Source organism: Adiantum capillus-veneris, chromosome 6, assembly GCF_014529385.1.
Source record: "Adiantum capillus-veneris isolate H3 chromosome 6, ASM1452938v2, whole genome shotgun sequence".
NCBI classification, from domain to species: domain Eukaryota; kingdom Viridiplantae; phylum Streptophyta; class Polypodiopsida; order Polypodiales; family Pteridaceae; genus Adiantum; species Adiantum capillus-veneris.
The window spans coordinates 78,591,339-78,663,427 of record NC_140936.1 but is presented as its reverse complement, the minus strand read 5'-3'; the positions used below and the strand labels follow the sequence as shown (position 1 = coordinate 78,663,427).

The 72,089-nt window shown below is 42.6% G+C and overlaps 2 protein-coding genes across 4 annotated transcripts in view; both read right to left on the bottom strand.

Moving 5' to 3' along the window:
* LOC147455749 (uncharacterized) overlaps positions 1 to 743 on the bottom strand; it is a 4,065-nt gene extending 3,322 nt beyond the window's left edge. Inside the window, exon 1 of the mRNA XM_086515328.1 lies at positions 397 to 743. Within this exon, the coding sequence (XP_086371454.1) occupies positions 397 to 484 (88 nt within the window). The 5' untranslated portion in view covers positions 485 to 743. The remainder of the gene's footprint in view (positions 1 to 396) is intronic.
* A 23,434-nt stretch (positions 744 to 24,177) lies between these two features.
* On the bottom strand, positions 24,178 to 71,175 carry LOC147455748 (uncharacterized). 3 transcript variants are annotated; one of them, XM_086514430.1, is made up of 6 exons: positions 70,642 to 71,175; positions 25,913 to 26,099; positions 25,442 to 25,561; positions 25,224 to 25,334; positions 24,875 to 25,003; positions 24,178 to 24,800 (listed from the first exon to the last, which is right to left on the bottom strand). In XM_086514430.1, the coding sequence occupies exons 1-6, from the start codon at positions 70,977 to 70,979 to the stop codon at positions 24,618 to 24,620; spliced, it is 1,068 nt and encodes a 355-aa protein (XP_086370556.1). In that variant the 5' UTR covers positions 70,980 to 71,175; the 3' UTR covers positions 24,178 to 24,617. The 3 variants fall into 3 exon arrangements, with proteins under 3 accessions (XP_086370556.1, XP_086370558.1, XP_086370557.1); XM_086514432.1 differs by lacking the exon at positions 25,913 to 26,099 and having other exon boundaries at positions 70,830 to 71,175; XM_086514431.1 differs by lacking the exon at positions 70,642 to 71,175 and having other exon boundaries at positions 25,913 to 26,107.
* Positions 71,176 to 72,089: the final 914 nt, after the last annotated feature.

The window sequence follows — 72,089 nt, the reverse complement described above, 5'->3', positions numbered from 1 at the left end:
CCAAATTTTTCAATGTGTATGCAGACATGAATATGGAAAGGAAACAAAATCGAGGAAGCACAAATCAGAACAATGTGTTGGAGGCATGTGCAAGCGTGAGGGAAGATAGGATCGATATAGAATACTAGTTCTGAGAGAGGGAATATAACTATGCAGATAGCTTATAATCGAGTGTTTTGGTGTATGTTAGATTAAGATAAGCTATAATGTAATTAAGGAGAAAATTGATCTCTCTTAACAAGTCATTTATCATAAATGGCCAGTAGCCTACAAAAATATATATATCAATGAGAAACACAACTCTAGATTTCCTATTGTAGTGATAAATTTAGCATAGACTAAGGGAATGGAGTGGTGCATAGTAACTATAGACTAAGGGAAAAATCTAAACCATACCATTTGTAGAGAAACTTTCTCGGGATGCTTGTGTGCCGAGGAATATAGCTAGGCTACAGTAGAGAGCAAATGAAGCCTTAAGAAACATTGTTGTGTCTATGAATGAATGTTGTTGTTTCTTCCTCTGTGCTCCCTTTCACTCGCTCCTAAATAGGGACCGGTAGCTTCATATACTTGACATAGCCCCACCCACTCATCTCATTTCTTCGACCTATAAAAATACTTCTTTTGCAGTCAATTCCCTTACAAAAGGAGTCTTTGCCTCCTTCAAAATATTCAAATTGTTATCATGTAGCAAGACTTGATATTGAACTGCCTAAAGTGTAACTAGCTATAAGTGGGTTCATTCTTCCTTAACAAAAGTGCCATTCTATGAATCGGTTTCTTCGAGTTATAATGTAACAAACTATGTCTTCCTCAATTGCACGTCGATTTGCACGCAAGTTTCACGCCGACATCATTGTTGAAAGCCATTTCTTAAACTCAAGAACTCATGATGATAGGCACATGTATGTAAAAATTTTCAATGGTGCACTTCCCTTTTGCAGATGCTTGTAGATATCCTTCTTGGCTTCATGATGAAAGAAGCATTAGCTTTGTACTTGTGTCACCTAAAAAACAAATGTTTCTTTTGGTAGAGAATCAAAAAGCCAAGTATACTTTTTTGATTCATAGATAAAGCTCTGTTTAACTTATCAATTATTAATCAATTATTACAAATCCCTGAGGATATTTAAAGACACATGGCATCCAAAGACTATCCACATTTGGATACTGCAAAAAAGCACACGACAAAAAGTCGTCGAACGGAATATTCTTCCTACGCGCATTTTGACAATGTCTTAGATAGCCAATGACATCAAAGCCAATGAGAAATTTACCCTTCTAACTCAATGATTTTTAATTTATATTTTCCATCATAACTAAAATGGCTAATTTTCACGCAAGAAATATAATATTATAAAAGATAATGAGGAATTTGCTATAATTAACTCTTTCTATTTAGCTTTCTAACTAACCAGCACTAAATTAAATAAATTTTCATTCTATTTCACAAGTCTAGAAGAAGAATTTTTCTTTTTTATTTGAGCACAAAAAGGTTTGGACACAATAAAACTTTTGCAAAAAAAAAAAATTGTCATGAAGGTAGGAAAAGAGCAAAGGAAAGTTTGAAGGATAACGCCCATTGTTTGGAGAAGTGGAGCCTAATTTTTATTGTTGGGATGTTCCAATTTGACACATGTCCATAGGCGATAGCTCTAATGAAAACTTGAAACGTGGATCCATCCTCCTCCAATACATCCTCAAAAGAAATGAAGGTGGAAGAAAAAGGATCCAATTCCCCCCCCCCCCCAAAAAAAAAAAAAAAAGGGAGCTTTCACTTGAACTTTTTACCAAAAAGCATCCCACGTTTGTTCTACTTACAAATCCGAGTGAAAGTTTGACCTTTTGAAATGTTTCCATGGGCCACAAAGTAGATTCTCTCCCCCTCCCCCCTTCTCTATTCTCTCTCTCTCTCTCTCTCTCTCTCTCTCTCTCTCTACTTTATGAACTAAGCTATGAAGCCTTGCATTTATCGACATCTTTCTCCCTCAAATGCTAAAGGTTGGGAAACTTAATCTATTGTCACCACATTTTTTGAGGGCTATGTGGCTACAATTGCAATGTTTGGTACATCTTGAAATTCTCTCTCTCTCTCTCTCTCTCTCTCACACACACACACACACACACACACACACACACATTCATGCACACACATACATGCGTGCACAAATCCTACCTCTAGTGTGACATTGTTGATCACGCTAGAAGGCATACACAACCTACCAAAATTCAAGATGACTCTTGCATGTGCACAACTTGTTCTATATAAACCAAAGTTAGTACAAGTTTCACCATTGTATTTTTCATAACTAAGTCCACTTTTTCAAGAATGATCTAATTCTTGGAGAAAAGGTTACAAATAACCAGGCCAGTTTAGTTTGCACTTAGATTGTCTACTTATGCTATCTCAAGCAAACTTGGAGATCAAGAAACCTTCATTTATTTGAAGGAAACCCTCTGGCAACTAAGTTTGAAGCAATCATGCATGCAAGTAGGTGATGGATTCTCACTATTGGAAAGCACAAAGACTTTAAAGTGTCGAAACAAGCACTTGTCAACATTAGGTAGTAAGAAAGTCGTCAATTGTGGTCCTTCTGCGACCAACCAAAACATAGCTTGAATTGTTGTACTGGCTAGGAATTGGCTTAGGTATGCACCCTTCTATAGCTTTTGACCCCTCATGCACAGACTATGCATGAGGCTTGATGTACAATCTTTTGTAAAATAATACAACTCTTCCACTCACAATTGTGTGGAAAAAAAAAGAGCCCTCAGACACGAACACAAAGCTTAAAACAATATGTCATAAAATCTAATATCTAACTAACCCAAATGATTTTCTCATATTGAACTAATCATTTAATGTGGGAAAATAAACGAGAACAAGAGTTAGAATATAGACATGTGCTTCTAGATCTATCTCAGCACGAGACCAAAGGGAGAGAAGACAACAGGTCCAAAAAGGGACATGATCTATCAAAAAGCAATGACCAGATAATGGAGCCTAAGGTTAGCTTCAGTAAAGACCTCCAAAGGTTAGTGTTGAAAGTCCTTAGACCTAGGACCTTAAGCAAGTTGGGGCTGACCTTGAGGTGGGAACCTTGTCCAAGCTTGAGGTGCTTGTCGTGCTTGTTGACTAAGGTGCTTGTGGTGCTTGTCGTGCTTGAAGCATAAGGTTCTTGGGATGCTAAAAGTCAAAGAAATCCCTACACAAGGGGGGGCGAGCGCTAGAGGTAGGAGCAAGAGAGAGAACACTCACACACACTCTCAAGGAAATCCAAGACTTAAGAGGCAGCAAGGACACATGTCAAGCTCCTTGCCATGTTGCCCTCACGGTGTGCCTGAATCCCATTGGGTATCCCTTAAAGAGGTCCAATGAGAATTTAGTTCAATTAAGTAATTATCCAAGCAATATTCAAGTCCAGGGGTAAGGAGGACACTTGTCCAAATGCTACCCTTGTTGCTTGATATGAATAAAGCATGTGATTGGCTAGGCTTGTGGAGGTCCAATCAAGTCCAAGCTTGAGCTAGGAGGGGGGGTCGACCCAAGCAAGGAGGGGGTGTTCCTGTTGATATACTCTCTCTCCCACACACACACACACACACTCACACATTCTCTCCTTGTGTGAGGAGCAAGAGCTTCATCGAGCCTACACCAATAACTCTTGGTTATGGAATGCAAATCCAACCAAGAGCCATGCTTCAAAGCAAAATTTTGTCATCTTCTTCATCTCCATTACTATGCTACTATGCTATGCTAAGCTACATGAGTAATGATAAGTGAGGAAATTACTTCTTTCTCGTATGTTACTTCTTCTTCCTCTTCCCGATGCTACTATGCTATGCTAAGCTACGTGAGTAATGACAAGTGAGGAAATTACTTCTTTCTCGTATGTTACTTCTTCTTCCTCTTCCCTACCCTCACTCTCTCCTAGCTCTCTCCACACTTTGAAGGTGTTTGAGGCCTTGGGATTGAGGCCAGGGACAAGTTAATGCTTTTGTTACGTTAATTATGGGAATAATTGTGGTGCATGAAGCTTACCATCTTCATTGCACCAACGAGGTCTCAAGGAACACAGCTTGTCTTGTACCAAGTCTCTCTCTTTATGAGAGAATCTATAATGCAAAAGCCTTTTGGAGGGGGGACCGGCTCCACATAAATCGGGTCCTCAACTGCTGTCAATTTCTCTAATTCTCTCTCTTGCAAAGTATTGTTCATTCCAAGATAATTAAGTATAATAGTTATGTTGCTATCTCTAATCAGGTCTTCTCTTTATGCTCTTGAAGAATTTCCATAAAAATGCTTACTACAATTATCTTTATTCCACTACTCTCAATGTTCATAGGGCAAAAGTAAAGAAGAGTAGCAACTAAGGTTTTTAAGGGTACCAAAGCACAAAGTAGCACATACATAAGTTTAATTAGCATGGCTGACAATGGTAAAGAGAGTGAATGAATGTTGACGACTTTGATTTTAGAAATGAAGGTGCTAATAATGATGTCCCCATGTTTGTGAATCATCTTGTCACTAGGTATCATCAAGCTATGGGCGACCCTACTTTGCAAGCCAAAGTTACTCAACAACTTTGTGCTTTTGGGGTTTCCCTACCTCTTTGAGAAGAGAGAGAGAGCTTAGGATGCCTCTTGTTGAGACTTCCAAAAGAAGACTCTCTCCGATAAGAGAAGAGGAGGAATCCAATGAACGAGAAAGAAGAGAATCTATGAATTCTTTTGAAGTTGTGGCTCCATGAAGACGGCGGTCTCGACGATCCCCAACTCCTCCCAACAGGAAAAGATCGTCCTATAGTCCTTCTTAGTGTCATCTCAAAAAGGAAGAGAGGAATCAAAGGAAGGAAAATGCAAGAAAGAGGTCACCCTCTTCTCCATCTTTATCATCTTCCTCCTCTTTCGGCAAAAACAATGGCTATTCTCCTAGAGAATACAAGAGGAGAGGACATCGCAAATTCTATGCTACTCGGAAAAGGTCCTACAAGCTTAATAAGTTCAAAGAGGGAGGAAAGAGTATCTCTTTTCTCACCTATGATGGCACCTTTGGTGTCACCGAAAAAGTTTTGGTCTTCATCCAGTAATTTGATGCGGCCTTTGGAGACAAAGGCTTCACAGAGTCCTCCAAGCTACGTCATGTAGCTATGCACTCTCAAAAATCTGCTCGACAATGGTGGGCTAGCCTTTGTGGAAATGGCGAAGCTCCAAAGACATGGAGAACTCTACAAGTTTCCATCATGAAACAATTCCTTGAAAGCGACACCAAATATAAAGTGCTCATTGAATGACGGAGTTTGAAGCTACTCTCCAACGAGTCTATCCGCAAATATGTGGACAATTTTTGGGATCTACATCTCAAAGCTACAATTTTTCAAAAGGTAGACTTTGCCGAGCAAAAGCAACAATTTTGTGCGAGATTACCTAAAGAAATGGCTGAATATATCAACTCACAACGGCCTAGTACTATCACCGAAGTCATCCACCACACATGGTTGCTTCTCGCCTTAATTTCCAACAAGGGGCTAAAAGGAATGCCAAGCCTGTGGAAAACAAAGACCGAAATGATTCAAGAGGGAAGAACAATGCTCAAAGATCTTCCCAAGGCAATTCCAACAAGACCAAGGAGAAAGGAGTTTACAAAGCTAAAAATAAATTGTCTCCTGAGAGCTAGAGGCTTTTCGAAAGGATAATAAATGTTTCAAGTGTAGGGAGCGAGGACATAGTAATCGTTTTCTTGGCTTAAAAGAAATGCACGCATTGAGACTCCTAGAGATTCCACGGTTGAAGCTCCAAAAGAGGATACTCATTGCAAAGGATCATCTCTTTCCTATGCTTGGGAAAAAATCAGGGAACATAATGCCCTTATCCTTTTTGACCCTAGCTCTACTCACAACTTCATATCAAAAGAGTTTGCCACTAAATTGGGCATACGAGCTTTCAAGATGGGAGATGTCGTGACTGCTGATGGAGCTTTCAAGGGACAACAAGCCTCCGTTACTCCCTTGATTGGGAAATTGAGGCTTCATGTCTAAAGCTATGTCAACAAAGAAGACTTTTTCATCTCCCCTCTCCAACATGAGGATGTTATCCTAGGGGCACCATGGTTCAACCGCCGCATGGCTGTCAATATGAAGTTCCATGAAAGGAGAATTTATTTTACCTACATGGAAAAGAACATGTATATAGATTCCAGTGAGTCAGGTCATACTATACCTCTTGTAAATTCACCTGCTTTTGACACGTTAATGAAAATCTCTATGATTTTTGTCAAAGAGTCCATAAATGATGCTAATGCTTTACCAAAACAAAGTGGTACGAATTAAGAAGAATTAGATTTGTCTAATTTTCCAAATAGATTCCAAGACGTTTTTATCAAGATGACATCCCTATGGAGTTACCTCCAAAATGATGACATGATGACCATAGAATAGAGCTTCTACCTGGGAGCTCACCCCCTAATAAGCCTCCTTATACAGTTTCTGAAGCTCAACAAGAGGAGATTATGAGGCAAAGTGCATGAACTGGTAGATAAGGGGATGATGAGGCCTAGTTTCTCTCCCTTTTGTTCATCAGTCCTACTAGTGCAAAACAAAGACAGCACATACCATATATGTGTCGACTATAGAGCACTAAACCAAATCACTATCAAAATAGATTCCCCGTACCGCGGATAAAAGATATGCTTGATAATCTACAAGGCTCTACCTACTTTAGTAGGATTGACCTTAAAAGTGGCTATCATCAAATAAGGATAGTGAATGAAAATATTTTAAAGACCACTTTCTGCACAACGTTTGGTCTTTATGAAAATCTTGTCATGCCTTTTGGTTGGACAAATGCTCCAGCCACATTCAACCGCTTAATGGAGAAAATTTGTAGGCCCTACCACAAGTTCACTGGAGTATTCTTTGATGATATCATCATCTACTCCAATTCTCTCGAGGAGCATAAGCAACGTCTCCAGGTAAGGGACAATAAACTTTTTATTGACCAAAAGAAGAGTGAATTTTTCCTTCAAGAGATTCAGTACTTAGGTCACATTATCTCTCAAGATGGTATCCGTATGGATCCATCAAGATTAGAGGTAATAAAAGGATGGCCTAACCCAAGGAATCTACATGAACTACAAAGCTTTAATGGTATGTGTGCATACAATAGACGCTTCATTGAAAAATTCTCACAAATAGTAGGACCATTACATGACTTAACAAAGAAAAACGTAAAGTATTCTGGACTGCAAAAGGTCAAAATGCTTTTGATAAGCTTAAAGAAAATCTTACCTCCCAACCACTGCTTACACTAGCGGACTTCTCAAAGCCATTTGACGTCCAATGTGATGCTTGTGGAGATTGCCTTTGAGCAGTTTTGCTTCAAGAAGGACATGCCATAGCATACGAGAGTCTAAGACTCAATTTTGATGAGCGAGTGTTGGGCATATAGGAAATAGAGCTACTAGTTGTTCTATATGTCCAAGACACATGGAAGCACTATCTTTTGGGGACTCCATTCATCTTACGAATAGACCACCAAAGTCTCAAGTACTTCATGAGGCAAACCAAGCTTTCCAACAAACAAATGAGGTGGAAAAAATTTCTTTCACAATTCAATTTTCATATTGCTTATATTGCTAGTAAGCATAATCAAGTGGCTAATGCATTATCATGATAACCAAGAGTAAATACAGTGTCTATAGCGACTCACAATGATCTATCTTCTATAGATAGATGAGTAAGCTATTGATCCTAATTTTAAATACATAATGTCATCCCTTGCCTTAGGGAAGAAAGAAGAACCATTCACCTTGCAAGATGGTTATCTTCTCCATGGCAACACGCTATGTGTTATTCACTCCCTTCATGAGAAAGTGATGTATGAATCCCATGCTCCTCCCTATGTAGGGCATAGCGGGATTCAACCCACTCGCCAAGAGTAGAGGCGTATTTTTATTGGCCCACCATGAAAGTGGACATACAAGAGTATGTCAAAATGTGTGGTATGCCAAAAGACAAAGTATGATAGAGGGAAGCAACCTGGATTACTCCATCCATTGCCAACGCCATGGGAGAGTATATCCATGGATTTTATCTTTGTGTTACCCAAGTATATCCATGGGAATAAGGGAATATGGACAATAGTCAACATGTTTATCAAGGAAACACACTTTATTCCTGTCAAAAAGACTATTAAGGCACACCAAATGGAAACCCTCTTCATATCCCAAATTTTCAAACACCGTGGATTGCCAACATCCATTGTGTCAGATATAGATCCTAGAATGATCAATAATTTTTGGAAAGGTCTCTTTGAAAATCTAGGTACAAGGTTGAATTCGTCTTTGGCCTATCACCCACAAACGGATGGCCAAAGTGAGATACCTAACCTTATGATTCTTGATTTACTAAAGACTTGTGTTACAGAAGTAGATCAACGCTCACAATGGAAGAAGTATCTACCACTTGTAGAGTATGCGTATAATAAGATTGTCCATACTACTACAAGAAATGCACCTTTCGAAATCATCAAGGGAAGACCAAAAAGTCCCTTGCTACTTAAGGTACATGGGAAGATCTTTGCTTCCGATGAGTATAGCCGAGACCTATAAGAATCTTTCCAAAAGATTAAGGAGGCTATATTCATCTCCCAGCAAACGAAAAAAAGCTGTTGTTAACAATCACAGAGGGGCCTTAACGTTCAAAGAAAATGAATGGTTCTTACCTAAGTTTCCCAAAGCTCGATTGAGGCAAACTACATACAAAAATCCTATGGACCACCAAAAGGATTATGCTAAATTAGCAAAAAGATATTATGGTCCTTTTCAAATTTTAAGAACAATCAATGAGATAGCCTATCAACTCAAGTTTCCCAACCATTGGCTCATACACAATGCTTTTCATGTTAGCCTACTCAAGCCTTACAAAGGAGAGCCACCAACAGAACCAGTTATTGAAGACACCCCAGAGATCGAAGATCAAGAAGAGGTGCTACAACCCGAAGCTATTCTTTGACATGAGGAAGAGACATTGCAATTCCAACAACAACAAGACCAAAGAGAAAGGAGTTTACAAAGGTAAAAATAAACTCTCTCCTGAGAGGTAGAGGCTTTTCACAAGGATCATAATTGTTTCAAGTCTAGGGAGCGAGGACATGGTTATAATTCTTGGCTTAAAAGAAATGTATGCATTGAGACTCCTAGAGCTTCCACGGTTGAAGCTCCAAAAGAGGATACTCATTGCAAAGGCCCATCTCTTTCCTATGCTTGGGGAAAGTTGAGGAAACATGATGCCCTTATCTTTTTTGACCCTAGCTCTACTCACAACTTCATATCAAAGGAGTTTGCCACTAAATTGGGCATACAAGCTTTCGAGATGAGAGATATCGTGACTGCTGATGGAGCTTTCAAGGAACAACAAGCCTCCGTTATTCCCTTCATTGGGAAATTGAGGCTTCATGTCCAAAGCTATGTCAACAAAGAAGACTTTTTCATCTCCCCTCTCCAACATGAGGATGTTATCCTAGGGGCACCGTGGTTCAACCGTCGCATGGCTCTCAATATGAAGTTCCATTTAAGGAGAATTTATTTTACCTACATGGAAAAGAACATGTATATAGATGCCAATGAGTCGGGTCGGACTATACCTCTTGTAAATTCACCTGCTTTTGACAAGTTAATGAAAAGCTCTGTTTTTGCGTATATGATTTTTGTCAAAGAGTCCATAAATGATGCTAATGTTTTACCAAAACAAAGTGGTAGGAATCAAGTAGAATTAGATTTTTCTAATTTGTTAAATAGATTCCAAGACATTTTTATCAAGATGACATCCCTATGGAGTTACCTCCAAAACGACGGGATGATGACCATAGAATAGAGCTTCTACCTAGGAGCTCACCGCCTAATAAGCCTCCTTATAGAGTTTCTCAAGCTCAACAAGAGGAGATTATGAGGCAAAGTGCATGAACTGGTAGATAAGGGGATGGTGAGGCCTAGTTCCTCTCCCTTTTGTTCATCAGTCCTACTAGTGCAAAAGAAAGACGGCACATATTGTATATGTGTCAACTATAGATCACTGAACCAAATCACTATCAAAAACAGATTTCCCGTACCGTGGTAGAAGATCTGTTTGATAAGCTACAAAGCTCTACCTACTTCAATAAGATTGACCTTAAAAGTGGCTATCATCAAATAAGGATAGTGAATGAAAATATTGTAAAGACCGCTTTTCGCACAACATTTGGTCTTTATGAATATCTTGTCATCCCTTTGGGCTGGACAAATGCTCCGACCACATTCAACCGCTTAATGGAGAAAACTTGCAGGCCCTACCACAAGTTTACTGGAGTATTCTCTGATGATATCATCATCTACTCCAATTCTCTCGAGGAGCATAAGCAACATCTCCAGGGAGGGACAATAAACTTTTCATTAACCAAAAGAAGAGTGAATTTTTCCTTCAAGAGATTCAGTACTTAGGTCACATTATCTCTCAAGATGGTATCCATATGGATCCATCAAAATTAGAGGTAATAAAAGGATGTCCTAACCCAAGGAATCCACATGAACTACAAGGCATTGAAAAATTCTCACAAATAGTAGGACTATTACATGACTGAACAAAGAAAAATGTTAAGTATTCTGGACTACAAAAGATCAAAATGCTTTTGATAAGCTTAAAGAAAAGCTTACCTCCCAACCATTGCTTACACTACCGGACTTCTCAAAACCATTTGACGTCCAATGTGATGCTTGTGGAGATTGCCTCTGAGGAGTTTTGCTTCAAGAAGGGCATGCCATAGCATACGAGAGTCGAAAACTCAATTCCCAAGACACATGAACGAGTATTGGGCATATAGGAAATAGAGCTACTAGCTGTTCTACATGCCCAAGACACATGGAAGCACTATCTTTTGGGGACTCCATTCATCTTACGAATAGACCACCAAAGTCTCAAGTACTTCATGAGGCAAACCAAGCTATCCAACAAACAAATGAGGTGGGAAAATTTTCTTTCACAATTCAATTTTCATATTGCTCATAAGCATAATCAAGTGGTTGATGCATTATCATGATAACCAAGAGTAAATGCAGTGTCTATAGCGACTCACAATGATCTATCTTCTATGATAGTTGAGTATGCTATTGACCATAATTTTAAAGACATAATGTCATCCCTTGCCTTAGGCAAGAAAGAAGAACCGTTCACCTTGCAAGATGGTTATCTTCTCCATGGCAACAGGCTACGTGTTACTCACTCCCTTCAGGAGAAAGTGATGTATGAATCCCATGCTCCTCCCTATGTAGGGCATAGCGGGATTCAACCTACTCTCCGAGGAGTAGAGGCGTATTCTCATTGGCCCACCATGAAAGTGGACATACAAGAGTATGTTTCAAAATGTGTGGTATACCAAAAGACAAGGTATGATAGAGGGAAGCAACCTGGATTACTCCAGCCATTGCCAATCCCTAATTCGCCATGAGAGAGTATATCCATGGATTTTATCTTTGTATTACCCAAGTATATCCATGGGAACAAGGGAATATGTACAATAGTCGACACGTTTATCAAGCAAACACACTTTATTCCTGTCAAAAAGACTATTAAGGCACACCAAATGGAAACCCTCTTCATATCCCAGATTTTCAAACAACATGGATTGCCAACATCCATCATGTCAGATATAGATCCTAGAATGACGAGTAATTTTTGGAAAGGTCTCTTTGAAAATCTAGGTACAAGGTTGAATTTGTCTTTGGCCTATCACCCACAAACCGATGGCCAAAGTGAGATGGTCCTTTTCAAATTTTAAGAACAATCAATGAGATAGCCTATCAACTCAAGTTGCCCAACCATTGGCTCATACACAATGATTTTCAGGTTAGCCTACTCAAGCCTTACAAAGGAGAGCCACCAACAGAACCAATTATTGAAGACACCCCAGAGATCGAAGATCAAGAAGAGGTGCTACAACTCGAAGCTATCTTTTGACATGAGGAAAAGGTACCAAGATATGGTAAGATTATCCTACGGTATCTTATTAAGGTCAAAAATTATCCTTTTGAAGTTTCTAGATGGATGCAAGGAACACATCTTTAGGATAGTATGAACCTTGTCAATGCTTACAATGCTACACTAGAGTGAGCAAATGTAAACATTTCTTTTAAATAAACAATGTTTTTGTCTGATACGATTAGACCTCTCTTTTTATTGTGAAAATTTTGAGTAGTATGCTAGCTTAGAATCATGTTTGTGATGATGATGTTTCCCAAACACCAAGTAGAATTTGTAACTCTACTTTGGAAAGTATGATATGGACTAAAGAGCAGACATGATTGTGGCAGCTAAGTCTTCCAGGCACCAAATGGATTAGTCATCTAGTCTGGAATGATGTCGTAGGGTAAAAAGGGATCCTCTACCCGCTAGACTAATTACTAAGGTTTTATCTTCTCTACCTCATAGTCGAGGACGACTATGATTTCAAGAGAGAGGTAATGTCATAAAATCTAATATCTAACTAACCCAAATGATTTTCTCATATTGAACTGATCATTTAATTAAAAGCTCCATATCCTCCCCTAGAATTTTACCCGAAGCATGGGCCAATCAACTTGCTATGTGGAAGCAATCTTCTCTCCTAATGAGCTAGACGCTTTTGTTCAAAACTCCATCCTTCAAGCACATTTAGCCACTTCTATTGAATCAGCCGCTCACAATGCAAGAAAAAGATCCCAAAAAACTCTCTTTGCCAAAGCAATGGCTTTACCAAAAGAAGACACCGTGAGTGAGCTCGTTCAACACGAGGTCACCACGCAAATGAGCAAGCTCCTCTCCCAAAAGGCGCTTAATTTAAGCATTTGTAAAAATCCCTTCCTCTAAAAAACCATTTGCTTCTGCCCCCTCACAACCTTCATCTTTCCTTGCTAAGCATAAATCTCCCTTTGGGAAATACCCTCGCCAACCTTTCAAAAAACCTTATAATGCTTCCTCCTCTCCCTCCCTCTCCACCACCTTGCTTGAAAAAAACCCCTCCTCTTTCGGCCTTCTTCCCCCACCCATTCCACCTTTACTCAAATCTCTCAAATATTCCCCTCCATTTTCTAGCCACCCCTTTCCCACCTGTTTGCCTCTTCCCTCTAAATCTACCCTTCTCTTATCCAACATTCTTAAAAAACCTAGATATTCAAAAAACCTGCAATGGAGGAGGAAGTAGCCATTGAGCACCCTACTTTGTGGGTCCATTTGCTCTTCGACAAACCTCCCCTTTTTCCCTTTTTTGGACCCCTCCTCCCTTTTCCTCCAACTTACATCCCCACTACACCCCGTTCCTCTCCTTCCCCTTATGGTGTTGCTAAAAGAAGATGCAAGTATTGGCTTCCTCTTACTAACCCTTCTCTTTTCACAATGAGAACTCTAGGAAAGAAATCGATTTTTGAATTAGAAAACAACGTCACTAACTTAGCTTTCCATAATCTCTCAAAATGTACGCTTTCCCACTGTGAAAAGAAGCTTCTTGGTTTAGGCCTTAAATATATTCCTCCCCCTTTCCCTCATACTCTCTCCTCTCTAAACCAATCTTTTTCTAACTTGGAAAGAAGCTATCAACTCAAGCTCTTTTTTAAAGAAGTCTCCCCACCCTCTACTCCTTTCTCCCTCCCCGATGCCTCTCGGTACCCACCAACTCCCTCTCTTAATCTCAATAAATATTCTCTCTTTCTTCAAAACTTAACACCTTTTGAAAAACTTCCTTCTCTCTTCTCACTTGTCACACCCTTCCTTTTTAAAGAAAGCTCTTCTTTCCTTAAAAAATGATCCTTCCATTATCATCAAACCAGTAGACAAAAATTTAGGACCGGTCATTTTATCAAAATCTGGTATATAGAGGAAGCCTCTAAACATCTCCTAGATTCCTCTACCTACACCCCCATGGCTTCAGCTCCCCTCTCCTTTGTTTCTTCTTTTCTCTCCTCCACTCTTACCAATTGTGCTCTTCTTTCTTCTAAAGAGCAGGCTTTCATCCTTAAGCCTCTTTCTTATGAACTTAAACCTTGTCCCTTTTTTCTACTTCCTAAAATCCACAAACCCTCCTTAGTAGGACACCCCATTTGCTCTTATAGAGGATATGTTCTTGATCATGCCTCTATATGGCTCCACTTCCAGCTTCTCACTATCCTTCTCACTAAGAAGCAACACCTCAAAGATTCTTTTTCACTCATCAAGGGTATCTCCTCTCTTGTCCTTCCTTTTAATGTCCTTCTCTTCACGTTTGTATCCTAGCATTCCCATTCAACAAAGTTTGCTTGCACTCTCTAACTCTATCCGACACCATTTTTCCTCACCCAAAGCGAGTCTCATCCTCTCTTTGGCCTCTCTTTTCCTTAACCACCACTACATCTCCTTCCAAGGAAAATGTTGGCGACAAATCAAAGGTACTCCCAAGAGTTCCAATTTTGTTGTCGTCTATGACTGCCTCTTTCTTTGTCACCTGGAAGATAGCATCAACCTACCCTCCCATCTATCTCTTCTCTTTTTCAAAAGATACATTGATGATGCCTTTGGCATTTGGCAGGGCTCCCTTTTTTATCTTGAGAAAATCCTCAAGCTTTACGGGTCACCACTCCAAAACCATATCAAAATTTCTCATGTCATTTCTTCCATAGAAGCTTCCATCCTTGACATTCATTTCTCAAAGGTTGGTGTCAATAATTTGTTTTGTATCCTGTCCCTTTTCCTTTTTGTGTGTCTTTCAAAAAGCTTGATTCTCCTCCCTATTTCTTGCACTTTATGCTTTCTTGCTCCTTCTAGCCTCTGTTATCTTGATAGTACCTCCCCAATGGTGCACATCGTACCAAATTTTTCCAATATTTACTTCTCTGTACCAAAAGATACTTGTATTTATTTCTTTGTACCTAAAAACTTCTATCCTCCTCTTAATCCTCACCTTTGTACCTACCTTGGGTTAGCAACCCCCAACCCTTACCCTTATTTAAGAAGCCCCCAATCCTTGTAAAGGAATTAACACTATTGATGAGTTTACATAGCGATATGTGTTTAGTGTTAATTCGTTGTTGCTTCCCCCCCCCCCCCGCCCCTTTTGGTAACTCGCTTTAAGCTCATAAAATTTGTGAATTTTTTCTTCAAGAGATTCAGTACTTAGGTCACATTATCTCTCAAGATAGTATCAATATGGATCCATCAAAATTAGAGTTAATAAAAGGATGGCCTAACCCAAGGAATCTACATGAACCACAAAGCTTTAATGGTATGTGTGCATACTATAGACGCTTCATTGAAAAAATCTCGCAAATAGTAGGACTATTACATGACTTAACAAAGAAAAACGTTAAGTATTCTGGACTGCAAAAGAGCAAAATGCTTTTGATAAGCTTAAAGAAAAGCTTACCTCCCAATCACTGCTTACACTATCGGACTCCTCAAAGCCATTTGACGTCCAATGTGATGCTTGTGGAGATTGTATCTCAGCAGTTTTGCTTGAAGAAGGGCATGCTACAGCATACGAGAATCGAAGACTCAATTATGATGAGCGAGTGTTGGGCATATAGGAAATAGAGCTACTAGCTATTCTACATGCCCAAGACACATGGAAGCACTATCTTTTGGGGACTCCATTCATCTTACGAATAGACCACCAAAGTCTCAAGTGCTTCATGAGGCAAACCAAGCTTTCCAACAAACAAATGAGGTGGAAAATTTTTCTTTCACAATTCAATTTTCATATTGCTCATATTGCTGGTAAGCATAATCAAGTGGTTGATGCATTATCATGATAACCAAGAGTAAATGCAGTGTCTATAGCGACTCACAACGATCTATCTTCTATGATAGATGAGTATGCTACTGACCCTAATTTTAAAGACATAATGTCATCCCTTGCATTAGGGAAGAAAGAAGAACCATTCACCTTGCAAGATGGTTATCTTCTCCGTGGCAACACGCTACGTGTTACTCACTCGCTTCATGAGAAAGTGATGTATGAATCCCATGCTCCTACCTATGTAGGGCATAGCGGGATTCAACCTACTCTTCGAGGAGTAGAGTTTTTATTGGACCACCATGTAAGTGGACATACAAGAGTATGTTTCAAAATGTGTGGTATGCCAAAAAACAAAGTATGATAGAGGGAAGCAACCTGGATTACTCCAGCCATTGCCAATCCTTAATTCTCCATGGGAGAGTATATCCATGGATTTTATCTTTGTATTACCCAAGTATATCTATGGGAATAAGGGAATATGGACAATAGTTGACATGTTTATCAAGCAAACACACTTTATCCTGTCAAAAAGACTATTAAGGCACACCAAATGGAAACCCTCTTCATATCCCAGATTTTCAAACACCATGGATTGCCAACATCCATCATGTCAGATATAGATCCTAGAATGACTAGTAATTTTTGGAAAGGTGTCTTTGGAAAGGTCTCTTTGAAAATCTAGGTACAAGGTATAATTTGTCTTTGGCCTATCACCCACAAACGGATGGCCAAAGTGAGATACTTAACCTTACGATTCTTGATCTAATAAAGACTTATGTTACAGAAGTAGATCAACGCTCACAATGGAAGAAGTATCTACCACTTGTAGAGTATGCATACAATAAGATTGTCCATACTACTACAGGAAATGCACCTTTTGAAATCATTGAGGGAAGACCAAAAAGTCCCTTGCTACTTAAGTTACATGGGAAGATCTTTGTTGCCGATGAGTATAGCCGAGACCTACAAGAATCTTTCCAAAAGATTAAGGAGGCTATATCCATCTCCCAACAAAGGCAAAAATTTGTTGTTAACAATCACAGAGGGGCCTTAATGTTCAAAGAAAATGATGGGTTCTTACTTAAGTTTCCCAAAGCTCGATTGAGGCAAACTCCATACAAAAATCCTACGGGCCACCAAAAGGATTATGCTAAATTAGCAAAAAGATACTATGGTCCTTTTCAAACTTTAAGAACAATCAATGAGATAGCCTATCAACTCAAGTTGCCCAACCATTGGCTCATACACAATGATTTTCAGGTTATCCTATTCAAGCCTTACAAAGGAGAGGCACCAACAGAACCAGTCATTGAAGACACCCCAGAGATCGAAGATCAAGAAGAGGTGCTACAACCCGAAGCTATCCTTTGACATGAGGAAAAGGTACTAAGACATGGTAAGATTATCCTACGGTATCTTATTAAGTTCAAAAATTATCCTTTTGAAGATGCTAGATGGATGCAAGGAACACATCTGAAGGATAGTATGAATCTTGTCAATGCTTACAATGCTACACTAGAGTAAGCAAATGTAAACGTTTCTTTTAAATTAACAATGTTTTTGTCTTATAAGATTAGATCTCTCTTTTTATTGTGCACAAATTTGAGTAGTATGCATGCTTAGAATCATGTTTATGATGACGACGTTCCCCAAACACCAAGTAGAATTTGTCACTCTACTTTGAAAAGTATGATATGGACTAAAGAGCGGAGGCTAAGTCTTCCAAGCAGCAAATGGATTAGTCATCAATGTTGGAATGATGTCATAGGGTAAAAAGGGATCCTCTACCCGCTAGACTAATGACTAAGGCTTTATCTTCTCTACCTCATAGTCGAGGACAACTATGATTTCAAGAGAGAGGTAATGTCATAAAATATAATATCTAACTAACCCAAATGATTTTCTCATATTGAACTAATCATTTAATGTGCGAAAATAAAGAGGAACAAGAGTTAGAATATAGACATGTGCTTTTAGATCTATCTCATCATGGGACCAAAGGGAGAGAAGACAACGGGTCCAAAAACGTAGATAATCTATCAAAAGTCAATTACCAAATAATGGAGCTTAAAAGACCTTAGGGTTAGCTTCATTGAAGACCTCCAAAGATTAGTGTTAAAATTCCTTAGATGTAGGACCTTAAGCATGCAGGGGCTGACCTTGAGGTGGGAACCTTGCCCAAGCTTGAGATGCTTGTCATGCTGACTAAGATGCTTGAGGTGCTTGTCATGCTTGTTCACTAAGGTGCTTGAGGTGCTTGTCGTGCTTGATGATTAAGGTGCTTGAGGTGCTTGTCATGCTTGAAGCCTAAGGTGCTTGAGATGCTAAAAGTCAAAGCAATCCCTACACAAGGGGGGGCGAGCCCTAGAAGTAGGAGCAAGAGAGAGAACACTCACACACACTCTCAAGGCAAGCCAAGACTTAAGAGGCAACAAGGACGCATGGCAAGCTCCTCCCCATGTTTCCCTCATGGTGTGTCTAAATCCTATTGGGTAGCCCTTAAAGAGTTCCAATGAGATTTTAGTTCAACTAAATAATTATCCAAGCAATATTCAATTCCTCTCTCCTAAAGGGGTAAGGAGGACACTTGTCCAAATGCTACCCTTGGTGCTTGATATGACGAAAGCATGTGATTGGCTAGGCTTGTGGAGGTCCAATCAAGTCCAAGCTTGAGCTAGAAGGGGGGGTCGACCAAAGCAAGGAGGGGGTGTTCTTGTTGATTTACTCTCTCTCCCACACACACACACACACACACACACACACACACACACACAAATTCTCTCCTTGTGTGAGGAGCAAGAGCTTCATCTCCTTCTCGAAGCTTGAGAAGTTGAGAGCCTACACCAATTCTTGGCTCTGGAATGCAAATCCAACCAAGAGCCATGCTTCAAAGCAAAAGCTTGCCATCTTCTTCATCTCCATTACTATGCTACTATGCTATGCTAAGCTACAAAAGTAGTGACAAGTGAGGAAATTACTTCTTTCTCGTATGTTACTTCTGATTCCTCTTCCCTACCCTCACTCCCTGCTAGCTCTCTCCACCTTCAAAGGTATTTGATGTCTTTGGATTGAGGCCGGGAACATGTTAATGTTTTTGTTAAGTTGATTACGGGCATAATTGTGGTGCATGAAGCTTATTATATTCTTTGCACCAACGCGGTCTCAAGGAATACAAGCTTGTATTGTACCAAGTCTCTCTCTTTATGAGAGAATCTATAATACAAAAGCCTTTTGGAGGGGGGACTGGCTCCATATAAATTCGGTCCTCAACTGTTGTCAATTTCTCTAATTCTCTCTCTTGCAAATTATTGTTCATGCCAAGCTAATCAGTATAATAGTTATGTTGCTATCTCTAATCAAGTCTTCTCTTTATGCTCTTGAAGAGTTTCCAAAAAAATGCTTACTACAGCTATCCTTTATTCCGCAACACTCAATGTTCATAGTCCAATTCTGTTACAAAACATGATTTTCTCATGGGCCTATAGAGAGGAAATCTTATAATAGATAGTAGGAGCACACACGCTTACATCGTCAGAAAAGAAGACTTAGCTTTAACATGATTTTCTCTCTTTAGGCTAGAGAGAAAAAATGTTAGAATAGTAAGGAGGAGCACAAACATTTACATAACCAAAAATCTCTCTGGATTAGGAGCACCTTTCCTACATTAGGTCCATTCTACACACAATCAATTATCCATTCATGTATACAAAAAAAATTGAATGAGTCATTTGATATAGTGAAATCAAGCTTCATTATCTTTGGCATTGTCTTGAGTCTCCTTCACTATGCACATTAACGATTTATTATCTCTTTTGTAATCTCATTAGAGATAGCTATTTAGTTTTTATTTATGGGATTAGAGCTTGCAGTAGCTTAAAATCTAAGTTTCCCTTGCATATAATTAGGTCATTTATCCATCTTATCAATATCTACCTTGCTACCCAACTCTCTCTCTCTCTCTCTCTCTCTCTCTCTCTCTCTCTCTCTCTCTCTCTCTCTCTCTCTCTCTCTCTCTCTCTCTCTCTCTCTCTCTCAAGGAGATTTAACTATGGGATATCATACTAAAAGTTGAAGATGGAGCTCTGCTTTCAAGGAGATTTAACTATGGGATATTATACTCAAAAGTTGAAGATGGAGCTCTACCTCAATGAGGCTCAACTATGGGATCTCATACTCAAACTCTGAGTCTTGCATCAAAGAGTGCACCACAAAAGATTACAATGCATATGTGGAGACTATCCTTCACTAGGATTATCAACAAGTGCAAATGGTGCATTCCCTAAAATCCACTCAAGCCATATGGTCTTCCTTTTACACACTAACCTAGTTTACCACGTCTCCCTAATCAAGAGACTAGTGAACGTCAACATGCACCAAGGACAAAGCACTACCAAGTTTGCGGATACTTATCTAGGTGGACCTTCTTGATGATGTCATCATCTAGTGATTGGCCATCCTTGAGATGTTACAATCCATAATCTTGCTAGTAGCCCTTCCACCATCTTAATGAGCATTTATTACCACACAAGCTTCATCTGTGGACTTGTAGTCACAACCCTTGGTGGCTAAAATCCATCAAGAAGAGCCTCTTTGTGGTCAAGTTGTGGGAGTCCCACCAATGGCACACGCCATAGCCTTAAAGCCAACAAAGCCTCATGACAATACCTCCAATTATCAAGGCTCTTCCGAAAACATAAGGGTGCACCCTCTGCACAACCATTGGAATTTGAATCATAGTGGTTGTTAGTCACAACATTGTGACAATAAGAGCAATCATCATGCTCGCTTCCAAGTAAGTTCTCTCAAAAATATGGGCACCTAGAGAAAGATTGTCATTAGAAGAAGAAAAACAAACAGAGCAATTCTTCCAAGATTTGTTCATCAAGGGTTCAATTTAAAAAACATCAACCCTTATTCAAAGCCCAAGCTCACTATGCTAAGCTATCGCACTATGATAATGCCAATTAAATATTATAATACACTCAATGTCTGCCTCTCAACCATGAGCATTGTGCAATCAATGTCGCTGCCCATGTTGCATATATAACCTACCACCCTTGACTAACAATATATATAGATCCCATTACCATGAGCCAAAGCATCCAATGTTGTGATATCCAACCCCTACTACACACGCGTGCATACATGCACGCACACGCACACACACAAGATAAGGTTGCAAAATAGCACCGTATTGTTCAAGGGATGAATGGTTGCATTTTGCAATCTCTTTAGAAAGAAGTGGATGGCCTAGATCCTCCTAACCATTGATGTAGATAGCCCTACTATAGATATGTCCTTGTGCATGCAATCTTGTAGCCACAAGGACCCTACCCCTAGGCCTTGACCTTACAATCCTTATCCTCAAAGCAATCTTTCCTCGATGCAAAGATTTTGTCGTCAAAAACAAAAGTGGGATATTTCTTTTTAAGAGAACTATTTTTTTCTCAAGTTGCTCCTTCATATCCATCTTTTCAATTTGCTAATTTTTTTGATGATAAGTATGATGCCATGTATGTAATGTATGAAAGCCTATAATTTATTCAATTTCCTCGATGCAAAGATTTTGTCGTCAAAAACAGAAGTGGGGTATTTCTTTTTAAGAGAACTAATTTTTTCTCAAGTTGCTCCTTCTTCATATCCATATTTTCAATTTGCTAATTTTTTTGATGATAAGTATGATGTCATGTATGTAATGTATGAAAGCCTATAATCTATTCAATCTCAAAGGAAATCAACTAAAATTTGTATGATCGACCACATTGTTGGCTTGGTGTAAGTGTTTCCTTGAATGGTTGATGTGGAATACCAAATGTTCTAATTTGTAATCCATTTGTCTTACTCGCTTGAGTAGTTTGAATGACCATAATACCTTGGAAACAACTTAGGGGTTGGTCTAGTCTTCTGACTTTCTAGATGTTCTAGAGCCTTTTGAAAACTTCACCACCTTCCTTGCAATTGATATTTGTCATCGGCATACTTCTTGCACTTGTCTTGTGAATATGTCGGTCATATATGGTCTTAGATGAATTCTTTGACTTATTAAAACTTTTTAGTTATCAACCATACCGTAATCGATGACCTAGCTTGAAAACCGTACATTGGTATGAATGGAAAAAACTTTGAAGTCACATGCTTAGCATTGTTGTAAACAAACTACAATATTGGTAGATGATCTTCCAATCTATGTGCTTCTTGCTCACATATGCTCATAGTATATACTCAAGAACATGGTTGACTTGTTTGGTCTAACCATCTACCTCCGAGATTATCATATGTACTTAGATTGAATTGCATGCCCAGTATGTTGGAAACACTCCTTCAAAAGTGATTATTTATCTTCAAATTGAGATCACTTACCATGTCGATAAGCAAGCCATATACCATGTAAATTTGTTTGCGTAAATAGTTGTGCTAATTCAAGCATCTCAATAGTTGACTTGGTAGATATAAACTTACACGTGTCGGTCAATGTCGATATTACGTGCAGTGAAAGAAAACAAAAATTGGGGGGGGGGGGGGGGGGGGGGGGGGGGGGGGGGGTCGATCCTAGTCCCCGCAAAAGGTGTGATGACATTCTTCACAATCTAACTTTTGCATGAAAGTGTTACTGTAGATTGTGAAGAATGCGAGGAATCTTGAAGGTATCCGCAAAGATTGGGGCTAGAAACGAGCTAGTTACACTAGAGCACAAATCTATTTTTCTAAAATACCATGCACCCTTTAGCTTGTCAAATAACTCACTACCAAAACAACAGAAACTCTGTAAATAATCAATCTTTGTCTTTCTTATAAATGCAATCTACCTATTTATTAAGGTGGCTGTGACAACTCAATAAATGGTATATGCTGGGCAATTCATAAAACTAAGTGACAAGACCAATGTAATATGGGAAAGAGAGTCGGGAAGGAGGGAGAGGGGGGGGGGGGGGGGAGGGAGCGAGGCAGAGGCGGAGGCAGGGGCGGGGGGGGGGTCAAAGTGTCAAACTATGAAGGCAATCCACCAACAGACACCATCACCATATCTGTGAGGTATCATGGAATTGTTACTAAGACATTACAACTTCTCTTCTCAATGTGTGTGTTCTGTGTGATTAAGAAATGGAAATCGAACTAACCTTTTCATCTCCCAAGTGTAGTAAATTGGTTATCTAAACTCCCTCTGAAGTACCAAGTTTTCAGTTCGAGACTCCTTGGTTGAGGTCTCTTGGATTGCTCCTACAATGTCGGATAGATCTTTGAAGTCTCACTAGTATATCTTACTGACATACAGGAAGAAGGCAGTATGAACCAATGGCATGTAGGAAGACGGTAGTATGAACCACTGATGAGGTGTATAATGCCATGAAACCTTCAGACAAGACTCATTGGATAGATCATTGAGGTCTCTTGGATTGCTCGAGGTCACTTGGATTGCTCCTACTATGCCGGATAGATTTTTGAGTTCTCGCTCTTACATATAGAAAGAAGGCAGTATGAACCAATGGCATATAGGAAGAAGGTAGTATGAACCATTGATGAGGTGTATAATGCCAGGAAAATTTCGGAAGGCCACTCCTACGCCGAAGAAAAGAGGGTCTACGCTGCTCCACTGCCCTAGAGGAGCCTACTGATGTATCCCATTGGCTGAGAATTTAGCGACTCGTCACGCTTACATCTTGGGCTCGTAGCCTTCCCCAACATCTACCACCTTGACGGCTATCTAGTCAGACTCTTCCAAGCCACATTGTAATGCAACAAGTTGTGGTAAAAAGTGTATCCCATGGATGGAGATTAAACTGTTTGTAGATATTCTCTCTCTCTCTCTCTCTCTCTCTCTCTCTCTCTCTCTCTCTCCTTTCAGAATAGCGCTCTAAATTTGTGCACCTACATAAGAAAAGAACTTCTGTAATCATGAAAGGAGGCTTGAATTACAATAGTTTATCATTATACCCCAAGAATAAGGTGGAGATGGACATACAAGTTCTGAAGCTCTGCCACCAGAGGTTTTAGGCTTCATCGTCCATCTACACACTGTAGTTAATGAATCACAATACAAGAATCTGAACCTCAAGAAACTTGGCCAACATCAAGCAAATAAATTCTTTTAATCACACAGATATTTTTGGGTATATTGCATGGAATTCATGCTATGAAGATGCATGAACCTAGCTTCCCATGCTTCCTCTACATTCTTATTGTAATGAGCACAACATGTCCATTGTGACCACATTGTGATTCCTCCGCATGATTTTAACAATCCTTGAATGGAGCACGGCCTGCCCTTCTCATCATGACTTCATTCTCCATCTGCAAGCAGGCACTTAATTGCCAATACTCGTGAATACATGGGCTCGCTGCATACATGCTTATTTACAGTAGACAATACATGAAAATTTGCAATGTAATGTTTACCAGAAGCTAAACTTTACATGGCAATGAAGATGAATTCTTGGATTACATGGAGATAAATTCCTGAAATTACATGGAAAGATATTCATTGGTATAGTTGCATGGAAATCATGCATAAAAATTGCATGAACCTGACTTGAAATGCTCCTACATTCCTGTTGTCTTGGGCACGAGATATACATTAACACTACAAGACCTTGGCAAGTCTATTATGATACAAACTGAATGGAGCAAGGCCCACCCTTCACTGCTCCAAGCTCTTTCGTTTGTTTCTGGTCTGTATAGCTGATACTAATCAAAGTGCGAAAGTAAAGGCAAAAAGACCCACTCAAACCTTCCACAACACAAGAACACATGAGCTCTCTGTGAGCCAGTGCCTCAGCTATTTCGACACTGATTCATTATTTATACATGAGAAAAAGAGAAGCTTCGAGCCAAAGAGCTTTGTCAGCGTGTTAGGAAGGAGAGTCAAAAGCAGATGTGATGCCACCATCAATAATAAGGCTTGCACCTGTCATGAATGAACTATCTGAGGATGCAAGAAACAGAGCAGCTTTAGCCACCTCTGCTGCTTCCCCAAACCTGCCCATCGGGATAAATTTCAACAGGCGTTCTATCTTCTCTTCCGATTTGAGATGCTGCAGTGAAAACATCAATCAAGCCTTTAATTTATAGCTATTTGAGACCTCTTGATGCTTAGTGCAAGCACAACCTGCATGAGTAGGTTGGTCTTCAATGGTCCAGGGCATAATGCATTTACACGCACACCTTCACGTGCATGGAAGACCGCAAGCTCGCGAGTTAAGGCCAGGATTGCACCTTTGCTCGCAGTATATGCTACCTGGAAAAAAACGAAGTCATAATGGTTTCCTTGCAAGTTGTTGCACGTGCTACGTGTAGAGCTTATCAGCCCACCTACTCAACCTCGACTGAAACCTTAATAAGATTAAATTGAACAAAGGCTTGTGGAGGGAACTAGAACAGACCATTTTGTGCATTTTCTTGCCACACGGTAAATTCTACATTCATACATTCTTTGAATTTAACTTGCCTAGATTTACCTTTGGTGAGGATGATCCAACAAGAGAAACGGTCGATGATACATTGATTATAGAGCCACCTCCACCTCTTTTAATGGCTGGAATGCCATACCTGCAACCATATAATGTCCCCTGGCATAGGCAGAAAAACAAAATTCAGATCACCAAGTGATTCTCAGAAGTTTCCCTTTTGTGCACGTAAGCGGAGGTCTGGATCAAAAGCCCTCTATTTTGATAACCTTAAAATTCACTGCTAAAGTCTTGTCGATAACTTCTGTAGGTGTGTTGATGGCATCATGATCCAGTTTATCCAAAACTCCAGCATTGTTAAAGACAATATGTAGGGCTCCAAAAGTTTTCTGCAAGACAAATGAAGATCTTCAGTTTTGAGGAAAAGCTAAAACAGCAAGGCCGGCACCTTTTCAAAAGCATCATCCATGCATATATGTATGTATATGTTCAGTGGTAGAAATCCCTTAACAATCTCCCAACGAGCGCATTGAATGAAATAAGGGAAAGGCAACATGGAGATTGCCCCAAAATAATAATAGACGGGATGATTGAAACAAAGGCAATACACAAGCATCGACATTTACCTGATAATATATCACCAAGAGCTATTTCCAAAATTCACTTTTAAATAACTTTAATTTGAAATTGAAGCTTGCTACCATTGGCACAATCTGAAGTGACAAAAAACAATCAACAACCTCAGCTTTTGATACCATAGCTTCAACATCCTCAGGAATAGAAACATCTCCACATATTCCTAAACATTTGCCACCAAACTCCTTCACTGCATCTGTTGCCCTTGCAACTGCTGATATGCTATAATCTGCAACGACAACTGATGCCCCTTCTTGAGCAAAGAGAAAAGCAGTGTGTCGTCCAATACCACTGCACATCCAAACCAAAACCAAAGAGCTCTCTCTCTCTCTGTGTGTGTGTGTGTGTGTGTGTGTGTGTGTGTGTGTGTGTGTGTGTGTGTGTGTGCACGCAGAGGAGGAGGAAGACTAGAGCTTTGCATGTACGAGTAACCAGTTTAAAATACCGGGAGATGTGGAAGAGGAAGTCAAGGAACTTCTTTTCATGATGGGTGGTGAGGCTACTCACACAAAGGCATGGAGAGTGGGGAAGAAGAGAAAAGGAAGTGGGGAAACTTCAAAGGAGAGAGCATTAATCATGCGTTTTCCCTCTATGGAAGGGAAGGACAGCATCTTGCACTAAAGAAAACGGGGATATTTCTTGGGGATGACCTCACACTCTCACAACTTGCCCATATGAAACAAGTTATGCCCGAAATAAGGACAGCTCGAGAGAAAGGGAAAGAGGCCTTCTATAGGGATGGACGATGGTTATTATGGAGAGGCGCTCCGCATGACTGCGCGAGACCTATGGGAACACATTCAAAGTTGCTACTTGAAATTGTAATGGATCTCTACGCCTTGATGTAGGTGCCTTTGAGGATAGTTTCACTGAGAGGGACGTCATCTTCTACTCTGAGGCACATCAAGCCCCTGGGCAATCCATGCCACATGTGAGCGGTCATAGATGGGAGAACACTCGAGCACAAGACTCGATCGGAGCATAAAGGACGAGGCTTTAGAGAGGTGGCAGTTGGATAAGCAAGCTAGGTACATGTGGGTGAGACTTAGTGAAACCGGCCCGTAGGGCGGTAGGCATTGGCTTTCACCCGAAATTCTTTACTTTAAACACACACACACAGCACTTTGCAAAGAAGACCTGCGACGGGAATTAACACTTGAATACACACACGGCTCGGAAACTAGAATGCTCCGAGCAGACGCCGATAACCTGTAGGCCCCAAAATTGGCGCCCCTTTCGGTATTTCTTTATTCTTTAGGAGGGTAAATTACAATGTAAGGTTCTGGGAATCCTTCACGTGTATCCACCTAGATACCATTTGATTTGGCCAAATTTCGGCAACATAACAGCCCCAAAACTTGCGCGAAACCAATTCCCCTGCTGGAACTCGCTTGCACTGGCGTATACCCTCTGATTCCTGTCCAAAAACAGTAAATTCAGCACGCTGTATTTACTGGTTTTTGCCCTGTTTTCAGCCCTAGACGGTCCCCTAACTGTCCTCTGCCAGTGGGGCACGATTCCCAATGATCCTGGCGTCCGTATGGCTGAAAAACAGTGAAATTACAACGCATACACAGCGCTGATTTTGCACCTGTACGGTGAGGTTATGACCCTCACCAGTGCCTGCTTTGGAGCAGCAGTTAGCTACCCCTGTTCCTGCTCAAGGAGGCTCTTGCCTCAGCACAAAAGCATGAACCCACACAACTGTACATGAGTCAAATGAGTAGCCCTCTTGTGGGGCATCACATAACTGCACGTATGGGAGAGAGAGAGCAGTGTGTAGTGTGCAGGGCATCACTCCTAGCACCACACTGTACATGAGAGGGAAAGAAAGCACTCCATAGCTCTTAACCTGTGACAGGTTCTCAATGAAGCATCCTCCCAGCATAAATTGAGCGCCCCCTCTTCTGCCCTTAACCTGTAATGCATCTGTGAACAAATAGATGCAAAAAGGAGAAGATTTCCATGGCTGCCAAAACCTGCGTATCGATGAAAAAGCAGCAAAACAGCCCTGTAAACACGAATCTGATGCCTTCCAATGCTGAAAATGAGCTCCTTGGACCTAGGCAAAGTCATGGGAAGCTCAAAAATGGAGAGAAATGGCTGAAAATCCAAGTTAACAGCCTCCAAAACTGCTCCAGAAAGTCAGTTACGAGTTCTCTTCTCCCAAACTTGGTAAATTGACCAAAAAGTGCCACTTGGCACTCATGCATGCAATTTCCCCGCATTGGGTTTCCTGCTTAAAAATCTCTCAACTGGTGCATCAGTTGACTTTGCAGCAGAGTACTAAAATGTTCCCTTGGTCATACCGAAGGTAATGACGCGAACACATTTCATGGCCCAAAATAGCAGTTCCCTAATTTTTAGGAGATGCTTCCGTCGGGCTCCCGCTGGTCTTCTGACTATCTATCCTCATTGGGACAGCATCCAAAAGTGCAATGTGGCCCAACTGTCGGATACTTTCTGTTGGTGATCCCACCTTGACTTTATGCCTTTATTGAGTTCACTTCCTAGTATCCACCAACTTGCTAAGTGCGACGGGGGGGACCTGTATGATCTTGCTCTGAGCCTAGACATCCTCTTACTGTACGAATTCCAGTGCCGACCAACTTCCTGTCTGCGGGTGAAACTACCGTTCACATTGGCCATACAATGTCCGACCATTTGCAACTTCAAAAAGAGGGTCTCAAAAATAAAACAAAAATCATTGGAAAGAAACCAACAACTAAGGTTAGCAATTGCCACATCCTCCTGACACTTAGGCAAAGACAGGCAGATACCTCTACATTGCTATTTGTTATTTCCCTCCTTCATCGACGAAACTTCTGCTAGGATTGCCCATTACCAGACAGTATTCTATGATACTTCAGAGGAGATGCTTAGGGAGCTTGATGTTACAGAGATGGGCCTATCCAGACTATCACAAGATGAGGAGCACACTGAGTATGGATGATACTTGATAGACATGGGGACTACACTTGGATTGGCCATTTTGAATGGCCTACAAGATTTCCTACAACGGGAGGTTTTACATATTTTCCACATCGACATGGGGATAGTACAGTGGATTATGTTATGGCTCAACCAGGTCTCATTCCATTTTTTGAAGATTTCATGGTGGGCACTAGGCCAGTTGGTATCTTTCCTTACAGGCTTACACTCTCATGTTTCAGCTCAGCACAGCGCCATTAGGAGAGGTCTCCACACACACTCGGCATACCTTCATGAGGGAGACGGATTCCGTGTACATTGATGAGATATACAGGCAGCTATGCACTCAAGAGCCAGGATGGCCACTAGATGAGCTCATTCAGATACTGACAGAGACGCTCCATGATGCAGCATCAGAGGCATATCCCCACAATCAGCCTACACGTAGACGATCTGGGAGCATGCCCCAAAACAGCTGGTATGATGAGAAGTGTAAAGCACCAGACTTGAGAGTTCATTTGACATCCAAGTTGATGTGAAAATTGACTTGAAATTTAATCACGTCGCAAGTGCTTCTCTATGTGACAAAAGATAGACCACCTTGTCTGTACTGTTTCTTTCAAGTAAGATGCCAACTTTCGCACCCTAGAGTGTTCTATGAACCGTCCTCCAGAGAAGGCAACGTCAAACTATTGTACAAATTCAAGGGCTCAATGGGTGTCTTGGTAGCTTGAAAACGTCTCAAACCTGACGGCTTGACTCCCTTGCTTGAACTGCTTGGATTTCTTGTTGATCTGGTCACTGTCAAGAGAGGACGAGCTCTCCTCCTCTGAATTGCTAGATGGCTTTCCATGTCTTCTAAACTTTTTCGAAAATTTGCTTCGAAAATCTCGTCTTTGATGCTTAGAAATTGAGGAACCTTCTTAGTACCCTTGAATTCTTCAAATGGCACCTTCCTCGTGTGTTGCAGGCAAACTCCACCAAAGGCAAATAGTTTTTCCATTAGGTCTTTTAATCCGAAATATAAGACTTCAACAAATCCAAAACCATTGAATAGGCTATCTCAAATTGCCCATCTGTCTGCAGGAGGAACAAGGACGAGAACTGCAACCGCGTGCCAATGTTCTCCCAGATTGCTCTCCAAAACAAACTAGTAAACCAAAAATCACTGTCCGAAACAATGTACTTAGGCATGCCATATAATCGAAAAATCTGCGAAACAAATAGTCTAGCCAAATAGTCAAGCTTGACCGTCTTCTTTACTGGAATGAAGTGGGCCTGCTTGCTAAATTGATCGATGACTGTCCAAATGCCATCATACCAAGCAATTGCAAACAAACTCGTCCATATCCTTTTTGAGCCTCGGCCAATAGAAATAACGCTCAACACCCTTCAAGGTGGTATCTATGCCACGTTGACTCAAAAAAGGTGGGCAATGGCACTCTATCAAAACCTTTTGCCTCAGACGCCGTGTAACACATAACATCGCTTTCCGAATCAAATAGCCATCCCGTATGGAATAGCCTGCAACTAGCTCCCCATTCTATATCCGGTGAAAGAAGTTTGCAAAGTCACGATCTATGGCGTACTGATCTTCCATATCCTCAAAGCTTCTGCAGAGAATAGCTAGAACCAAGGGCTTTCGAGACAATGCAACTGCCACTATGTTTTTTTTTTTGTCCCTGAACATAAACTATCTGGAAGTGAAACTGTGACAAGATATTAGTCCACCGCATCTGCTTTTCCAAAAGTTGCTTTTGTGACAAGAAGTAGCGTAGACTCTAGTGATCTATAAAGATTGTAAAGTCGGCTCCGAGAAGATAGTGTCGCTATTGCGTAAGAGCATGGATAGCTACCAAAAGCTCTTTCTCATAAATCTGTGCAACCATTTCAGGTGAAAAAACATCCTGCTCTCGTAAGCAATTACATGGCCTTCTTGCATCAAGACAACTCCCAAACTACGACCACAAGCGTCACAGTAAACTTCAAATGGCTTTTGCAAGTCTGATACGGCCAACACCGGTCCAAAAGTCAACTTCTGTTTGAGAGTCTCAAAGGCTGCAATCTCTCTCAATCCCCAAGAAAAAGAAACTCCTTTTGAGCGAGCGCTCATATGCAAAGGAGAAGCTATTTCTGTAAATTTCCGAATGAACCGCCAACAATAAGGAAACAAGCCCAGAAAAGCCCTTCGAACCTCATGAACATTCTTCAAATCAAGCCAATCACGAATAGTCTCAATTTGGCCGGGTCCATCTTTACCCCTTCTGTTGAGACGATGTGTCCCAAGAAATGTATCTCGGGCGAAAAAAAATTGCTCTTTTTCGCATTAACAACCAGTTTACATTGCCGCAATGTGTGGAAAACTTATAACAAATTGCGTCTGTTCTCTGCCTCACTCTTGGAGAAGACGATGATGTCGTCAAAGAAAATGCCCACAAACGATCGGTGCTCGCTGAAAATCCTCAATAGTCATCCTGAAAGTTGTCTTGTAGACGTCTCCAGGAGCAAATTCGGATATGATGATATCTATTCTTCATAATTGCCCTTCTTATTCTTTAAGATTGCTTTCCCTACCCTATTATCGACCACGACACTGTTCTTGGGGAACCAAGAGATTCCTCGGAGGACGTCACACCCTTCCAAAGGCATGATAAAAAAGTCCTCGTGCCCTAAATACCCCTGACAATGCAAACGTAGTTTGCCAATGACAGGTGTAATGGCAACATCTCGTCCGGGTGCCTCTAGAACAGCCTCGACGTGTGGCCCCATTTCCTTGGGCGTAATTCCAAATCGAGTTGCCAATTCAGTTGTAGTGTAACAGGCTTGGACACTCCAAGCGAGAAATCAATAGCAACACATGAACAAAAACTTCATAATTACTGAACAAAGAGAGAGAGAGAGAGAGAGAGAGAGAGAGAGAGGTATTGGGCCCAAACTCAAGCACCCATTTCGGTATTTCTTTTTCATTAATTATTGCAAAGTACAACTCTCGAGGGACGTCTGCTCTCAGACTCTACGTCCAGATGCTCTACAGAGTGAGGCCCCAGGAGCTCTTATAAACTTACAAGGGAAGCCAAAAGCAGAGTCCCAAAAGCAATCAGTTCAAAAGCTTCAAACTTAAAAGCTTCAGGACCAAAAGCTATTAGCATGAATCGCGAAAATCTGTACAGGCTGCCATGTCAGCAAGACAGTGCGAAATGTGGGCCTTTTGTACAGCTCTGCCACGTCAGCATTACTTGCGCAAGTTAATTTTCCTTTGTCCCTTTGGTCCCTTTAAACGGAGTACCATAAGTTGGTTATAACTTATAACTTATAGTCTGTCATTTTTACAGTAATTTGTCCGGGTTGTCATGCCCCGTCATCACTTTGTGACATACCCCCTCTTGAAAGAATTGTAATCGCCCTCGATTACGCCTACAAAAACAGACATAAGCCATAAACCAGTACAATAAACACCAACTCTAAGTACCTACGCATAAACGACACAAATCTAGCACTTGCACAAAGACTACACAGTCAGTGCACATTCACACCATATTAATCACATAAAATTGATTCCAGATCTAAGACCATGATTCCTTGCAACGTATTTAGCAATCGCATCTAGATCCATCCGGACCTCATTGATGTCAAATTAACTAATTCTTATTGCGATCATGTCTATAGCTTTCATTCTGATCTAGGACCATGATTCCTGGCGACATATTTAGCAATGCGTCACTGATGTCGTATTAACCAATCCCATATTGCGATCATGTCATCTCGAGACCAAAATGCTGCAGTCATTTCGTCTTTCAATCCTGCACTCAAAAAAAATCACATAAGAGAGTACATATCAATCATATTCAAGTTTGGGAATTCCCATCTCGAAGTACTTCTTTCATAAAGTCATCCAGCAGAATACTGTCAGCACATCAGTCCAAAGAAAAATTAGTGACTTTATTCCATCCAGATAATCTATGACCAAGGAGCGGAGTAACTCTCCTCTCGTGCAATCCCATCTGCAGCAGATTCAACCTTGCTGATCTGTAGGATCTTTAGGAGTAGACGCAGCTAGGTCGAAAGCCTCGGGGTAAAGTTCAAAATCTGAGGAGTATCTACCAAGTCCTCCTCTTCCATCCACTTCGCATCCAATGCCGGATAGTTCTTGAATTTCACCAAGAACCGCCGAATCGCTTTACCTTTCACTTTCCTTTCTTTATGGGTCAGTATCTGTTTCGGAACGAGTATCTCTTCGCTCTCTTCCTCTTCAAGTTGCTCATCAGGCTCCCTGTCCACTGGCACCTCACCCTTAAAGGATTTCAAGAGACTCACATGAAAAGCATTGTGAATCTTCTCGCATTCTTATCTTTGGAAAAAGTCGCTCCTTTCCCTTTCGCTTTCTTAGGCGTGCCTCCTCAAACCATAAGAGCACCCGATCTTCTTCCTTCAATTGCAAGTCGCGTTTGATCTTGTCGGATGCCTTCTTCTGCCGTGCTTGAGACTTATCAAGAGGCTCGCGCACCTTGGCAAAAGCAGTATCCAGATCTAGATTGTACTGATCTGCTTCAAAAATCTTATCTTGGGTCTTGGAAATTCTCTGATCTACCAGTTGATTCCCTTTTTCCTTTCTTTCCTTGTGCCATGGGACCTGTGGGTAGCTTCTTTAGCTTCCCTTTTCCATTGGCACGTCAGTCTCAGTCAAAGGAACCCTAAGATGCACTATTATCTGATCCCTTTTCTCTGGAATCCTTTTATGAACTTGAACTTGCATCTGGTCCCCTTAGTTCGTCAGAACCTTCGGATGGGCTACCATCTCATTCTGCGATGAGCTGTCATCCGGTTCCCCTGATTCATTCTTTTCAATCTGGCGAACTCTTGCCTTGTTGAGGTAGATACTATCCTATCCGTAAGATAAGTCAATGAGCCGGCATGCGTTTTAAATGGTTCCTTAGCATGTTGCATAAGTCTCTAAATAGAGTCAGACTTCTGGTTTACACAATAGTCTCAAATCTCTTTTAGCAAACCACAGCAAAACTGCTTAATCTGGCCTTTCAAAGTAAACTTCTGAAATGAAGAAACTGGGAAACAAGTATCCCAAAACCTTCGGCAATAGTCATCCAATGTATCTTTCTCAATCATTTTCAAGTGATGCCAAGCCGTGATGACATCTATTGCATTTTCATCTAATATCCAAGTTGTCGTGAAAATTGTCTTGAATTTTATTCACGTTGCAAGTGCTTCTCTGCAAAACAACAGAGTAGACCACCATGTCTCTACATTTCCTTTCAAGTAAGTTGCCGCCTAGAATGTTATGAGAACCGTTCTCTAGAGAAGGCAACGTCAAATTGTTGTACAAACTCAAGGGCTCAATGGGTGTCTTGGTAGCGTGAAGATGTCTCAAACTTGACAGCCTGACTCCCTTCCTTGAACTCCTTGGTTTTCTTGTTCATCTGGTCACTGTCAAAAAGGACGAGCTCTCCTCCTCTAAAGTGCTAGATGGCCTTCCATGCCTTCTAGACTTCTTCAAAAATCTGCTTCAAAAGAATCTTGTCTTTGGTGCTTAGAAATTGAGGAAGCTTCTTAGCACCCTCGAATACTTCAAATGGCGCCTTTCCTGTGTGTTGTTGTAGGCAAACTCCACCAAGGGCAAATACTTTTCCCATTAAGTCTTCTGATCCGCAATATAAGACTTCAACAAATCCAAAACCATTGAATTGGCTATCTCAAATTGCCCATCTGTCTGTGGGTGGAACGAGGACGAATTGCAACCGTACGTCAATGTTCTCCTAGATTGCCCGCCAAAACAAACTGGTCAGCCGGGTATCTGTGTCCGAAACAAGGGACTCACGCATGCCATGGAATCGAAAAATCTCTGAGACAAACAGTTTCGCCAAATGATCGGCTTGATTGTCTGCAAAATGAAGTGGGTCTGTTTACTGAATCTGTCGATGATTGTCCGAATGCCATTCTGTCCACTTAAGAGTCTTGGGAAGATCAAAAATAAAATCCATGGCAATGCTTTCCCGAGGACGGAAGGGTATGGGTAAAGGCTATTGAAATCCTAGTGCCTTATGCCTGTCAAACTTGACCTTTTGGCATACTAAACAACTGCCAACAAACCCGTCCACATCATTTTAGATCCTCAGCCAATAAAAAGTAACTGTCCACTCCCTTCAAGGTGGTATATATACCACGGTGGCCGGAAAAAAAAGTGGACAAGGCACTCTGTCAAAACCTTGTCCCTCAAAGGCTACGTAACACACATCGTTTTCCACATCAAATAGCCGTCCTGTATGGAATAGCCTGCAACTAGCTCCCCATTCTGTATCTGACGAAAGATGTCTGCAAAGTCACAATCGGTGGCGTACTGATCTGCCATATCCTCGAAGCTTCGATGATGTATCGCGAAAATAGCCAAAACCAAGGGCTTCCAAGACAATGCATTTGCCACTAAGTTTTTTTGTCCCTGAACATGGACTATCTAGAAGTAAACTGTGAGAAGTTGTTAGCCCTCCGTATCTTCTTTTCCTAAAGCTGCTTCTGCAACATAAAGTAGAATAAACTCTAGTGATCTGTAAAGACTGTAAAGTTGGCTCCGAGAAGATGGTCCTTCTCATTCTTCCAGATGGCTTTCCCTCCCCTGAAGTCGACCACGGCACTATTCTTGGGAACCAAGGGATACCTCGGAGGACGTCAGACTCTTCCAAAGGCATGATGAAAAAGTCCTCGTGCCCTAAATACCCTTGACAATGCAAACGTAGTTTGCCAATGACAGGTGTAATGGCAACATCCCGTCCTGGTTCCACTAGAACAGCCTCGGCTTGTGGCCCCATATCCTTGGGCATAATTTCAAATCGAGTCGCCAATTCGGTTGAAGTTGGCCTTGGCTTCTCCATCAAAAAAAATAAGGGGCTTCCTGGACTCCCACTCTGCTCCATGGCATGTAAAGTTTTGTATTTTTGTTCATCTGATCAAGGTCGACGGTCCCCACAAAATTAGGTACCACTCCTGCTCTCGTCTTTCCTTTTTTTCCGCACTCAACTGCTGCTCTGTAACTCTTTGACTTATCTTCTGGTGATCTTCTCGTTCATCTTCTTTAGTTATTTTTGCGAGTATAGGTTCCGCTTGTCTGCACTCGTCTGTCCTTTTAGCTTTTTTCCTGACGTGAGAGGAGAATCAATAGCCTCACGCCATCTCGAGTAGATCTTATCAATTGGGTAATTCTTCGCGTGTTTCGCAAATCTCGGGTCTCTGGAGTTCTTGATCAATCTTTTCACACATATGCCAACCTGCAATTGACGATTGTACTCCATTCTAGCAAACTTTTCTGCCAAGAATTTGTCCAACTCTTCATTCTTTTCTTCAATTCCCACGCCGGATTTCAAATTTCTCTACCTGCCCACTAAGAAGTGCTATCTCTGTCAGATTCTCCGCAAGAACCCATGTGTAATTCTGGAGTTCTTCATCGCTTCTGCCTTGTAAGACAGAGTGATGAAGACGGGAGCTCGTCCGATACGCAATGTACGAAGGGTGGGAGTGGCTAATAAGTCTTGGGTAAGGACATAAAGATTCTTTCAAAAAAACTGTGCGCAAAAAACTATGGCTAATAAGTCCGAGGTTCGGGGTCGAGACACGAAGATTCTTTTACAGAAACCTACGTGTGCTGCCAAAAAGGATCGGATCACCAGCGTGTGACTACTATCTATCCTTTTTGTTGATTTCTTTCTTATTATCTATTTACTTTCACTTTTTGGAAACACCCCTCGGGAAATCTAACTGCCCTGCATTGCATAGCTAGTGTGGAACTGTCCAGAGGGAGTCCAGGCCTGAGGGCAAGAGAGCACTAAGGTTGGACAAGGACTATGGTTAGCCAAGTGGGGTCATTGACTAGCCAAAGTGGAATCCTTTGCTACAGAGGCTACATTTCAGTTTTGGATGTGGCCACAGTGTACAAAGAGGGTCGGATGACCTAGAAAGATATAATGGCAGCATCTCCTAAAATTTAGGGAACTGCTATTTTGGGACCTGAAAATGTCTTCGCGTCATTACGTGCAGTTTGACATGGGGATCATTTTGTTACTCTGTGGCCAAGTCAACAGAGGCTGCAGGTGAGATATTTTTAGACCCGAGGGTCTAAAGCGGGAAAATGCACAAATGAGTGACACTTGGCACTCTGAGGCCAGTTTACTACTTATAGAGAAGGCAAAAACGTGATTTATAGCTGGGAGGCTCATTTTGCAAGTCTCTGTCACAGGTTAAGAGCTATGGAGTGCTTGCTTTCCCTCTTATGCACAGTGCGGTGCCAGGAGTGATGCCCTGCACGCTACGCATTGCCCTCTCTCTCCCCTTTGGCAGTATGTTATGCCCCTCTAGTGGGCTCTTCATTTGACCAATGTACAGTTGTGTGGGTTCATGCGCGATTGCCGAGGCAAGAGCCTCTTGCACAGGTACTGGATTAGCTAGCGGCTAATCCCCCCGCAGGTACAGGTGAATTCGGAGAGGTTTCACGCCAGAAATCTCGTCCGATTCAAAGGGCAAGTAGCCCTACAGGTGCGGGAGCTCGAGGACTTGCTAGGGATGCGACCGGCACGCGGAACGGAGCCCGAAACAGTGAATTACAGCCTGCTGTGTATTTTTGCAGGTTTAGGGTTTTGGCCCTAAACGGACCCTAATACCCCCAGGAGGTTCGGGGACGCAAGGGGACCGCTGTACAGGCGATCTGGCGCATTTTCAGGGCTGAAAACAGAGAATTCAGCGTGCTGCAGATTCTCGCCAGGTTTTGCAAAGTGCCCGTATGCGTCGGGAAAGTCAGTCAATGCGTGGGAATACTGACCGTGAAAGGTTCTAGTACAGTTATGCTGCCGAAATCGGGCTGGAACAGTGGAAATTCAGCCGAGTTTGTGCGGGGCAGCTTGTAGGAACCACAGCGTTTATTCCCTCTTTTGAACAATAAAGAAATACCGAAAGGGGCGCCTAAGTTAGGGGCCAATCTGGTGTCTATCTACTCATACAGGTGCAATCTAGCAGCCTGTATCCCTCTCCCCTTTGTTGTGTCTTGAAAGTACAGGTAAAATAGACGACTAATAATGGGTGAAAGCTAAATCAAGGTTTAAAGTAAAGTCTACCGCCCTTTTTGGATTGAACAGGCCGGTTACATGGTTCCATCGACGGGATTAAATCACTTTTTCCCATAGAAGTGAGCCTTGGTCAGTTTTCGGCTTGAAGACACAGGGGATCATAGACCAGACACAGGGAATTGCAATTATGGCTGACAGACCAGATGATGTGACTGAAGAGGTTTCCTCTTCACAGGGTCAACAGACACATGAAGTGGGTGAGTCCTCAAGACCACCACAGACTGATGATGATATATTCAGGACCCAGTTGGCTACTGCTGTGGCTATGTTCACACAAGTAATGCAGAATCCGAGGTTTTTAGCCTTTCTGCAACCTCCTGTTCCGTCTCAGCAAGTTGGGTCACTGGATCATATTCAAAAGCCTGTTAAGGCTCGAACACAGGTGATTCATACCGCACAGTCAATGGAAACACCTGTACACTTGACGGAGAACATGCAGTCTCCACAACGTATGCCTAAGGTGCAAGAACAGGTGGCTGAGATGCCAGTTTTTCAAGCTGTACCAATTCAGCCCGCCACCTTTCAGCAGCCTATAGCTGGTTCTAATGGGCAGGGAAGCAACCTACAGGCTATGCAACAGGTCTTCCCACCACCTTCAGTACACCCTAGCTATTTTGGAGGTGGATCGGTATTCCAGAGCATGGCTGGTCATGCACCTGGAAATCAGTTTTATACGCCAGGAACAGTGTTTGCGGGTGCTCAAACGATGATGCCTAACCCCATGTACAGTGTCATGGGTATGCAACCAGGGTTTCAAAGCACTCAGGGCCAATTTGGGATGCCACAGGCAAATTTTGGTATGGCTGGAATTACAAATCAGCAGCCAAATATGGCATTTCCAGGTCAAGTTAATAGCGGCCAAGGAACACAGATGAACCTTAATAGTGTTCCCATGTTTCAGTCACTTCCATATGACAATTTAACGCCGCTGGAGAGGCCAACTCCGTACAAAGAAGGTGGCAAAGGAGTGTCATTCACGACCTTTACAGGGTTTGATGACAGGAAGAAGGCTCTTTCATTCCTCCAGCAGTTTGATAAGGCCTATGCAGGGGGAAACTTTACAGAGGCTTCAAAGGTCCGCAAGGCAGCCACTTTCTTGACAGGGAATGCGGGACAATGGTGGACAACTTTATTGCTTCAAGGGCAAGCTCCGTCCACATGGATTTACTTCAAGCAGATTTTTGCAGCAGCATGGTTATCTGATGACTTTGAAGCAGATGTCATGACAGAATGGCACCAGCTAAATGCTGCCACTTGCAGAAATCTGGATGATTACAATCGGAAGTTTTGGAAAGCTCTACTTCCAGTAACTTCCTATAGGTTTGTGCCATTGACAGAACAGATTGAAAAATACTGTTGTGGCCTACCTAAAGGATTGAGAAAGTACTGTACGAAGACAAAAGTCACTACTTTGACGCAGCTCATCGAGGTAGCAAACACTGGCAATGGTTTGCTCAAGGGAGAAGATTGTGAATTTAACACTGGCGTCAAGGCAGGATCAGGCAAGAAAAATTCAGCCAAGAAGCACGTTCCCAATGAGGCTCCTAAAGGGACTCAGGAGTCGGCCAACGCAGGGAAAGACAAAGCTACGGCTGAATCAGAAAAAGGACCAGCAAAGAAATGGAAAAGACGTTTTCCTCGCAAGTCAGAAGAGCAAAAGAAGGTCCTGAGGACAGAGAACAAATGCTTTATATGTGAGCAGCCTGGCCACATTGCTTACAACTGTCCTACAAAGAAAAGGCCAGCTGATTCTGAAGACAAGGAGGACAGGAAGGGAAAGAAGCCCATGGCTGGTCTAGTGCCAGATATGGTGGGCGACAAGCCAAATTCAGATGCAAGTGAGCTTTGCAGAGCATGGGGAAAGGTTAGGGATCAAACAGTGCTTATCTTCTTTGATCCAGGTGCCAAAGCCAACTTTATTTCCCCAGAATTGGCTTCAAAGTTGGGAATCAGACCTGAAGAGATGGGGTATACAGCAGAGGCAGGTTTGGCATGTCCTGGCCATACAGAGGCTGTGACACCCATCATTGGAAAGTTGCGTCTACATATCCAGTCCTATGTAGATGCTGAAGAATTTTACATCATGCCACTGGACGGATGTGATGTGTTGTTAGGTATTCCTTGGTTGTTTCGTGTACAGGGAATCATGGATGCCTACAACAAAAAGATCACTGTACAGAGCAGGGGAAAGACTCACATTCTGGATGTAAAGCTTAAAGGGGAGTCTATTCCTACTGTATCAGCTTCTGCTATTACTTCTGTAATGAAAAAGCATCTTTCTGCGTACTTGGTTTTTGCACGTGAAGTGTCAGATTGTGATGAATCAAATTTATCTGTGCTAGATAAAGAAAGGTCAATGTTTTTACAACAGTATAGTGACTGTTTTTCCGATTCATTACCGTCTCAATTACCGCCAGAGAGACCCGAGGACCATGCGATAGATTTGGTGCCAGGCAGTAGCCCACCAAACAAGCCTCCGTACAGGGTTAGTGCGGCTCAGCAGAAAGAGATAATGGGCCAAGTACAGGAGCTGTTAGAAAAAGGGCTGATTCAGCCTAGTTCATCTCCATTCTGTTCTCCAGTGTTGTTGGTGCAGAAAAAGGATGGCTCATGGCGTATGTGCATCGACTACCGTGCACTGAACAAGAATACCATCAAGAATAGGTTCCCTATACCTAGAATTGATGATATTATGGACAAATTAGAAGGAGCAGCTATGTTTAGCAGGATAGATCTAAAGAGTGGGTATCATCAGATCCGCATTAGATCAGAGGATGTGCACAAGACTGCTTTTAGAACAACGTTTGGCCTTTACGAATTTTTAGTGATGCCCTTTGGTCTCACAAATGCTCCTGCTACGTTCAATAGGATGATGGACAGAATTTTCCGTCCACACCAGCAGTTTGTTGGTACATTCTTTGATGACATGATAGTCTACTCAAAGAATGAAGAGGAGCATAGGCATCACTTGGCCATTGTGTTCAAAGAGCTACGCAGTCATAGGTTGCTCATCAATGCAAAGAAAAGTGAGTTTTTTCTGGAAGAGATTCACTTTCTGGGACACATTGTCTCAAAGGATGGTGTCAGAATGGATCCTGCAAAAGTTGAAGCGATCAAGTCATGGCCAAATTTGAAGACGGTGCATGATGTCCGAAGCTTCTTGGGACTATGCTCCTATTACAGAAGGTTTATCCGAAATTTCGCTGAGATTGCTTCACCTTTACATGCTCTTCAAAAGAAGGCAGTCACCTTTAGATGGACACAAAAAGAGATTTTAGCTTTTAATCTCTTAAAGGAAAAGATGACTTCGGATCCAGTCATTGTGTTGCCAGATCTTAGGAAGTCATTTGTGGTCCAGTGTGATGCCTGCGGTAGTAGCATTGGTGCTGTGCTAATGCAAGATGGCAGGGTAGTAGCCTATGAGAGTAGAATTTTGCAAGGGCCAGAGATGACCATGCAGGTCTATGAGAAAGAGTTACTGGCTGTGATTCATGCGCTCTTAAGTTGGAAACACTACCTGCTAGGTGCAGACTTTGTTGTCCAAACGGACCATCAGACCTTGCGATACTTCTTGACACAGACAAAGTTATCTGAGAAGCATATGCGATGGGCAAATATCTTGTCCATGTTCCATTTTCAGATTGTGCATGTGGAAGGCAAGAAGAACGTTGTGGCTGATGCCTTGTCTAGGAAGCCACAAATTTCAGCTGTGTCAATTCCTTATCATCATGAACTTGATGATATGAGAGAACAGTATGCAAATGATGAAGATTTTGCAAGGGTCTTCGAGCAACTAATGGATGGACAACGTCATGAACACTATCTTCTTAAAGACGGGTTCATGATGATGCATGGCAGATTGTGTGTCACAAAGCCATTGCGACGCAAAGTTATGGAAGAGAGTCATGTCCCACCGTATGCAGGGCATCGTGGTATCGATGCTACAGTTAAAGCGGTTGAGACATTCTTCTATTGGCCTACATTGAGAAGGGATGTGGATGCCTTTGTGCGAGAATGCCTAATATGCCAAAAGGTCAAGTTTGACAGGCAAAAGGCACCAGGGTTATTGCAACCACTACCTATTCCAGATAAACCATGGGAAAGTATTGCTATGGATTTTATCTTTGATCTTCCGAGAACGCAGACAGGAAATGATGGTATTTGGACCATTATTTGCAGATTCAGCAAACAGGCTCATTTTATTCCTGTCAGGAAGAAGATAAAGCCAGATCAGATGGCACGCTTGTTTATGAGCAATATTTTCAAGTATCATGGCATGCCACAGTCGATTGTTAGCGACCGTGATCCACGCATGACAAGTTTGTTCTGGAGAGGCTTGTTTGAGAATATGGGCACCACGCTCAAATTCTCTTCGTCATTTCATCCTCAAACAGATGGGCAGTCAGAAGAGGCAAATTCTACTGTCCTAGATCTGCTGAAGTGCTATGTGTCAGAGCATAAAGGAAAGTGGGAGCAGTATTTGCCATTGGTGGAGTATGCATACAATAATACAGTGCATTCATCAACTGGCAAGGCACCCTTTGAGATAGTTGAAGGTGGCAAGAAAGTTCCTCCCATACTGCATACAAAGGACAAGATATTTGAAGCAGATAAGTATGTTCAGGACATGGATGAAATGTACAAGAAGGTCAAAGTGGCCTTAGAAAGGACTCAGGCAAAGCAAAAGAAAGCAGCTGATCGTCACCGTCGTGAAGTGGTATATTCACTTGGTGATTGGGTGCTTTTACGCTTTGAAAAGGCAAGGTTAAAGAAGATGAAGGGCAAGGAAAGAGTGTTTCCAAAGCTCAGCATGCGTTACTATGGGCCTTTTCAAGTGTGCGACATAATCAGTGATGTTGCATATAGGCTGAAATTGCCTGACAGTTGGAAGATTCACAATGCGTTTCATGTGAGTCTTCTCAGACCCTATGTGGGTGATGTGCCAGAAGATATGCCAGCTGAAGATCAGCCGGAAGTCGAGGAACTTGACGAGATCTTGGTCCCTGAACAGATTTTGGCACACAAAGAAAGGAAAGTGAAAGGCAAGGTTGCTAGGCGTTACTTGGTAAAGTTCAGAAACTATCCACCAATGGATGCTAAGTGGATGGAAGAAGGTGAACTTGCAGAGTCACCAACTGTGTTATCACTTTACCTGGAAGCCTTCGATTTGCAACCTACCTTGACCCCTTGAGTTTCAAAGCTAAATGGATTGTCAGTGTGACAATGGCTTTTGAAACAAATGATGTACATGGTATTTAAAGTGAGCTCAAATGAAATACCTGTTACATGAATGTTAGAGCTGTACAGATTGTCAGTTTGGCAATTGCTCTTATGGAATGTCCAAAAGTTTGGTTAGTGCTATAGAAGTGAGTATTTCTTGTCAGTCTGTCAAGGATACAGTGATTGCTTCTATTAAAGAGTACATGTGTAACTGCATTCTTAAACTGTCGGTTTGGGTATGCTCGCAAGTGTTACGGGATCCAACGTGTACTATAAGACAGTGGCAAAATGTGCAGCTACCATTTTGTCATTGGAAAGTTCGTGACTCAAAGCAATGGCAGAGTGCGAAGCTACCACTATGTCATTGGGACAGGGTTCACACGCAGGCAATACATGAGTCGACGAGGTGTTGAATACACCAGGGTTGACAATGAGCATGTATGTGTCGTATATGTGTCGACAGGTGTTGAATACATCAGTGTTGACAGTAAGCATGGACGACATAGATGCAAACGAGGACGTTTGAGATTTCAAGAGGGGGGTATGTCACCAGCGTGTGACTACTATCTATCCTTTTTGTTGATTTCTTTCTTATTATCTATTTACTTTCACTTTTTGGAAACACCCCTCGGGAAATCTAACTGCCCTGCATTGCATAGCTAGTGTGGAACTGTCCAGAGGGAGTCCAGGCCTGAGGGCAAGAGAGCACTAAGGTTGGACAAGGACTATGGTTAGCCAAGTGGGGTCATTGACTAGCCAAAGTGGAATCCTTTGCTACAGAGGCTACATTTCAGTTTTGGATGTGGCCACAGTGTACAAAGAGGGTCGGATGACCTAGAAAGATATAATGGCAGCATCTCCTAAAATTTAGGGAACTGCTATTTTGGGACCTGAAAATGTCTTCGCGTCATTACGTGCAGTTTGACATGGGGATCATTTTGTTACTCTGTGGCCAAGTCAACAGAGGCTGCAGGTGAGATATTTTTAGACCCGAGGGTCTAAAGCGGGAAAATGCACAAATGAGTGACACTTGGCACTCTGAGGCCAGTTTACTACTTATAGAGAAGGCAAAAACGTGATTTATAGCTGGGAGGCTCATTTTGCAAGTCTCTGTCACAGGTTAAGAGCTATGGAGTGCTTGCTTTCCCTCTTATGCACAGTGCGGTGCCAGGAGTGATGCCCTGCACGCTACGCACTGCCCTCTCTCTCCCCTTTGGCAGTATGTTATGCCCCTCTAGTGGGCTCTTCATTTGACCAATGTACAGTTGTGTGGGTTCATGCGCGATTGCCGAGGCAAGAGCCTCTTGCACAGGTACTGGATTAGCTAGCGGCTAATCCCCCCGCAGGTACAGGTGAATTCGGAGAGGTTTCACGCCAGAAATCTCGTCCGATTCAAAGGGCAAGTAGCCCTACAGGTGCGGGAGCTCGAGGACTTGCTAGGGATGCGACCGGCACGCGGAACGGAGCCCGAAACAGTGAATTACAGCCTGCTGTGTATTTTTGCAGGTTTAGGGTTTTGGCCCTAAACGGACCCTAATACCCCCAGGAGGTTCGGGGACGCAAGGGGACCGCTGTACAGGCGATCTGGCGCATTTTCAGGGCTGAAAACAGAGAATTCAGCATGCTGCAGATTCTCGCCAGGTTTTGCAAAGTGCCCGTATGCGTCGGGAAAGTCAGTCAATGCGTGGGAATACTGACCGTGAAAGGTTCTAGTACAGTTATGCTGCCGAAATCGGGCTGGAACAGTGGAAATTCAGCCGAGTTTGTGCGGGGCAGCTTGTAGGAACCACAGCGTTTATTCCCTCTTTTGAACAATAAAGAAATACCGAAAGGGGCGCCTAAGTTAGGGGCCAATCTGGTGTCTGTCTACTCATACAGGTGCAATCTAGCAGCCTGTATCCCTCTCCCCTTTGTTGTGTCTTGAAAGTACAGGTAAAATAGACGACTAATAATGGGTGAAAGCTAAATCAAGGTTTAAAGTAAAGTCTACCGCCCTTTTTGGATTGAACAGGCCGGTTTCACGAGACACGAAGATTCTTTTACAGAAACCTACGTGTGCTGCCAAAAAGGATCGGATCCTCCATAGAAGAAGAACCTTTCTAAGCTCTGATACCACTATAACAGGCTTGAAACTTCAAGACAGAAATCAATAGCAACACACAAACAGAAACTTCATAATCACTGAACTTTAATAGAGAGAGAGAGAGAGAGAGTAGACATGGCCCAACGTAGTTCCGTGTCCAGAGGTATTGGGCCCAAAGTATGGCGCCCCTTTCGGTATTTCTTTTTCATTAATCATTGCAAACTACAACTCCCAAGGGACCTCTGCTCTCAGACTCTGCGTCCAGATGCTCTGCAAACTGAGGCCCCAAGGACTTTAACAAACTTACAAGGGATGCCAAAAGCAGAGCCCCAAAAGCTACCAGCATGAATTGCGAAAATTCGTATAGGCTGCCACGTCAACAAGTCAGCGGGAAATCCGGGACTTCCGTACAGCTCTGCAACATCAGCATTACTTGCGCAAGTTAATTTTCCTTTGTCCCTTTGGTACCTTCGGACGGGGTACCATAAGTTGGTTACAACTTATAACTTATAGACTGTCATTTTTACTGTAATTTGTCCAGGTTGTCATGCCACGTCATCACTTTGTGACAAGTTGGCCTTGGCTTCTCCATCAAAGAAGTTAAGGGCTTCCTTGTCTTGCAATTTGCCCCATGCTATGCAAAGTTCGGTACTTTCGTTCATTTGATCAAGGTCGGCGGCCCCCACAAAATCTGGTACCAATCCTGCTTTCGTCTTTCCTTTTTTTGTGCGCTCGGCTAGTGCCCTGTAACTCTCTAGTTTATCTTCTGGTGGTCCTCTGGTTCATCCTCTTTTCAAGAGTTCTGCCCAGCTCTTTCTGCGAGTGCAAGTTCCACTTGTCTGCACTCATGTCTCCTTTCAGCTTTCCTCCAAACCTAAGAGGAGAATCAATGGCCTCACACCGTCTCGAGTAAATCTCATCAATCGAGTAATCCGTTAGGTGTTTCGCACATCTTGGGTCTCTAGAGTACTTGATCAATCTTTTCACACACCTGTCAACCTACACTTGACGCTTGTACTTCGCTCTAGGAAACTTCTCCGCTGGAAAATTTGCCCAAATGGTCCTTCTTTTCTTCGGTTCCGCGCCAGATTACAACTTTTCTTTGTCTTTCTGTTGAGAGGTGTTATCTTTGTCAAATTCTCCACGAGAACCCATGTGTAATCAAGGATTCTTTATGGCTTATGCCCTTTAAGACAGAGCGATGAAGACGGGAGCGCGCCCGATGCGCAATGTACGAAGGGTGGGAGTGGCTAATAAGTGCGGGGTCAGGACACGAAGATTCTTTCGCAAAAAAAAACATATGCGGGTTGCAGAAAGAATCAGATCCTCTGTAGAAGAAGAATCTTTCTGGGCTGTAACAGACTTGAACACTCCAAGCGAGAAATCAATAGTGACACACGAACATAAACTTCAAAATCACTGAACTTTCATAGAGAGAGAAAGAGTCGATACGGTCTGGTGTAGTTCCGTGAACAGAGGTATTGGCCCAAAAGTCTGGCGTCCCTTTCGGTATTTCTTTATCATTAATCATTGCAAAGTACAACTCTCGATGGGCCTCTGGTCTCAGACTCTGCGTCTATATGTCCTGTAGAGTGAGGCCACAAGGACTCTTTTAAACAGTACAAGGGATACCAAAAGCAGAGCCCCAAAAGCAATCAGTTTAAAAGCTTCAAGTTCCAAAAAGCATCTGGTCCAAAAACTGGCGCCAAAAGCTGGCAACACAAATCCCGTACAGCTGTCACGTCATCGGTCAATGCAAAACGCGGAGCGTCCGTACAACAGCCACGTCAGCATCTTCTACAGCGATTTGGGTTTCTTGCAGTACTGCAGTATTTTTATTCGTCTCGAGTCCCCTGGGCTTCGTCGAAAAAGGTGGCCATAGTTTGGAACAACTTTAAAAGTCTTTTTCATATGCTAGGTGGTCATGCCACATCATCACTTTGACACTAACCCCCCTCCCCCCCTGATCCGCTTACCTCTACTAGCTTTGTATTACCTATACATCACTCATTGTATCAGCCCACCCATAGTACCATTGTATCACCGGTGCCTGCTTTGGAGTAACAGTTAGCTACCCCTGTTCCTGCTCAAGGAGGCTCTTGCCTCAGCACAAAAGCATGAAACCACACAGTATCAGTCAAATGAAGAGCTCTCTTGTGGGGCATCACATAACTATACGTAGGGGAGAGAGAGAGAGAGAGAGAGAGAGAGAGAGAGAGAGAGAGCACTCCTAGCACCACACTGTACATGAGAGGGAAAGAAAGCACTCCATAGCTCTTAACTTGTGACAGTTTCTCAATAAAGCATCCCCCTAGCATAAATCCAGTGCCCCCTCTTCTGCGCTTGACTTGTAATGCATCTGTTAACAAATAGATGCAAAAAGGGGAAGATTTCCATGGCTGCCAAAACCTGCGTATTGCTGAAAACGCAACTAAACAACCCTGTAAACACGCATCTGATGCCTTCCAATGCTGAAAATGAGCTCCTTGGTCCTAGACAAGGTCATGGGAAGCTCAAAAATGGAGAGAAAATGACTGAAAATCACAGTTATCAGCCTCCAAAACTGCTCCAAAAAGTCAGTTACGAGTTCTGTTCTCCCAAACTTGGTAAATTGGCCAAAAAGTGCCACTTGGCACTCATGCATGCAATTTCCCCGCATTGGGCTTCCTGCTTAAAAATCTTTCAATTGGTGCATCAATTGACTTTGCAGCAGAGTTGTAAAATGTTCCCCTTGTCATTTTGAAGCTAATGACGCGAACAGATTTCATGGCCCAAAATAGGAGTTCCCTAAATTTTAGGAAATGCTTCCATTAGACTCTCACTGGTCATCTGACCATCTATCCTCATTGGGACCGCATCCAAAAGTGCAATGTGGCCCAATTGTCGGATACTTTCTGTTGGTGATCCCACCTTGACTTTATGCCTTTATTGAGTTCACTTCCTGGTATCCACCAACTTGCTAAGTGTGACGGGGGGACCTACATGATCTTGAACTGAGCCTAGACATCCTTTTACTTTACGAGTTCCATTGCCGACCAACTTCCCGTTTGCGGGTGAAACTACCGTTCACATTGGCCATACAATGTACGACCATTTGCAACTTCAAAAAGAGAGTCTCAAAAATTAAACAAAAATCATTGGAAACAAACCAACAACTAAGGTTAGCAGTTGCCACATCCTCGTGACATACCCCCCTCTTGAAATCGCAAACATACTCGATTGCATACCATAAATACATGCCACTGATGATCTTTTGTTCTTAGCACTCTTTTATCATCGCATGTATCCGCAAGAAAGGTCGTAACACATAGATACAAATGACTTAATGAGACCTTCGTACTTTTGTCATTTCCATCTATTACCTTGAATTCATATGTACATATGATGTGCTAACTCTATCATTGCCCCTCCTTTGCACATGTTGGGTTGGGACATAAGTAGGCTGTAACCCAAAGGCCTCAAGGTAAAGCTGCAATACATTTGGTGAGTGACAATGGTGACTCTGACAGTTCATGCTCTTCCATCCACTTTCCATCATAGGTGGGTAGTTCTTGAACTTCACCACATAGCATCTTGCAACCCGTCCCTTAACTTTTTACCTATGCAAGAGGCTCTTGCCTCTGCAAACGAGCATAATTCCACAGTATTGTGACGTACTACCCACGACCAAGTAAGCTCAAATTTCAAGATGATTTACCAATGCGTCAAAAAATCCAAGCAATCGTCTCAGAGAATCGACGAGCAGCGTGCCACTAGGCAGATCCACATCGCTCCCGCAGGAGATCTAGTGGCGAATCTTACGTCCAGGCCCCCAATGGAATGGAATCCGCTTCTTTGTCAGATCATGGAGGGGACCTGCTATAGCGGCGAAGGCTCGAATGAAACGCTAATAATAGGAACAAAGGCCAAAGAAACTTCGTACATCATGTACTGTAGTTGGCGTAGACCATTCTACAACTGCTTGAATCTTATCAGGGTCCATTCTCACCTGGTTGTGAGATATTATATGGCCCAAGTAGTGAATTTCTTTTAAAAAGAACTCACTCTTCTTAGCATCACAAATAATTTGTGTTTGCGTAATTCTTCAAACACTAATGCGAGATGCTTATAGTGTTCGTCTTCCGTCTCTAAGAAGATTAAGACATCATCGAAGAAAACGCCTGTAAATCTTCTATATGAGTGAAAGATTATATCCATCATTCTGTTAAATGTGGCTGGTACATTAGTGAGTCCAAAAGGGATCACTAAGAATTCATACAACCCGAAGGTTGTTCTAAATGAAGTCTTCTGCACATCCTGAGGAGCTATGCGAATTTGATGATACCCGCTCTTTAAGTCTATACGACTAAAGACACTTGCTCCTTGTAACTTATCAAGAATGTCACCAATCCGAGGGATTGGAAATCAATTCTTGATTGTGATCTTGCTTAAAGATCTATAGTCTATGCACATGCGGAATGTGAGATCCTTTTTCTGTACTAGCAAGACAAGTGAACAAGATGGAGAAGTACTAGGCCTTATTAAGCCTTTCTCCAAAAGTTCGTTAACCTGCTTGAGGATTTCCTCTTGCTACATTAGGCTAACTCGATAAGGGGGCTGATTTGGAGGAGAACTTCTTGGGATCAAATCAATTGTATGATCCTCAGATCGAGGAGGTGGGAGTTCATTCGGAAGTTCATCTACAAAACAATCTTTAAAACTTTCTAATAACTTAAGTCTTTTTTGCTCTAAAGAGGAAGAAAGTTGTGAAGCAGACACATCTCTCTCCCTTGCAAAAATCAAGTACGTTGAAACACAATTTTTCATTACTTTCTTAATTGCAATGTGATTGGCGATTCGGATACGCCAATCACCTACATCCGCAAGTAGAAGATATTCCTTTCCTTTATGATCAAAGGATAAAGTATTCTGAACATAGTCAGGAATGGGATGCATCTTGTAGTGTCAAGGCATTCCCAAGATAACATCACACCCTTCAAGTGAAGCTAGTAAGAAAGACTCTTGATCTTTGTAGTTATCGACCTTTAAATTCAGCTTCCCTATGATTGGAGTAGAACTGGAGTTCTACCCTATGAAAGCAGATTGTGCTTGAATAGAAACTCCAAAACGGTTGGGCTGTAAATTCAGGTCATCGGCTAGCTTTGTAGAGATAAAATTGTCTTTGTTGTCAGGATCAAACAGAATAAGAGCCCGTTGGTTGTTGATACTACCCCATGCTTTCAGAAGAGCTCTTTCTTTTCCATCCTTGGTTGTATTCCCCTATACATCTGAGATTGCATTAGAAGAGGGTGGTTGCGGGGTTTTAGTAGGGCAATCACCCTTCATATGTCCAATTTGTCCACACTTGAAGCATCTTCCTTCGCTGATGTAGGTTCTCAATTCAACACGAGAGATATATTTCCCTTTCTTGGGCTGATTTGGCTTTGCTTCTACATCGGAGGGAATTCTTTTCTTCTTTTGAGAAGAAGAAGTAGACGTAGGCTACTCATGGAGAGCCTTCTGCTTGGCATGATAGGTGCTTTGTTCCATCTTCCTGGGAGTACCCTTGTCATGTATTCCATCAGCTATGCAAGCTGATTACATAAGTATCTGCAAGTTACCTCGAGGGTAAAGCTTCATCCTCATTTTGCAAGGCTTCATGCAATCCTGCTTCAAAACTGCGCATCTTCTCCAAATCTTCAATCTTCTTGAATGGAGTGACTTTCAAGAGAACGTCCCAAAACCTATCCACATACGTGGAACAGCTTCGTTCTCTAACTGTGAGAGTCTATCCCATTCTTTCTTTACCTCTTCCTCATAGTCTGGAGGAAGGAACTATGCGTAGAACTCCTTCTTGAAAACAGTCCAATCCTAGGGTTTGCAATTTTCTAAGATCAAGGTTAACCACCAACTGTTGGCGGTGCCTTTCAGGTACATACTGACATGGCGAAGCTTGGATCTTTCTTTAAAGTTCCCTTCTATAAATGCAACTTCAAATTGGCAGATGAAAGCCAAACTGTCATTATCACGCCGTCCATTGTAGGTGTCGAATTTTACATCTTTGTCTCCTGCCTTGAATGTTTTCTGCATGTGGTGCTTCCTCTTATGGTGCTCCTTCTTTCTATGCTTAGACTCCTTGTGGACAGGAGTCATTTCCCTTGAATGCACTTCTTGCTGCGACCGATCGTCAAGAAACGTGTCTTCTGGAGCGACTACGTCATCCAGATCCTTCATGAAAGAAAACTGAGGAGAATCAGGAGGATCCTGCTCTTGAACCTTTGGATTAAACCGCACATGACGTTCTGGAGGTTTCCTCTGCCTCTCGTGCATGCGAGAAGTTCCAATTAAAGGATCTTTCTTTGGTTCTTGCGTCTTTGGATTCTACAGGATTTCTCCCGACCCCATCGGCATTTTCTCGTTCCCTTTCTCAAGAGTGTGGAGAATCTTTTAAACTTCTGGATGGGGGAGAGCTTTTTGCAACTCTACCACCTGCTGTTGAAGGAGAGAGAACTCTATCTCGCGTCCTCCCATTTCTGTAGTCTTCCAAGAGTCGTCAATCCCTTAAGGAAGAGAGATGACCTTGCTCTGATACCACTCTCACAAAAATACGGAAGCGAAAACTGACTTTTAATTATACTTCAAATACTCAAGAGAATTGGAGAGAGAGAGAAAGCTTGACACTTCATTGGGGACCAGAAGATGGGTTGGTCCCCCCTCCATAAAGAGATTATCTTTATCACTAAGGGAGAATCTTTACAAGCACAGGAACGGAGCAATAGCCCATCCTCTATTCTTTCTTTTCAGCTTCTGACTGAGAGAGTGCGAAAGCTACTCTCTGAATACTGAGAGGATTTTCCCTCTGCTATGAGTTTTGGGAAAGCTCTCGAAAACGAGAGTCTTATCTTCCACAAAACTCAACAAAAGCTCTCGAAAATGAGATATATCTTCATTAGTTCAGAATAGTCTGAACTCACGAATTATAAGAGGGAATAAATCACTCATAAAACTATAAAAGCAAGGGACACAAGAAAAGAAAAGAAAAACAAAAATAAACAAACAAACAAACTAAATCACTTTGTTTACTACGAAACAAAACTAGATAAAACAAAACATTATTAACTTAAAAATGTTTTTAGAAAAGGCATATGTAAAATAAGTTGATGCAACTTACTTGGCTTAAAACAAGTACTCAACTTTAAGCAAAAATGGATTAGACATCTTAAAAACTTAATCCTAGAAATTAAACTTCACACAACAACTTCTAACGGAACACATTCTTAAGTCCTCGGGTAAGCTAAATACGAAATCAAAAAATGAATACTACTACAAACCTACGAAGAGCAAAGAACCAAACTTGACAATATTTGATCTCAACTTCGCTGCTTGTCCAAACAGGAAGAATAAGATTATCACCTTTATCATGCATAGCTTGGACAACAGCTATGACATCCCTACTTATGTCCGCAGTGCCCAAGAGTTTTTTTACTTTTTACTTTTTTGGGCTAGAGCCGGTAAGCCAGCAAGGAGCTGCCTTTGCTTCGCGTGCGCGCAAACGAGTCAAAGACAAATTACCTTGCGGACTTGCCGACAAAGGGAAAAGCGCTTCCATGCCGTATCGTGGCATGTCAACGGGGAATGGAAGCAAGTTTCCCCCTCGGGGGAGTAAAAAGTCTTTTCATGCCATGTTAGTCAGTCCATGTTCCCTTGTTAGTCACGCCACCCGAGGGTAACGTCGGGAAATCACCAAACGAATTCAATGATGCATTTAAGGACCAAGGCTGAGAGAGAGGGACAAACCCTTGTAACTCACAGACCGTATTGAATCTTGCCCAGGTACTCCAGGATTTTCGCCTGGTAGAAAAAGGCCCCCGTCCAGCGGATGTCCGGTAGGACTGCCATACCCAAGGTGGGCGTCGGCTCAAAGGAGGCATCCCGATCCGGCCAACCATGGTCACCAAGGCCCGCTCGGAAAGCCCCAGGACCATGTTAGGCGGGACCGCACCGTACGCAATAACTACAAGCCCTACGAGCTTTCAACACCCTCACGGGCCAGAGCATTGTAGTATCGCGGTACGGCCCCGCAGAGGAATGCTGCAACGTTATCCGCATAGGCACTCCTCAGCTGCGGTCCACGACGACCATTATGGGCCCCACGGGGGACAACCCATCCTGGCAATCGCTTTCCGCTAATCTCCCCTCCCAGGAGTAACACTTCGGTATCTTCACCGCTCGGATTGTTTAACAGCCGTCTAGCATGTTCCAAACAGGGTCGTATTGAGCTTCTGAGATTGTCCAGCTCAGGGCACTGTACCAACAAGTGCGTAAGTGACCTTGAGCCTTCTTCCATTCCGCATAACGGGCAAGTCCTCGACTGTGCCCGTTCAATCTTATCCTTAAGCCTTAAGCCATCCACTCTTGCTAGTAACAAGACTTTCTCCTCCATCCCACCGGGGTTCTTCCCAATGCTCTGCCTGTAAAGGTATCCACGCGTGTCCTCATACTTCCTCTCGATATAAGGATCAAGGGAGACACATTGATGTGAGTGTTCCCAGAGCTTCCAGCTTTCCTGCCTTGCGGTTTCGACAGAAGCGCCGTTGATATACCTCTGCCCCCAAAACTTTGTCCTTTTACACCAGGTCCACTTCTTGAATTGGTTCCATTCTGGTATATTATTAACCAAATCTGCAATCCAAGTCTTTAGACCTGCGTACTTGGTAAAAGCTCGTACCCTCTGTCCTGCACAGTAAGCTGGTACGGGGGGGAGCCCTAACTCCCGGTGAAGAGTTGCTGCTGCCACAGAACTCGACTTCGCGGCCTTACCGACTACCCACCTCATTCCAGTTGCTATAAGCGTCTCTAATGGGTTCAACTTCCTCATGTCATGTGAGCCCATAATCTCCGCTCCATAAGTCGCCACTGGAAAGACGCACGCCTTGAGAAAGGCCAACCTTGACCACATCGGAATTTTCTTAGAGCATAGAAGGTGTTTATGAGCATATAAGGACTTACGTGCGCTCTCAATCCTATCTTTAAGGATAGTGTCGATCGAGACTTCGCTGTCTATTAAGATGCCCAAGTATCTATATTCCGAAGCTACCTGAATCTCCTCAGGTCCGATGTGGGGTTTGAAGGCAATAAGCTCCTCAAGGTCCCCGTTGAACACGGTCGCCTGGCATTTCTTTATGCCGAACTTCATCCCCCACTTCTCCGCCCAACTATGCAATCTATCTAAACTAGCCTGTAACTCCTCCTTAGACTCCGCAAATAAAACTAAATCATCTGCAAAAAGCAGGCCTTGGATCTTCAGGAGTAGGCCTGGAATAGCCACCCCAAGGTCAGTCGCACTCTCATCCAAGATGTCATTAATGAATATGTTAAAGAGAGTAGGCGACGCGGGACACCCTTGACGCACGCCACGGGCGATTTGGACCTCCTCACTCAACTTCGCTCCCACCCGCACTCTGACCTTGGAGGATTGGTACAAGGCTCGAAAGAAATTCAAGCAACGACCTCCAATCCATATGGCTTCCATCTTTAAAAAGAGCGCCTCGTGTGGCACTGTATCGTACGCCTTTTCAAAGTCAATATATGCCGCAAACGTCGGTTTCTTAACAACCTTTCGTCTGAGCACAATCTCTTTCAAGGCAATCACTTGTGCCACACACTCCTCCTGAGTCCGAAATCCGGCTTGACCACGCAAGAAGAAGTTTCTTTCCTCAAGTTTCACTGAGATCCTATTGATCACAAGTGAGGTCAAGAGCTTCAGAGAGATTGGAATCAGAGAAATCCCTCTGTAGTTGTCCGGATTAGAAAGATCACTCTTCTTCGGGATATACACCACTACCGAGGTAGATGATGCCTCCGGCAACTTCCCTGAATCAAACCAAGTACATAGCAGTTTGAAGACTGCTCTTCCCATGTCTGTATTTGGTTTAAATCGATCTGATCTAGTTCCCTTGTCTTGCATAAGGATCTTGAAAAATTCAGGGGGAATGCCATCTATCCCAGCTGCTTTATGCCGCTTGATCTTGCGGCATACCTCTCGAACTTCAGTCCATTTAATAGAGTCATTGATGTCCTCTATTCTAGGCCAAAGTCGCACAGCATGATTTTGCCAGTGTTCTGGGTCCTTGCTGTGTCCGGAGGGATCGGCGAAGACGCGAGAAGCATGATCCTTCCAAATGTCTCGGATCTTCTCTTCGTCCGCCTGCAGCTCGCCGTTCTGGTCTCTTAGGGGTTGAGCGGGCCCTCCTTTTCTGCTCCCCCCTAGAACAGCTTTCATATGCTTCCACCAAGCATACCATTCCTTGCGTCTTGCCAATTCGACGCTCTTGAGCATGAATCGTTTGAGAGCCTCTCTCTCGCTTCTCTTCGTTCCAGCTCGCGCCTCTTTTCGGCATTCAACAAACTTCCTCCACGCCCTATCTTCCCTAGAGGAATCACTCTCTGCATCCCGCAGAGACTTCCACGCTTCCCGTCTTCGGTTGATGGATCTCCGGGCTCTCGGGTCTAGCCTAAAGCCTCTATTAGGCCTCTTGGGGGGCCTTACGGAGAACGCACCAAGAGTAGGTGCACGTTTATATAGAGGTCATTCATGCTTTAAACGTACTCTACAAAACCAACGAGTTGAATTTCCATCACCCTCCGAAGGTGATGGGCATACTCAGCCATGATAAAGGCTAGCATATGTCAAGCTATAGTAAAAGTACTAGAAGCGCTAAAGATCAAAACAACAACATAAGGTGTTATTAAGTCAAACAATAAGTGGGCTTTTAGCTCCCCACTTCTATTGAATTTACTACTGATTATCTTGAACATTCCAAAGGAAGAAACATTAAAAATAATCTTACTCCGATGCAAAAATGAACGAACATTTTTCATGATTCTTTTGAATGAGTATCCTTTTTCAACTAGTAAAGAAATAAGATGGCAAGATTCAACAACAAAAGCAGATTTACTAGAACAAAAACGAGAAAATCTAAATCGTTGAGAGCAAATGACACCATACTTAGCTACAAAGACAAATGTTCGAAGAAATGTGAGGCATACGGATGATTTTTAGATTGGCATATTCTGGTTCAAGGCGCTTATCATAGATATCTACTTCTAATCCCAAGGGAGTCTGAAAAATCTTAAGGTCTAAAAAGGCACAACAATCACTATTTGTGGTATAATTAAGTTCACAAAACTCCTTCGGATAAATTCCTCCGCCTACAGAAATCGAATTCAAGTACATAAAATCTTGAAAAGAAGGAATGTCAGGGACAAAAGGATCATCTACAAAGCGTCTTACATTGCATAACTTCCGCTAACGCAAAATACACGCACACATGCTTGCTGTAATTTTCTGCACATAACCTGAAAATGTTACCTGAGCTCCTTCCAAAGCCGAAATACAGACCTTTTCCGTGATGGAATTGTACCAAACTTTGTGTATGCGTGGTATAGGTAGAGAAGAACTAGATTCTACATGTATTTTGCTGAAATTCACCCTAAAAGAGATTATTAGGGGCTGAAAACAGAGAATTTACAGCCACCACACTCTACGAAGAGAGTGCCTGCTGCAACTTCTCACAATGAAACTTCACCAAAAGTTGGCTATGGCTATGAGAACCCTTGTTCTAGACAATGGGAGCACGCCACCACATGTCGCAAGGGGCTGCTCTCAAGCTTCCATGGAGAGCTCCAATGCGTAGAGCATACTCACAATAGGGGGGGTAGGTGTCATAATAATCAATATCTAATTCTCCTAAATGATTTTCTCATATTAAACTGATCATTTAATGTGGGGAAGTGCCAAGGGAGAAAAAGCTAGAATATTGGTTAAGCTAGCAGACCGGCCACAGTAGGGATCCAAAGGAGGGAAAATAGGGATCCAAAGGGGGGGCCATCTGCAAAAGAGCCATGTGAAACAATGGGCCAAAAAGACCCTAAGGTTCAGCCCATTAAGACTTCCAAAATGCTAAGGTTCCAAAATGCAAAGGTTGTGTCCAAAGGTCAACCCTAGGGAAAATTGGATGCTTAGTGTGTGCCCTAAAAAGTCTTTGCACATCCCTACATGGGAGGGGGCGAGCCCCAAAGCTAGGGGATGAGAGAGAAAGCCACACACACACACACAGGCTCTCTTTACACAAAGGGAATGAGGGACACATGTCAGCTCCCTAGGCCAGATGCCCACAAGGTGTGCCCAATTCCTATTGGAAGACCCTTGAAGTGGACCAATGAGAATTAAGCTAGAGTAAATCTAGTTTAATTAATTTAAAAACATTTAATAAAAGAAACCAATGAGAATTAAGTCTCCTAGAAGACTATTGGGCAGTCTCCCAAGGGGTCCAATGAGCATTCAGGAGCCCCATGGCTTGCCTGATTCCTATTGGCCAGGAGGCAAAGGGGTCCAATGAGAGTTTAGTTTAATTATTTAATTACCTAAAGCTCTCACAAAAGGGGAAAGGGGGACACATGTCTAAAGGCTATCACTTATGCTGCTTAATTCCTATTGGCTTGACCCGGGGAGGTCCAATGAGGCAAAGGCCAGACTTATTTAGCAGCTAGGGCTCGCCCAAGAGAGAGAGGGGGCTGATTTTTGCTTGGCATTGACACACACACTCTCACACTTGACCATGTGTGAAGGGAAACCACTCTATCTCCTCCCAAGCTTTAATGGAGAGCTCATCACCTACTCCAAGCTTGTGAGATAGAAGCCTACATCAACACTCTCTTGGCATGTGGATGCAAATCCAACCAAGAGCCAAGCTTCAATGCATGCTCATCTTCTCTACCAAGCTAATTACTAAGCTAAGCTATGCTAATATGAGTGATTATGTGAGGAGATGTACTTCTTTCTCGTAAGTTACTTCTTTTTCCTCTCAATCTACTCTCATACCCTGCTAGCTCTCACCATCTTCGAAGGTGTGTGAGGTCTTGGGTCTGAGAACGGGGATAATTCAAGTTGTGTTTGATTAAGTGTTTTGCTTGGTGTATGAAGCTTCCATCTTCATTGCACTAGCTAGTCTTGAAGGAACACAAAGAATTGTATTGTACAATGTCTCTCTTGATGGGAGAAACCATAATACAAAGCCTTTTGGAGGGGGGACCGGCTCCATGCAAATCCGGTCCTCAACTGTTGTCAATAGCTTAATTGCTCTCTCTTTTGAAAGTATTGTCGATGCTATCTAACTAGGTGTTATGCTTTTTGTTGCTCTCTCCACCCAAGCACTCTTGTAATTCTCATTAGGAATCAACTCTAATGGAATGCCCACTATATTCATGCTAATTTCCGCTACACATAAGATTTTAGGCCATTAAATGTTACATTGGTATCAGAGCTCAAGGTTTCTCTTTTCTTGCTCAAGAAGGGAGGTCCTCAAGCTAGCTACAAATGGTTGGTATTATTAATTGCCTGTGAGTAAGTAGAATAGGGATTTTTCAGCCTTGCAGTGCGCCTGCCTTTGTGCAGTTAACGGTGCATCACCGTCGAGAGCTATGGTCTTAATAGTGGAGTCCTACGGGGCTTGCCTACGGCTTAACCACTATTGAGCTATTAGAAGCTTGACAGGAGCCGGTGCTGTTTTGGTGACGAAAGACCCTCTCTTCTATTCCTTGCAATTAATGGTATTCGAGCCGCGGGTACAGTAGCTTGAGTGCTTTTTCTAAAGGGGTAAAGAGGAGTAGCAACTAGGGCTTGAAGTGCCAAAGTACACCTAAAAAGTTTACACCTAAAAGTTGTTAGAATGGCTGACAATAGTAAAGAGAGTGAAATTAATGTTGATAACTTTGATTTTGCTCATGAGCAAGCTACTAATGATGCTTCAATGCTTGTTAACTATCTTGTTTCTAGGCTTCAACAAGCCATGGGCAATCCATCTCTCCAAAGTGAAGTGCAACGGCAGCTTCGTGCTCACGGGATTCTCCAAGCTCATCACCATGACGAGAGAACACCTAGGAAGCCTCCTTGTGAGACTACCAAAAGAGGTCTCTCTCCGATTCGGGAAGAAGAAGAGAATCCATATGAAGGGCTCAAGAACTTACTTCTTGATGATGCATCTCCTTCCCAAAGGAGAACTCAAGAGCCTCCACCGAAGGAACGAGAAAGAAGCGAGTCTCCCGCCACCTCGGCGGAGATGGCTCCACGAAGACGGCGGGCTAAACGCTCTCCATCACCACCAAAGCGGAGAAGACCATCACACCCTTCTCCACGCCATAATTCAAAGAGGGATGATAAAAAGCAAGAGAAGAAAAAGGCGAGAAAGAGGACACCCTCTTCTCCATCTTCTTCATTCTCTTCCTCTTATGAAAGCTATGGTGAAGACGACAAAGATCAAGACAAGAAAAAGGCGAGAAAGAGGTCACCCTCTTCTCCACCTTCTTCAAATTCTTCATCTTCTGAAGAAAGTGATGGTGCAACTTTTGAACCATCAAAAAGAAGAGGCCATAGGAAATCCTATGCCGCATGGAAGAGGTCGTCCAAACTGAAGAAATTCAAAGAGGGAGGGAAGAGCATCTCTTTCCTTACCTATGATGACACCTTTGGTGCTACAGACAAAGTTTTGGCCTTTATCCAGCAATTCGATGCAGCGTTTGGAGATGAGGGCTTCACGGAGTCCTCTAAGCTACGCCATGTAGCTATGCACTTTCAAAAGTCCGCCAGACAATGGTGGTCTAGCCTACGAGCCAACGGTGAAGCTCCACGAACATGGAAGGCTTTAAGAGCTTCCATTATGAAGCAGTTTTTGGCCACCGATGCCAAAGACAAAGTACTCACCGAATTGCGAAGCTTAAAGCTCTCTCCCAATGAATCCATCCACAAATATGTAGACAAGTTTTGGGACCTCCAACTCAAAGCCACTGTCTTCAAAGGGTTGGATTTTGGAGAGCAAAAGCAACAATTTTGTGCGGGCTTAACCGAAGAAATGGCGGAGTATGTCAACTCCCAAAGGCCACGTACCATATCGGCGGTAATACACCATACTATGGTGGCCTCGCGAATCAATTTCCAAACGGGGGGTAAAAGAAATAATAAACCCCCGGAAAACAAGGGTTCCAATGAGCCTAAGGGGAAGGACAATGTCCAAAAGTCTCCTAAGGGCAATTCCAACAAAGCTAAAGAGAAGGGAGTTTACAAAGGAAAGAATAAACTCTCTCCTGAAGAGCTTGAGCGTTATCGTAAAGATAACCGGTGTTTCAAGTGCGGCGAACAAGGGCATGCGTACCGCGCTTGTCCCCAAAAGAACAACCGCCAAGATCCTCCTAGAGCTTCTTTGGTTGAAATCCAAGAGGAGGAGATTCACCAAACTCACCACAAAGGATCTCCTCTATGCCATGCTTGGGGAAAGGTAAGAGAACATGATGCTTTTATTCTCTTTGACCCTGGTTCTACTCACAATTTCATATCTATGGAGTTAGCCACCAAGCTAGGCATACAATCCTACGAGATGGGAGATATCCTACCCGCAGACAGTGCCTTCAAGGGGCAAGAAGCTTCAGTTACTCCCTTAATCGGGAAATTGAGGCTTCATGTCCAAGGCTATGTGGACAAAGAGGACTTCTTTATCTCTCCTCTCAAGCATGAGGATGTAATCCTAGGGGCACCATGGTTTGACCGCCTGGCTGCCCATGTTAAATTTCCTGAAAGGAGAATCTCCTTTAAGTTCAGGGAAAAGGACATGTATATAGATGCTAAGGAGATGGGTAACACCATTCCCATTGTACATACACCAGCTTTCAACAAGTCAATAAAGAGCTCTATTTCCGTGTACATGATTTTTGTTAAAGATTTTCAAAATGAACCTAATGCTTTAACAAAAGAAAATAAAAGCAACCAAAAGGAATTAGAGTTATCTAATTTTCTCAAGGGGTTTCAAGATGTTTTTATTGACGACATCCCTTGTGAGCTACCTCCTAAACGAGGTAATGACGACCATGCAATTGAACTTCTTCCAGGAAGTTCACCGCCTAACAAACCTCCTTATAGAGTTTCTCAAGCTCAACAAGAGGAGATTATGCGGCAAGTGCATGACTTAGTTGAGAAGGGCATGGTTAGGCCTAGCTCATCTCCATTTTGCTCACCTGTGCTATTAGTGCAAAAGAAAGACGACACATATCGTATGTGTGTCGACTATAGAGCACTAAATAGGATCACTATCAAGAATAGGTTTCCCGTTCCACGGGTAGAAGACCTATTTGATAAGCTACAAGGATCGACCTACTTCAGTAGGATTGACCTAAAAAGTGGCTATCATCAAATAAGGATAGTTGATCAAGACATTGTAAAGACCGCATTTCGTACTACATTTGGTCTTTACGAATACATTGTCATGCCTTTTGGCTTGACTAATGCACCAGCCACATTCAACCGCTTGATGGAGAAGCTGTTCAGGCCTCATCGAACCTTCACTGGAGTGTTCTTTGATGATATTATCATCTACTCTAATTCATTGGAGGAACACAAGCAACACCTCCAGGTAATATTTCAAGTTTTAAGAGAGAATAAACTTTATGTTAATCGAAAGAAAAGTGAATTTTTCTTGCAAGAGATTCAATATTTAGGTCACATTATCTCTCAAGATGGAATCCAAATGGATCCATCCAAGTTAGAGGTAATAAAAGGATGGCCTAAACCAAGGAATCTTCATGAACTAAGAAGCTTTATAGGTATGTGTGCATACTATAGACGCTTCATAGAAAAGTTCTCACAAATTGCGGGACCATTACATGACCTAACAAAGAAAAATGTTAGGTATACGTGGTCTGCTAAAGAGAACAATGCTTTCGAAAAGCTTAAAGAAAAGCTTATCTCTCAACCTGTGCTTACACTACCGGATCTCTCAAAACCATTTGAGGTCCAATGTGATGCTTGTGGTGATTGCCTTGGGGCTGTTTTGCTCCAAGAAGGGCACGCCATAGGCTATGAGAGTCGAAGGCTCGACCCTGTTGAGCAAGCTCTAGGAATATACGAAAAAGAACTCCTTGCAGTTCTACATGCCTTAGACTCATGGAAGCACTATTTATTGGGGACTCCTTTCATTCTGCGAACGGATCACCAAAGTCTTAAGTACTTCATGACGCAGACCAAGCTTTCCGACAAACAAATGAGGTGGGCAAATTTCCTTTCGCAATTTCATTTTCATATTGCTCACATTGCTGGCAAGCATAATCAAGTAGCCGATGCACTCTCAAGACGACCGAGAGTGAATGCGGTTTCCATAGCAACTCATAATGATCTATCTTCAATGATAGATGAGTATGCTATTGATCCCGATTTTAGAGATGTGATTTCAGCCCTTGCATTAGGGAAGAAAGAAGAACCATTTACTTTACAAGATGGTTATCTTCTCTATGGCAATAGACTATGCGTTACTAACTCACTACGTGAGAAAGTAATGTATGAATCTCATGCTCCCCCATATGCGGGGCATAGAGGGATTCAGTCTACCCTAAAGGGAATTGAAACATATTTCTATTGGCCTACCATGAAAGTGAACATACACGAGTATGTTTCCAAATGTGTGGTATGTCAAAAGACAAAATTTGATAGAGGGAAGCAACTTGGATTGCTTCAACCTTTGCCAATCCCTAATTCACCGTGGGAGAGCATATCCATGGATTTTATCTTTGGATTGCCTAAGTCTATCCATGGGAATACGGGAATATGGACGATAGTAGACAGGTTGAGTAAACAAGCTCATTTTATACCTGTCAAAAAGACTATCAAAGCCCATCAAATGGCAACCCTCTTCATTTCACAAATTTTCAAGTACCATGGCTTGCCAATGTCCATAGTGTCGGACAGAGATCCTAGAATGACCAGTAATTTCTGGAAGGGTCTCTTTGAGAATTTAGGAACAAGGCTAAATTTCTCTTCGGCCTATCATCCACAAACTGATGGCCAAAGTGAAATAGCTAACCTAACCATTCTCGATCTACTAAAAGCCTATGTAACGGAAGTAGATCAAAGATCCCAATGGGAGAAGTACTTACCCTTAGTAGAGTATGCTTACAATAACACTATACATACTTCCACGGGAAAAGCACCTTTCGAGGTAATTGAGGGAAGATCAAAAAGTCCCTTGCTACTTAAGGTACATGGGAAGATCTTCGCTGCAGATGAGTATAGCCGAGACCTACAAGAATCTTTCCAAAAGATTAAGGATGCTATCTCTATCTCACAGCAAAGGCAAAAGGCTGCTGCTGACAAGCACAAAAGAGCCCAAGCCTTTAAAGAAAACGATTGGGTCTTGTTAAAGTTTCCCAAAGCTCGATTAAGGCACACGACAGGCAAGAATCCTACGGGCCACCAAAAGTACTATGCTAAACTAGCAAAAAGGTACTATGGTCCCTTCCAGATTCTTAGGCCAATCAATGAGATGGCCTATCAACTTAAGTTGCCCAATCATTGGCTCATACACAATGCTTTTCACGTGAGCCTCTTAAAGCCTTACAAAGGAGAGCCACCTCAAGAACCAACTATTGAAGACCCACCGGAGATCGAGGACCACGAGGAGGTGCTGCAGCCCGAGTCCATTCTCCGACATGAAGACAAGGTATTGAGAGGCGGTAAGACTATCAGACGATATCTTATTAAGTTTAAGAATTATCCTTTTGAAGATGCTAGATGGATGCAAGGCATACAATTAAAGGATAACCTAAACCTTGTCAATGCTTACAATGTTTCCCAAGAGTAAGCAAATGTACAAAATGATAAAAATGAACAAAAATTTTTGTCTTATAAGACTCTCTTTTTCTTTATTTGTGCACAAAAATGAAGTAGTATGCATGCTTAAGATCAAGTTTGTGGGGACGACGTCTCCCAAACACCAAAGTAGAGCTTGTCACTCTACTATGGAAAACTGATAGGACTAATGTGCAGACATGCTTGCGGCAGCCTCAGGCTCTCAAGCGCCAAATGGACTAGTCATCCATTATGGAATGATGTCGTAGGGTAACATAGGGATCCTCTACCCGCTAAAGAAAAGGACTCATACATATGCTTTATCTTCTCTACACCATAGTCGAGGACGACTATGATTTCAAGAGAGAGGTAATGTCATAATAATCAATATCTAATTCTCCTAAATGATTTTCTCATATTAAACTGATCATTTAATGTGGGGAAGTGCCAAGGGAGAAAAAGCTAGAATATTGGTTAAGCTAGCAGACCGGCCACAGTAGGGATCCAAAGGAGGGAAAATAGGGATCCAAAGGGGGGGCCATCTGCAAAAGAGCCATGTGAAACAATGGGCCAAAAAGACCCTAAGGTTCAGCCCATTAAGACTTCCAAAATGCTAAGGTTCCAAAATTCAAAGGTTGTGTCCAAAGGTCAACCCTAGGGAAAATTGGATGCTTAGTGTGTGCCCTAAAAAGTCTTTGCACATCCCTACATGGGAGGGGGCGAGCCCCAAAGCTAGGGGATGAGAGAGAAAGCCACACACACACACACAGGCTCTCTTTACACAAAGGGAATGAGGGACACATGTCAGCTCCCTAGGCCAGATGCCCACAAGGTGTGCCCAATTCCTATTGGAAGACCCTTGAAGTGGACCAATGAGAATTAAGCTAGAGTAAATCTAGTTTAATTAATTTAAAAACATTTAATAAAAGAAACCAATGAGAATTAAGTCTCCTAGAAGACTATTGGGCAGTCTCCCAAGGGGTCCAATGAGCATTCAAGAGCCCCATGGCTTGCCTGATTCCTATTGGCCAGGAGGCAAAGGGGTCCAATGAGAGTTTAGTTTAATTATTTAATTACCTAAAGCTCTCACAAAAGGGGAAAGGGGGACACATGTCTAAAGGCTATCACTTATGCTGCTTAATTCCTATTGGCTTGACCCGGGGAGGTCCAATGAGGCAAAGGCCAGACTTATTTAGCAGCTAGGGCTCGCCCAAGAGAGAGAGGGGGCTGATTTTTGCTTGGCATTGACACACACACTCTCACACTTGACCATGTGTGAAGGGAAACCACTCTATCTCCTCCCAAGCTTTAATGGAGAGCTCATCACCTACTCCAAGCTTGTGAGATAGAAGCCTACATCAACACTCTCTTGGCATGTGGATGCAAATCCAACCAAGAGCCAAGCTTCAATGCATGCTCATCTTCTCTACCAAGCTAATTACTAAGCTAAGCTATGCTAATATGAGTGATTATGTGAGGAGATGTACTTCTTTCTCGTAAGTTACTTCTTTTTCCTCTCAATCTACTCTCATACCCTGCTAGCTCTCACCATCTTCGAAGGTGTGTGAGGTCTTGGGTCTGAGAACGGGGATAATTCAAGTTGTGTTTGATTAAGTGTTTTGCTTGGTGTATGAAGCTTCCATCTTCATTGCACTAGCTAGTCTTGAAGGAACACAAAGAATTGTATTGTACAATGTCTCTCTTGATGGGAGAAACCATAATACAAAGCCTTTTGGAGGGGGGACCGGCTCCATGCAAATCCGGTCCTCAACTGTTGTCAATAGCTTAATTGCTCTCTTTTGAAAGTATTGTCGATGCTATCTAACTAGGTGTTATGCTTTTTGTTGCTCTCTCCACCCAAGCACTCTTGTAATTCTCATTAGGAATCAACTCTAATGGAATGCCCACTATGTTCATGCTAAATTCCGCTACACATAAGATTTTAGGCCATTAAATGTTACAGTAGGAGCTTTGCCAACACTGAGAAATAATGTAAAAACCCTTCAACTTTCACATTTAAAAGCTCACAAACTATTAATGAAATGTGCAAACTGAACTACAACTACACACATAGATGCAACCAATGAAAATGTTAACTGCTCCCCAGCGCAATGCCGTACCAGCACTGCTTTGGCATTACCTATTTGCACTTGTCCGACCATTTGGTCCAACATAAACAATTTAAAAATACTTTAATTGACTTATCCTAAGGCCGTAAAATAATTCACGCCTTAGGATTATTGTTCTAAGGACCCAATCTCATTCTTATGCTTGCACTAGAGCGCGTAATTTTCTGAGCCTGAAATCTGAGGCTACTATCTACCGCTTCATTGAAGACCCGATTTCCCAATCACTAGGGCTTCAGGGTATTTTTTGCTAGGGTCTCCCTAAGGTGCTCTGGCCCGAACTTGGGCGCACTTGAGGCCCCAGAATTGCTAGATCTATTCTAATGTGCACACAACTAATTAGATAATTCTTTCTCGTAAATACATTAATTATTTACAAACTCTGACATAGTTACACCTTCAGCTAAGACGAAGTGTCCCAAGAAATTTATCTCGGATAAGAAAAAACTCACTCTTTTTCGCATTTATGACCAATTTATGCTTCCGCAGTGCCTGGAAAACCTACAATAGGTGGTGTCTGTGTTCTGCTTCATTCTTGAAGGAGAAGATAATGTCATCAAAGAAAGTGCCCACAAACGATCGGTACTCTCTGAAAATCCCATCCATCATGCGGTTGAATGTAGCCGAAGCATTCATATGGCCAAATGGCATCACTAGATATTTATACAAACTCAAAAGTTGTCCTGAAAGCTGTCTTGTAGGCGTCTCCACGAGCAATTTGGATCTGATGATAACCACTCGTCGAATCAATTTGGCTAAAGCAAGTAAAATCCTTAAGTCTGTTGAGTTTATCATCGATAATCTGTTCTGGTTCATTATTTCTTTATTTTGGGCTCGGCTATCTCTGTAAGGTGGTCGGTTCGGTGATGTACTACCAAGAATCAAATCAATTGTGTGATCTTAAGGAGATGAAGGGGATAACTCGCTTGGTAAGCCCTCAGAGAAACGCTCAACTTGAGCTTGCAAAAAATCTTGTCGTTCTTTTTTCGAGATCTTCCAATTTTACATTAAGTACAATCTCTTTGCCCTTCTCATTCTTCAAGATGTCCTTCCTTAAGGCACTGTTATTGGGGAACCAAGGGATTCCTCGGAGAACGTCACACCCTTCCAAAGGCATGATGTAAAAGTCCTCGTGCCCTAAATACCCCGGACAATGCAAACGTAGTTTGCCAATGATAGGTGTAGTGGTAACACGTCCAAGTGCCTCTAGAACAGCCTCGGCCAGTGGCCCCATTTCCTCGGGCGCAATTCCAAGTCAAGCCGCCAATTCGATCGAAATGAAGTGGGCCTTGGCTTCTCCATCAAAGAAGATAAGGACTTCCTGGTTTGGCACTTTGCCCCATGCTTTGCAAAGTTCAGTACTTTTGTTCAGTTGGTCAAGGTTTGCGGTCCCCACAAAATCTGGTACTTGTCCTGCTTTCGTCTTTTCTTTTCTTCCACGCTCAACTGCTGCTCTATAACTCTCTGGCTTATCTTCTGGCGGTCCTCTGGTTCATCAAGAGTTCTATCCAACTCTTTCTGCGCGTACATGTTCCACTTTTTTTTCACTCGTTTGTCTTTTCAATAGGCCATCTAGAGTAAATCTCATCAATCGGGTAATTCTTCAGGTATTTCGCCAGTCTCGGGTCTTTGGAGTACTGGATCAATCTTCACACACATGTAACAACCTACAGTTGACGTTTGTACTCCGCTCTGACAAACTTTTCCGCCAAGAATTTGTTCAAATCTTCATTCTTTTCTTCATTTCCCGGATTTCAACTTTTCTTTGTCTGCCCTCGGAGAGATGTTATCTCTATCAGATTCTCCACAAAACCCATGTGTGATATGGGGTTCTTTATGGCTTATGCCATGTAAGACAAAACGATGAAGACGGGAGCGCGCCCAATCCGTGATGAAGTAAGGGTGGGCGAGGCTAATACGTCCCGGGTCAGACATGAAGATCTCTCACAAGGGTGGGCGAGGCAAATACGTCTGGGGTCAGGACATGAAGATCTCTCACAAAAAACTGCGTGCTACAAAAAGGATCGAATCCTCCATAGAAGAAGAATCTTTCTGAGCTCTGATACCACTGTAACAGGCATTGACACTCCAAGCAAGAAATCAATAGCAATAATAGAGAGTTGAAACTTCAAAATCATTGAACTTTAATAGAGAGAGAGAGAGAGTCGACATGGCCCGGCATAGTTCCGTGCCCAAAGGCATTGGCCTCAAAGTCCTGGCGCCCCTTTGGGTATTTCTTTATCATTAATCATTGCAAAGTACAACTCCCGAGGAACCTCTGCTCTCAAACTGCATCCAGATACCCTACAGAGTGAGGCCCCAAGGGCTCTTATAAACAATACATGGGATGCCCAAAAGCAATCAACTCAAAAGTACTTTCACCCAAAAGCTCTGGTCCCCAAAAGCTAGCGCTAAAGATTCCCAAAAGTAGCCAACGTAATTTGCGAAAATCCGTACAGCCTGCCATGTGGCACCTTCAGCGCAAATTGCGGAAACTCCGTACGGCCTTGCCACGTCAGTGTTTATACGATCTACCACATCAGAATGTCAGCACATTTTACGAAAATCTCTTTCAGGGTTCAAGCATATGTCTCTTAGGGTTTTAACCGGTGCTTCATAAGTTCTTCAAGTTAGTCCGTTCAGTTTCCCTTGTCCACTTGGCCATTTCTCTGTCAGATGGTCATGCCACATCATCACTTCATGACATAACTCCTGTAGAGTCTCTCTGTTCTCCGTCCATGTCAATAAGATCTTGGGTTCTTTATGGCTTATGCCCTTTTAAGATAGAGCGATGAAGACGGCAGCGCGCCCAATGCACGATGGACTAAGGGTGGGAGTGGCTAATAAGTCCAGGGCAAGGACACGAAGATTCTTTGATAAAAATTTGGAAGTGCCATCTTGCTCCGTCTGTTCTTTGATAAGACTGGTGTGCTTTCAGAAAAGCACACACCTGGAGCTCTGATACCTTTGTAATCACTTTCAGTGAGGGATCGGACGGAAAACACAGAGATGAATGCAAACTTCACACTTTAATACTTCAAACACTTGATATCTGAGAGAGAGAGAGAAGAGAGAGAGAGAGAGAGAGAGAGAGAGAGAGAGAGAGAGAGACGAGACGACTAGGCGGAGTTCCGAGCCTAGATGCATTGGCCCCAAAGACTAGCTTCCCTTTCAGTATTTCTTTATTATTGCTTTAAGTTGGTACAACTCCCAATGGAACCAGCTCTTCAAGCTCTGCGTCCAGATGCCTAAAAGAGTGGCCCATGGGGCACTTATAAAGAGCGAAAAATCCATACAATGTGCCACGTGTCACTTCAGCGCAAATTGCTTAAAATCCATGCAACGTGCCATGTCAACAGGTCGACGCAAATTGTGGGATTCCGTACAGTCAACCACGTCATCAACTTGTCACAAGGAGTTACAACCTGATACTAGATCGATTTGCGACCGTCCGGGTGGTTCACGAAAACCAGTTCATTAGACAAAGCAATTTTCAAACTTGGTTCTGCTCTCACGAACACTCAAGACTAAACGATCTTCGTTAGACACATCCATATCTCACACGAAAAAAAAAAAGCAAAAATGCATTTTATGTATTTCTCAAAGATGTAACTTTTATCAAAGACTTGCGCTTTCACTATAAACTATCTTGCAAATACATCTTCGTGCTTCTATGAAGTTCAGGTAAAAGTCCTACTTTGAACTTCTACATCTTTTGCATCTTCTGCAGCTTAAAGAGCGAGAAATGTTGTTTTCTTATAAACTTCACCCCTTCATGTTTGGTGAGGAAGAGCGGGACAAAGGTGACGGCCTCTGCTCGAGGGATTTGAGGATCGAAATTCGAGTCAGCTTGAAGAGATCTGAGATCGAGTCAAGGGATCATCGGGTTGAGAGCTCCGACTCTCAATAATCTCAGTATAGATGAAAACTTCAAATTCCACCGAGCTCGCACATTAAAATGGAGCATGAGATTGTTGCCACCTTCAAGTTGTATGTGTATATGATATTGCAGGCATCCTCATGCAGCCAAGGATTCTACAAGAGTCGAGCCAAATTGGAATAGAGGAGTCCGCAGCTGATCCATGCCTAACTATTCTGACATCTCTCTCTTTTCCTCACCCCCCACTCCGGACAAAAAAAAATCCTAGAATCACCAAACTCAAGGATGCATGGGATTGTATAGAAACTAAACAAAAGCTGACTGGTGACACTGCTATGGAGGTTTCAACCAGATAATGGCATTGTTACACTAAGTTGCTCCTAAAGGGCTCTTGGTTGTAGGGCTTGCCTGAGGCTCATCTCCTACATGTAGGTGTGGGAACTTGAAGCTGGTGGAAGCGCTTCCATAGTGCACACTGGTTCTATAGGTCACAAGCAGGCTCTGAGAAGGATAGTAGCATATCTTATCTATGTCCTAGACCTATCCCAGGCTGTTGCATTCCCTGTTAATAGAAACCAGTTAGCCTCCATCATAAAATTATACTTGAACAGCAGCTTCCAGAAAAACCAAAGAGAACATGAGTCCAACCTAATAACAAGTCATGCAGCAACGTTACCGTAGATATTGTTGTGCTTTGGTGCGTGTGTGTTTTTTTGTGTGTGTGTGTGTGTGTGTGTGTGTGTGTGTGTGTGTGTTTTTTTGTTTGTTGTGGGGGGCGCCGCGCGCGGGGGGGGGGGGGGGGGGGGGGGGGGGGGGAAAGTAGCTTGCCTGCCAGCTCCAGTGATGAGGGCAGTCTTGCCAAGTAGCTTCCCTGGGCCATAGTGGCTGTGCAAACCTGCCATGTAGGAAGGAGAAGAGGGGACCTCTTGACCAACATTGTCATGGGCAGGAGGAGTTTGTGTGCTAAAAAAAGCTACAGAATTATACATCGTACAGAAAGATGCAAAATGGCATACGATGAACTTGGGGCTCCTTCTGGTTAAAGAGGGAAGAAGGCCGCCTCGCATGGCCGCAACAAGGAGGGGCTTAATTTTGCCCTCCGCTCTCATGCTGCTGTATGATCGAGTGACAAAGAGACTACAGTCCTTGCAATGCTCGGTTCCCATGGCTTTTCCATCGGGGCAACCCCATTTCAAGAAGCTGTGTCACTGTACAGACGGTGGTCCATTATCTTTCCAGCTTGATCATTCAGGTGCTGCCTTGCTTGCCATAGCTAGCGCTCTCTCGCGCTGTCTGTCTCTCTCTTTCCCCTTTCCTGCGTTGTTGGATGTGCACGACTTCTTTGAGCTGATCTTTAGGGGAACTCACTCTAAACGCTCCCACTGTCTCAGTCGTACACGTCGTCATTTTTCTTTATCTTATCTCATGCAAACTCGTGGTAAACTTAGGGTAAAACCCCCAATAAAAAATCGGGTCCATCTAGAAGGACCCAGCAACCCCCAATTCAAGTAAACAAAAGCCCCAAATCAGGGACAACGAAGCTTGAGTGTTGTTGTGGCTACGGCAAGCGAGATTACATCTTCGCCCTTGGATCTTGGATTCCATCCTTGCTGGCACGTCGGCTACTTACTTCCCTCGGGGGTGTCTCCTTATTTGACCCTGATTTTGTTACACTGCAAAGTTTTCGTCACGTCGTTCGTCACCTCTGCATCGCCGCTCAAGTTGCGGCTTTTACGGGTGGTAGATGCTTCATCGAAGCATGTTACTTTGTTTTTTAGTTGGTACCATCTTTAGTACGTTATGATTGTAATGTCCAAACTTCAATCCATATATCTCGCAAAAGAACCATAAGAAGAGCTAGAATTTATAAACTCATGATCCGGAACATTTGTAATATGTTCTCTTTTAGATGTTGTTCTTTTTTTAAAGTTTGAACAAAGAAAACATGCAAGTCTCCTTGCATGAGAAGTTTGCACATTCCTCCCCAATTTTTATAATGTGTAAGAACGTGCATTCCTACGGTAACGTGCAATTTTCAGTGTGTTCGTTTCACTATATCTTAGTATTGAGCAAAGAATTCAAAGGCTTTTACATACCTTTCCATTTGGACATTCATTTCTCAATTATTGTAACCACTGCAATGTTGTCTAGTTAAACCTTTGTCATTACACTTACGGACATACTTTCTAGATTGTTGTGATTGTTAGCCATGCAATCAATGCAAACTTGAGGATAAGCAGGTGATGGCTCCATTTTGATTACTTGCATCTCTTTGT

Excerpts from the sequence above, each read along its gene's own strand:
- LOC147455748 (XM_086514430.1), bottom strand. The coding sequence starts at position 70,979 with ATGGGAACCGAGCATTGCAAGGACTGTAGTCTCTTTGTCACTCGATCA. Across the intron at positions 26,100-70,641 it reads CTCATCACTGGAGCTGGCAG|TGGTATTGGACGACACACTG; the intron begins GCAAGCTACTTT and ends TTGGATGTGCAG. Across the intron at positions 25,562-25,912 it reads CTATGGTATCAAAAGCTGAG|AAAACTTTTGGAGCCCTACA; the intron begins GTTGTTGATTGT and ends TTTGTCTTGCAG.